We start from the raw sequence: 72,089 nt of genomic DNA, 5'->3' as shown, positions 1-72,089 counted from the left end.
TCCAGACCCAGGAGGAGCCCTGCAGAGATCAGAAAAGCCTCCCAGAATATAACACTAATTGATCGTAAAGGGATTACTGATGAGGAGAACAAAGGCAAGAGAAATGTAGCTAGAAGTCAATCTCCTTACAACCTGCAGCCTTTGCTTGATGAATCCCTGAGACACGTGGAGTGTGACACTCCTCCAGGATCTCATGGCTGCCTTAATGGTGATGCTTTATCAGAGACTAAAAGGAAGCCTATCTTGACAATAGCCAGACCTCCAAGGTCTTGTAAACCTCACGTCCAACATATACAAATTCTTTAGAAACTTCCATTATCTGCACCCCCTCCCTCCATAAACTCAAAAGTATATAACCAGTCATCCTCACAGTCCCATGCCACTCTTTTTGTCTATGCTTCCTGACCTATAATAAAAGCACAGTTTGCATCATAAAATGGTTCAAGAATTCTCTCTTAACCTTTGCACCTGACAACCACATATCAGTATGACATCCCATTTGACAAGGACAGCCTGTTACACAGCGAGAGCTGACTGACACAATCACCCAAGTGAACAGACCTGAGGCAGTTAGATCATGTGCTGCCTTTACCTGTGGCACAGGACCTGACAAATGAGGAGACCAGTCCTGGTCATTGTTACTCACGTCTATTTCTGATGGCTTTATGAACAAGTGATTATATGTGGGCTCCTTCCAGGTCACTGGGAGAGTTTGAAGGACATGCATGTTTGTGCAGAAGAACTGGTGACCCTGAACCACACGAGCAGCAGGACATCCAGCTCTCCCGTGAAGTGTCTTCTGATCACACAGGTGAAGAGATTTCTGAGCAGGAAGGAGGCAGGAAATGGATCATGCTGATATTGTTCATTCATCATCCCTTAACATTTGTGGCAAATATTAGGAAAGGGGCTTACTAGTGTGACAATAGAGAGAGTCGTATTACCAGGTAGCATTGGAACTTTCCAAGTAGAAACAGAAGATAATTCGGTGATAAATATATATGACACTAACTGACCCTTCACCTCAAGGAATAAACCCCCTCAGTTGTGGACACTGATGGTCAATATTTCCACAAATACATTCACTGCATGAATAAGAAATATTTTGCACAGTAAGAAGATGAGTGCAATGAAATTTTGCTTCCTCATATTTATAGTCGTCTCTGATGCTTAGAATGTATTAGATCGATCTATTTATTCATATTTGTCTTTCCATGCAGACTCCACTGGGAGACATACACATGCTGACAGTGTCTGCAGTGGCTACGGTGGGCTTCCTGGACACTGAGCTGAACCACAGCGTAAGACCAGGAGACCAGTTAGGAAACACAGGAGCATGTTTGTAGAGTAAGTGCCTGACATTAAGCTTTTGATTTCTGAAGCCTCCATTTCAAAGACAGACATTCAGATAAACATATTGCCAGTTGCGTGTATGACACAATTACTATATTAGCTCGCAGGCCACCCACCAAGTACCGATTTAGAAAGCCCTGGTGATCTAGATAACCACTGTGAGTGACCCTACTTTCCCCTTTCTGTGCCAAATTCTAGTAGGGTGCTCTTTGTATGGGTTTGTTGTTATTTTTAAGCACTGTAGGAAAATATATAGACACACAATATTACATCAGATTCAGACGTACAACAGAGTGATTCATTGTCTCTCTGTTTTGCTGTGTTCCCCTCAAGTGTAGCTGCCCTCTGTCCCATTACATCACTGTTACAATGTCATTGACTGTATTCCATATGCTGTGCCTTCCCATTCCCATGATTTATTCACCACATATCTCCATCTCCACTCTCCTTCACCAATTTTTCCCACCCTCCAACTCCACCCGTGTTTTAAATTCACCAGTAAAAAAATGAGCACAAGTCCCTAACCACCCACCCATGGACCCCAATGAAGACAGATCCCTCAGCAGTGCTCAATCTCTCTCCCTCTCAATGCCTCTCTCCCCCTCTGAGACCTCCCCCAATGGCCTTTGGGTCCCATGTGACCTACAGGACCTGTGAGGAATAAACCTGGTTTTGTTAGAGTCTCTGATGGGTGCTGCTGAGGCCTGTCTTGCAGTCACAGTGAGAACCCAAGGGCTGGTGCAGCCACAGCAGAGGCTCTGGTCAGGGAAGCATCTGTGGGAATGTTTGCGAGCACAGGGGTGCAGGGGGTGCCCGGGCTTTCCTAGCCTAAGCATCCCCATCAGGAGCCTGAGACTTAAGGGGACCAAGTTTAGAGTCCACATTATCAGGAAGAGGAGTGAAGGTGGTGATGTAACACCATTGACAGACTCAAGGTGAAAACTGGAGTTTTGTTTTTTCATTTACAATAAAGTTATGTGAAGGGCTTAGGACCAAGCATAGTTTCTTCCATATGAAGAATAAAACTCATGATTAGTCTTTTTGGGGAATCTAGAGAGAATTAAATGGCATGACAGAAATCATTGAAATGAAATTACATTTAAGAAATCCAAGATGTCCCATGTAAGATACAGAAATTTCCAGGCATTTGTGATCCAAGTTTGGGGAAAACATTAGGAATATATGAAATTGGACAAGGGGGAGCCTCTCCGTATATCAGAAAGAGCAGAAGTTTAATGTAATGAATTACTTAACTGTATGAAGAAGTTGAATTCAAACAAATGGAAATTCCAGGAAATATATAGAAGGAGCAGGTTGTAGTCCCACAGCCTGATCTAAGAATGGCAGCATTTGGCTCCAAGGCTGTGAGCCCGGCAATCATGGGCAATTCTTCAACCTCAGGACCATTGGCTCTTACATCATTGGAACCCCAATGATTCTTTTCAGAGCCCCTTTTATGTCTCTGTTCCTCAGGCTGTAGATGAAGGGGTTCATCATGGGGGTGGCCACCGTGTACATCACCGAGGCCACTGCACCTGCGTGGGAGCTCTGGGTAGCAGCAGAGCTAAGGTACACTCCTAGGATCGTACAATAAAATAAGGAGACGACTGAGAGGTGAGATGCACAGGTGGAAAAGGCTTTATACTTGCCCTGAGCTGATGAGATTCTAAGTATAGAGGAAACGATCTTAGAATAAGAGTAAAGGATCCCAGCAAGGGGACCACCAGCCAGCAGGACAGCTGCAAAATACATCACCATGTCATTAAGAAATGTGTCAGAACAGGCAAGTCGGACCACTTGATTAATTTCACAGAAAAAGTGGGAGATTTCCACCTCTCTACAGAAGGTCAGCTGCAACATCATTAAGCTTTCTAACAAGGAATGGAGGGCACTCATCATCCAGGACACCAGAACCAGCAGTCCACAGAGCTGGGGGTTCATGATGACCGTGTAGTGCAGGGGGTGACAGATGGCCACAAAGTGGTCATAAGCCATTCCAGTCAGGAAAAAGTCATCCAATCCAGCGAAAAGTAGGAAAAAGTATATCTGAGTGATGCAGCCACCATATGTTATGACTTGGCTCTGAGTCTGGATGTTCAGCAGCATCTTAGGGATGGTGGTGGAGGTAAGGCAGATGTCTACAAAAGACAGGTTGGCCAGGAAGAAGTACATGGGAGTGTGGAGGTGGGAGTCAGAGCTGACGGCCAGGATGATGAGTAGGTTTCCACACACAGTGATTAGGTACATGGAGAGGAAAAGCCCAAAGATGAGGGGCTGCAGTTCTGGGTCGTCTGAAAATCCCAGAAGAACAAACTCTGGAATTTGTGTGTCATTGTTTGGTTCCATGTTATGGTGGTGACTAAAAGAAGAGAAAAAAAATACCATAGTTATTTTCAAGCAAATGGGCTTCTTTCATTTATTTCTTACCCTTTTTTTCGTTTTTGAAGTTTTTATTTAAATTTCAGGTAGTTAACCAACAGAGTAATATTCATATCAAACTTTGGTACAACAGGTGGTCCTTCCCACAAGTGCCCTCCTTCATCTCCATCATCTTTCACCCATCCCTCCCACCTGGTAGCCAGCAGGGTGTTTTCTATAGTTAAGAGTCTGTTTCTTGGTTTTCTCTCTCTTTCTCTCCCTCTCCCTCTCTCTCTCTCTCTCTCTCTCTCTCTCTCTCTCACACACACACACACACACACACACACACACTTTCCCTTTGTTCATTTGTTTTATTTCTTAAATTCCACATATAAGTGAAATCATATAGTACTTGTCTTTCTCCGAATTTTTTCACTTAGCATAATACTCTAGCTCCATTCAGGTCATTTCAAATGGCAAGATTTCATTCTGTTTTATGAATGAGTAGCATTCCATTGTATATATATCACAACTTCTTCATCCATTCATCTATTGGTGGACCTTGGTTTGTTTCCATAGTTTGGCTATTGTGAACAATGCTGCTAAAACATTGGAGTACATGTATCGCTTTGAATTAGTATTATTGTATTTATTGGGTAAATACTGTAGCATTGCAATTGCTGGATCATAGGGTCATTCTATTTTTACCTTTTTTTTATGTTATGTTAGTCACCATACAATACATCATTAGTTTTTGATGTAGTGTTCCATGATTCATTATTTGCGTATCACACCCAGTGCTCATTACAACACATGCCCTCCTTATACCCATCACTGAGCTCCTCCATACTGTTTACCAGAGTGACTGCTCAAGTTTGCATTACCACCAACAGGGCAAGAGGGTTTCTCTTTCTCCACATCCACACCAATAACGATTGTTTCTTGTTTTGTTGATTTTAGCCATTCTGACAGGTTTGAAGTAATATCTTTGTAATTTTAATGTATATTTCCCTGATGATGAGTGATATTGGACACATTTTCATGTGTCTGTTATCCATCTGTATGCCTTCATTGGAAAAGTGTCTATTTAAGTCTTTTGGCCATTTCTTGACTGGATTATATGTTATTTGGGTGTTTGATAAGTTCTTTGTAGATTTTGGATATTAACCCTTTATCAGATATGTCATTTGCAAATATCTTCTCCCATTCTGTAGGTTGCACTACTCGGTATTTGCCCAAAGTGCACAAAAACACTAATTCAAAGGGGTACATGCACCCTGATCTTTATAGTAGCATTATCAACAATAGCCAAACTATTGGCATATTGTATATTCAAATGTCCATTGAATGATGAATGGATAGAGAGGATGTGGTGTACATATATGCAATAGAATATTACTCAGCCATCTAAAGGTATTGAAATCTTGCCATTTTCAATGACCGGGATGGAGGTAGGGTGTATTATGCTAAGTGAATAAGTCAGTCAGAGAAAGACAAACACCATATGATCTCACTCATGTGTGGAAATTAAGAAACAACAAACAAACAACAACAACAAAAAAAAACCCAAACATAGTGAGGGAAAGAAAAAAAGAGAGGATTATGCTAAGTGAAATAAGTCAAGCAGAGAAAGACAATTATCATATGGTTTCACTCCTAGTGGAACATAAGGAATAGCCCTGAGGACCATAGGGGAAGGGAGGGAAAAGTGAAGGGGGAGAAATCAGAGAGGGAGAAGAACCATGAGAAACTATGGACTCTGGGAAACAAACTGAGCATTTCAGAGGGGAGGAGGTGGGGAGATGGGGTAATCAGGTGGGTATTAGGAGGGCACATGTCGTGATGAGCACTGGGTGTTATATGCAACTAATGAATCATTGAACACTACATTAAAACTAATTTTGTACTATACAGTGGCTAGCCGAACATAAAAATAAATAAATAAATAAATAAATAAATAAATAAATAAATAAATAAATTACTGCATACCCAGGAAAAAAATTTGAAAAAATAAAAATAACAAGAAAGTTAAAAAAGAGAGGCAAACCAGGACGCAGACCCTTAACTATAGAGAACAAACTGAGGGTTGCTGGAGGGAGGTGTGTGGGGGGATGAGAAGAAAGGATGATGGGGATGAAGGAGGGCACTTGTGGTGATGAGCGCCAGGTATTGTATGGAAGAGTCGAATCACTTAATTCTATACATGACACTCATATTGTACATATGTTCTAACTTATTCTTTCACCAAAAACATATTTTATGATTCCATTTATATGAAATGTCCAGAAGAGGCAAATCTCTAGAAACAAAAAGTAGCTTAGTGGCTGCCTAAGGCTGAAAGTAGGAGCTTGAGGTGGAGTGACTGTTTTTGTTTGTTTGTTTTATGTTCAGTTAGCCGGCATATAGTACATCATTAGTTGTGATGTACAGTTCAAGAATTCATTAGTGCGTATAACACCCAGTGCTCATCACATCACGTGCTCTTCTTTTTTTTTTTTTTTTTTAAGATTTTATTTATGTATTCGACAGAGATAGAGACAGCCAGCGAGAGAGGGAACACAAGCAGGGGGAGTGGGAGAGGAAGAAGCAGGCTCACAGTGAAGGAGCCTGATGTGGGGCTCGATCCCATAACGCCGGGATCACGCCCTGAGCCAAAGGCAGACGCCTAACCGCTGTGCCACCCAGGCGCCCCACATCACGTGCTCTTCTTAACTAACTTAAATTTAAATAAAAACTTGGAGAAGAAAATAAGTAAATAGAAAGAAGAAAATAAGAAAATCCAAACATGGAGAAAGAATCTATATTTGGTTATACTTATTTAGTTATATATGTCTATATAACTGAAGATTATACACTGTGTCCGACGGTGACAGGTGCCATGAAGGAAAAAAATGAAAGTGCGAAAATACAATTCCAATAAAATTACTTTGAAGATGCGGTATTAAATTGTCCTTGCCACTGGAATCTGAAAAATGCAATCTCAGCCTGCAAGGTGATAAGCCAAAATATATTTACTTCAATGACTGGACCAGTGTATCTGTAATGATTCCAAGACAATTAATACTAACACTAGCCGGTATGAAAAAAGCAGAGGATGGTGAGGGTGCTAAGTTTTAATAGGAGTTCAGGAACACCTGCAAAGCAGGTGACACTTGAAAAGAAGCTTCCAGAAAGACTGAACAGGAGGCAGGAGGATATCTGGAGGAGGGGTGTGCCCTGCAGGGAAAGCAGAGCAAGGACCCTGCAGAAGGCACTTACTGCAGATCTGCAGATCTCCACATGCAGTCAGTGCGGTGAGGGAATGAGCAAGAGCAAGAGAGATGAGAGGTGGTGGCAGAGAATGTTGAGGACTGAGGGGGCTTTCCTGCCACTGATGGGACTTCAAGACCCGGGAGTCCTTCCTTCACATGGTGTTCTTTGCATCTTATTAATTGTGTTCCAAGGTGTTCTGTGAATAGAGATGGATTCCTTCCTTATTTCCAACCATTTTTTAACATTCTGGCATTGAAGGCTCCCATACTGGAGTATATGAACTCAGATACCATTGCCCTGAGGATTGCTCATGCCCCACAACACACACACACACACACACACACACACACACACACACACACACACACACGGCACTCTGGCCTCGTGACACTGCATTTCTATCATGTTTTTCTTGCCCTCAGAAATTTTGAAAGAATGATACAAGGCAAGCTGTCAACGTCAAACTCTGCAGATTATACTTAAATTCTAGTTAGTAAGCCTCCCACCATCATGGAAACAAGGTTCTATTTTAATATGATCATCATGTGTCCTGTATGTAAAGAAACATAAGAAGGCAGTTCCAAAATCACAGAGAGGAAAGAATGGACACAAGCGGTAAAGGAGATCTAATAAGCTCAGGGGGCCCCTGAGAGACTGAGGAGTAGAAATCTTCCCTGGTTCTGGCAGCATTCCAGCCCCAGTCCACATCCGCTTGCCGCCCAGAGCCCAGAATGATGAACAAAGCAGGAAAATAACAGTGTACTTAAACAAGAAAGGAGTGGGATTTTTATGATGTCAACACATTTTACTGATGGATATCCCTCTAGAAAAATGTGCAAAAGGAATAAACAGCAATTGATAATAGAAAATATACAAGGTACAATAGAAGGGGATTTTTTAATTTTTTTTATTATATTATGTTAGTCACCATACGAAGGGGATTTTTAAAGATGAAATAATAAAAGACTTTTTGAATGATTTTAAAGGCAAAACTTTTGGAATGAGACAACCAGGTTTTGAATGTCAGATCTACCACGTATATGCTGTTTGAATTTGGAGAGACATACGGTCCATCCAAATGGCAATATCTGTACTCAAATAGTGGGGATCGCATTATCCGATCTCCTAGGGTGTCAGACAGCCTTCGTCAGTGTATGTAAAAAGCTTACCATGTAGTTTCTTCCTGTAAGTAAATGAGTGATTATCACCAGTGAGGAGATTTGGCTGAGTTTTTTCTTCTACCTCACAAATGTCTTCATAGTTTCCACATACTTTGGTCATGAAGTATTACAAAGTAAATCTAGTTAGCATACTCCTTTTTGCATACGAAATACAACTTTTCATGTGAATACTCAATGTGAGAGAAAATGCTGAGGAATGAACCATGAGAGACTATGGACTCTGGGAAACAGACTGAGGGCTTCAGAGGGGAGGGGGTGGGGGAATGGGATAGGCTGGTGATGGGTAGTAAGGAGGGCATGTATTGCATGGTGCACTGGGTGTTATATGCAAGTAATGAATCATGGAACTTTACATCAAAAACTAGGGATGTACTGTATGGTGACTAACATAATATAATAAAAATATTATAAAAAAAAGAAAAGAAACGTAGGTCTCAAGGGGCTTTCTATAAATAGAGAACACGCCCAAAAACTCATCTTAAAAACTCACCACACATGCCTCCAAACTAATACTCTGTTTTCCTGCTCCCCTTAGCTGCAAACTCCTTGGATATGTTCTAATTTCACTGGAACCACTTCAGGTCCCCCAATCCTTCCTCAGTCATGTCCAACTGCACTTCCATTTCCACAACATATTGTCAACAAAGATGCCTGTGTTGCTGAGTCGAAAGGACACTTCTCTTTTGAACACATTACATAAATTAATTATAAATGAGTCTCTCTCATCTCAGGTGAGTTCAGGACATGTTCTCAGCTTCCATTCTCTCTGATCCTTTCCTGAAATACCTGCTGAGCTCTCAGACTCACCTGGTGGGGTCTATAAGATGAAAGTCTCCATGTGGAGGTGCTGATTCCTCCCTTGGTGGTTGATGATGGAGACCGAAGCTCTGTTCACAGACGGGACAGTAGGAAGCAGTGAAGCATGGGTCCCCCAGCCAGACTTCGGAACCCAAAAATAGCAACCATGTCCCGGCCAGTCCAAGGATTCACATGCGGACGTTCTGAAGCAGAGGAGATATTTACAGCTCCCTGTGTCTGCTCACTAGGCGCTGTTTCCATTGTTACTCCCACCGCAGAGCACTGCATTCCCCGTGGGCCACTGGTCTGGACAGAAAGGAATTTTTTCCTGCTGAGACTCTGTCCCTGGGAGACCAGACTAGAAGTCAGGTGAATCCACTTTTGTATTCCTCATTCTCATGAACTAGCCTGCCTTCCAGAGGTCTAACCTCCTTGCACTGCCCCTTAACCTTGAGATGATATCATATTTATTTAGTTAAGGGTTTACTTTGCCATTTATAGTTTTGGCGTAGACATAATTAATAAGCCATGAGATCTTTTTCATGTGTGGTTTTGAAAGAAAAGTCTAAGTGCCCACCTTAGAGTCGGAAATAAATTCTGTGGTTGATCCTTCAAGGGGAGGGCCTCTGAATTGACATCAAAAACACCTCTGACAAAGACTTTTAGTAGCAGAATAATGTCCCCAAAATATTTCCACATCTTAATCTACAGAATCTGTGGATATGTCTTGTATCATGACAAGGGAAAATTAAGGTTGCAAATGGTATTAACATTGCTAGTCAGCTGACACTAGGGTAAAGTTATTCTGATTATCAGGTGAGCTCAATAGATCACAAGGGTCTTCCAACTGTGGAAGAGGGAGACAGAAGACTTGGGGTCAGAGAGATTTTGAGATGCTATGTTGCTGACTTTGAAGAAAAAGGGAGGGCAAATGAGGCAGGGAGTCCAGGTGGCTCTAAAGCTGGAATAGGCAAGAAAATCTATTCTCCCCAGACCTCCAGAATGAACTCTTCTCTGCAGTCGGAGTGATTTTAGCCCAGGGAGACCTATTTCTGATACTTCTGACTTCCAGAGCTATCAAAAATAAATTGATTTGTTCTAAGCCAGCATCATGGTAATTTGTTACAACCATAGTAAAGATCTAATCCAGACATTAATCCAATAAGACTTTGTTCAAGGGAAATGAATTCAGCCTTGGATCTTATTCATTTATATTTCCTGGATAAGGATATCTGGTCTTGAAATCCCACTTTGATTAGAAAAAGAAATCTGAAGTCACTTTGTGGTTGTTCAACCCCAATTGCTGGTACAGAAAATCTCTCATGCCATGAGCCGTACTGACTTGCTGACACTAAGGTAGAAAAACTGAATCATTACGGCCACTTGTTCTATCTTAAATCTTGGTGTTCAAATTTGTACATACTTTTACTTTCCTTTTTTTTTTTTTGAAGTGGCACATGCATGGTGATCTTTTTTTTTTTTAAATAATAATTTATTATTATATTATGTTAGTCCATAGAGTACATCCCTGGTTTCTGATGTAAAGTTCCATGATTCATTACTTGCGTATAACACCCAGTGCACCATGCGGTACGTGCCCTCCTTACTACCCATCACCAGCCTATCCCATTCCACCACCCCTCTCTCCTCTCAAGCCCTCAGTTTGTTTCCCAGAGTCCATAGTCTCTCATGGTTCATTCCCCCTTCTTTTTACCCCCCCTTCCTTCTTCCCTTTCTTCTCCTACTGATCTTCCTACTCCTTATGTTCCATAAATGAGTGAAACCATATGATAATTGTCTTTCTCTGCTTGGCTTATTTCGCTTAGCATTATCTCCTCCAGTCCCGTCCATGTTGCTGCAAATGTTGTGAAATCATTCTTTTTGATGGCTGAGTAATATTCCATTGCATATATGGACCACATCTTCTTAATTCAGTCAACTGTTGAAGGGCATCTCGGCTCCTTCCACAATTTAGCTATTGTGGACAATGTTGCTATGAACATTGGGGTGCATATGGCTCTTCTCTTCACTACATCTGTATCTTTGGGGTAAATACCCAGGAGTGCAATGCCTGGCTCATAGGGTAGCTCAATTTTTAAGTTTTAATGGACCTCCACACTCTTTTCCAAAGTGGCTGTACCAACTTGCATTCCCACGAACAATGTAAGAGGGATCCCCTTTCTCCACATCCTCTCCAACATTTGTTGTTTCCTGCCTTGTCAATTTTTGCCATTCTACCTGGTGTAAGGTGGTATCTCAGTGTGGTTTTGATTTGAATTTCCCTGATGGCTAATGATGTTGAACATTTTTTCATGTGTCTGTTAGCCATTTGTATGTCTTCATTGGAAAAGTGTCTGTTCACATCTTCTGCCCATTTTTTGATTCATTTATTTGTTTCACATGTATTGAGTTTGAGAAGTTCTTTGTAGATCTTGGATACCAGTCTTTTATCTGTAGTGTCATTTGCAAATATCTTCTCCCATTCCGTGGGCTGCCTCTTAGTTTTTTTGACTGTTTCCTTGGCTGTGCAGAAGCTTTTTATCTTGATGAAGTCCCACATGTTCATTTTTTCTTTTGTTTCTCATGCTTATGGAGATGTGTCATGATAAAGGTTGCTGTGGCCGATGTCAAAGAGGTTGCTGCCTATGTTCTCCTCTAGGATTTTTATGGATTCCTGTCTCACATCGAGGTCTTTTATCCATTTGGAGTTTATCTTTGTGTATGGTGTGAGAGAGTGGTCAAGTTTCTTTCTTTTGCATGTAGCTGTCCAAAGCCATCCAAGCCTCACTCAAAGGAATAGAAAAATCTAAAATGCAGTTTTTATATTCTCACCTCAATAAGGTAGAGCTGGAACAGAAGAACAGGCCTAACCCACACACCAGAAAGCAGTTTATCAAGATTAGAGCAGAGATCAATGAATTAGAAACCAGAAGCACAGTAGAGCAGATCAACAGAACTAGAAGCTGGTTCTTTGAAAGAATAAATAAGATCGATAAGCCACTGGCCAGACTTATTCAAAAGAATAGAGAAATAGAGAAAGGACCCAAATTAATAAAATTATGAATGAAAGGGGAGAGGTCTCAACCTCTCCCAACGTCTACCAACACCAATGAAATAGGAAGGATCATTAGAAACTTTTATCAACAGCTTTATGCCAATAAATTAAACAACCTGGAAGAGATGGATGCCTTCCTGGAAACCTATAAACTACCAAGACTGAAACAGGAAGAAATTGATTATCTGAACAGACTGATTAATTATGAAGAGATTGAAGCAGTGATCGAAAACCTCCCCAAAAACAAGAGTCCAGGGCCTGACGGATTCCCCAGGGAATTCTACCAAACATTCAAAGAAGAAATAATACCTATTCTCCTGAAGCTGTTTCAAAAAATAGAAACAGAAGGACAACTACCAAATTCATTCTGTGAGGCCAGTATCACCTTGATCTCCAAAGCAGGCAAAGACCCCATCAAAAAGGAGAATTACAGACAAATTTTCCCGATGAATAAAATTTTGATATTTTACCCCTCATTTATTTTTTTGGATTGAATTATTTTTATTTATTATTTTTTCTTTTTATATTTATTTATTTATTTATTTATTTATTTATTTATTTATTTATTTTAGTTTCAGATGTGGAGTTCAGATTTCATCCATTGCATATAACACCCATTGTTCATTACATCAGGTATCCTCTTTAATGGCCTCACCTAGTAACCACATCCCCCCACCTACCTCCCCTCCAACAACCCTCGGTTTGTTTCCTATAGTTAAGAGTCTGTTATGCTTTGTCTCCCTCTCTGATTTTGTGTTATTTTATTTTTCCTCCCTTCCCCTATCATCCTCTGTTCTGTTTCTTTTTTGTTCGTTTTGCTTTTATTTTTGTTTTTTTTTTTTTTTTGTTTTGTTTTGTTTTGTTTTGTTTTCTTTTGTTTTTGTAATGTGGGATTCTGAACATAAATTTATATGGACATGTTGGGAATGAATAAAAAGTGTGGACATTCTTTTTTAACTCAAAGAAAACATTTAAGGGTAATAGTTGTTTCTTGTATATGTGTGTGTTTACATACATTTACTTTCTTTATTTTTTATTTAAATTCAGAGAGGGAGATAAACCATGAGAGACTCTTAACTATAGGAAACAAATGAGGGCTGTCAGAAGGGAGGTGGATCAGGGGGATGGGATAATTGGGTGATGTGATGAGTATGTTTACTTTCAAATAACTCACTCCTGTATGTACATGCACAGACACATTTATGATTTCATTTTTATGTTGATGGGGATGTTGAGAGAGCTGGAGAGGATAGCACTAAAAGAAGAATGAAGCTTTGAATTTATGTGAAATAAAAGGATGCAGAAATACAAACATAGATTTAAACTACAGTGGGTGATCTTGTACTGATCATGAGTTCCCTTCCTATGTCACTGCCTAAAACACCTCAGAGTCAGACCACACTCATATTATTGCCACGAATAATTCACTACACCAGCTGATGGGGAAAAATATAACCACATCGATTTAAAATTTCCTTTCTTGTGGGCTAGTTGAATTTAAATTTTAAAAAATTCATTTCTACCTACTGTGGGTTTTTAATATAAATTGCCTTATCCAAGGGAAGCTGATAGGTGAATTGAGAGGCTTAAACTCAGTTTCCTCATACAATTTCATTGACTATGTCCATGTGAGATTTCTCCTGCTGCTGTTAAATATCCTCCCACTAGTTGTTTAAAACAAACACTTACGTGCTCTTATAGTTCTGGAGTCAGAGCCTTGAAAGGAGTCTCATCGGGCTAATAGCAAGATGTCTGCAGGGTTGAGCTCTTTCTGGAGGCTCAACGGAGGCTCTGTGCCCTTTCCAATTCCAGTTGATTGCTGGTCACCTGCATTCCTGGGTTCACAGCCCTTTCTCCACCTTCAGAACCAGCAGAGCAGCATTTTCAAAGTCTCTCCAAAACTAACTCTTTTGTCTCCCTTGTCAACATTTGACTGTTGTGATTACCTTAGTCTCACCTGGACAATTAGAGGTAATCTTTTATCCTTTTCTCTTTTTAAATTTATTATTTATTTTTTTTCTTTAAAGATTTTTCAATTAAAGTAAAATTAGCATACAGTGCTTTACTAGTTTGGGGGGTACAATACAACGGTTCCACGATTCATACATTTCCTAGTACTTATTATGTATATATTTTTAAAGCTTTTATTTAAATTCCATTTAGTTAACATACAGCATAATAGTAGTTTCAGGTGTACAATTTAGTGATTCAACACTTCCATACATTACCCTGTGCTCATCAGGGCAAGTGCACTCCTCAATTTCAATGACCTCTTTCACCACTGCTTAACGATTTTTATTTTTATCATTTTATTAAGTAGGCTCGATGCCCAGCAGGGAGTCCAACATCGGTCTTGAACTCAAGACACTGAAATCAAGACCTGAGCTGAGATTTCGAGTCAGAGGTTGGATTGACTGAGCCACCCAGATGTCCCTTAACCATTTTTAGATGCACAGCTCAGCGGGATGAAAGACATTCCCATTGCTGTGCGGTTGGCATCACCATCCATCTCCAGAACTCTTTTCATCTTGTGAACCTGAAGCTCCATACCTAAGTAGCTTTTAATTACCAAAATATTTTATAAATTTGGAAGAAACGACAGCTCTTAATTTATCATAAAGAGTTGAACTCTTAACTGATTTGGCAAAAGTGTCATGGAAGCCAAGCACTGTAGTACCCATGGTTTTATGTCAAAGGAATACAGTCCTTCACCTTGTTGAAGGGGAAATAGCAATCTTCTGGGGATATCAGTGCTGTATCCCACCATGAGTCAATATATGGGAGACCCAAGGAGCCTAGTAAAGAAAAACTCTTCACTCTTAGATTTGGAGGAATCTCTAACTCAGGGTTGGGATAAGGTGCTAGGAGGTTAGCTCTGTGGGAAGCAGGTGAGTTCAGCGAAGAATAATAACTGGATTCACCTGACTCATAAGCTGGTCTCTTGGAAACAGGAAATTACAGGAAAAAAAATAGTCCATCTGTCCAGAGCAATGTCCCATGGGGGATAATGTGCCCACGGGTTGGAGGGCCAGGAGGGAAATATGCTTAAGGAGCAAAGGGACATGTAAATATCTCTTCTGCTGTTGTCCCTCAGCAGGTGCAACCTTGGGCTGAGTGAGACACGGTTATTTCTTTTTGAAGTCCTAAGTCTGGCTAGGAGATTCCTGCTGTGTTGTTTGAGAACAGAGCTTCAGTGTCCATCATCAACCATAGAGGGAGGAATTCGGACTTCCGTACAGAGACCCCTATACAGGTGAGTCTGAATATCCAGCAGGTGTTGCAGGAAAGGGCCAGCAAGAATAGAAGTGTGGGAATATTTATCTGAAGCCACCTGAGAGCCAACACAGCCCTGCCCAGCACCAGGCATCACTGCGGTTTTTGGCTTGCTTGAATAACTGGTGAATATATTTATTTATGATTCTAAAAAGAAAACATTGAAATCAGCATGCAGAGGAGATCGTTGAAGATTAACTAGTGATGATGGTTGTGTGATGATGGGTGGCGAAAACTGGTCCCAATAAGACTGGAACACAAGTCCAAGAGTCTTTGCAATCAAGAGGAATAGAGATATAAGGTATTAGCTATGAGGGATACCAGTCAAATGAGGGCATTCCTTTTATTCTCTTAAGCCAGGGGAAATTTGAGTGTGTTCCCATATTGATGAGAAAGCTCCAGACCAATGGATCATGAGACATACATTTCACAGTGTCCTTTTTCAGGCTGGGTATTCCAAGTAATTTTTTTTTAATGTAACAGGTGAAAAGAGGTATACTAAAAAAAGGTTTACATTGCCATTATTTCCTTACTGGTGAGGATGAGAATATTTGTGGGTTTCATAGACGTTTGCCTTCTCTATTGCAAATTGTCTGTGCCAGTTCTGTGTTTTGTTGGGTGGGTTTGGGGTGTTTATATTCCTGTTTTTTATTCCATTTTTCCAAACATAAGAATTGGAATTTTTGCCATCAACTTTGCTGTTTGACCTTCAGTTCCTTTATGTGCGTGTAGAAGTATCCGAGGGTAGAAGTAAAGTTCATACATTTTGTGCTCAAACCTATCATTTGGTCGTATTTTCCTCCCCTCTCTTGCATGTTTAAGTGTAGAAGGTTCTTCTGCATCATCTGAATTAATAAATCACCATTTTTACATATTTGCAACAACATACTTCACGTTTCTGTTATTCCCTATTCTACCTTTTGGTCTTTTGTGATTAGGTCTCTTTCTCAACGTCACGTCACCTGCAGCCATCATTTGAAAAGCAGTCTTTATCGTTTAACTAACATTCACCTTTTCTTCCTCAACAAATATGAATTAATATATCTCTGTAGGAGATGAATGCATCAGTGTAGATAATGCTTTGGTTATATTATTTTATTATTTAGTTTATTTCTAAGTGTTTTATGTTTTTTAAAACTGATCTGTACGCCCAATGTGGGGCTCAAACTCTCAAGCCCAAGAACAGGAGCTGTACTCTCTACTGACTGAGTCAGGCAGGCTCCGCTGCTTCCAAGTCTTTAGCACTTCAATCTTGAATTAGTGACCCATGTTGATGTCATTACATTAACACTATTTTATGCTTGTCTAGAAAGTTAGTTTTAAATTGTCATTGTGTTTCAGACTGTTGTTTGAGATAGCTCCTTGCCTAACCTAGTCTCATTCCTACTGCTATCCTTTGTTCCATAAGCTCTTAGTTTCTTTTAAAACTTACATTCCTAGGGGTGCCTGGGTGGCCCAGTCAGCTGAGTGTCTGACTCTAGATTTCAGCTCAGGTCATGATGTCAGGGTCATGAGATGGAGCCCTGGGTCAGGCTCTGGGCTGACTGTGGAGCCTGCTTGAGTTTGTCTCTCTGCCTCTTCCTCTGTCCCTCACCCACCTAGCTTCTGTGTTCTCTCTTTCTCTCAACAAAATTGTATGTTTCTATATTATGCACATACAAATATTCATACACTTTTTTTCTTAAATATTTTCTTTATGTATTTGATAGAGACAGAGAGTGCACAAGAGAGCATAGCAGAGTGGAGGGCAGAGGGAGAGGGAGAAGCAGGCTCCCTGCTCAGGAGCCTGATGCTGGGCTGGATCCCAGGACCCCGAGCCCAGGACCTGAGCCAGAGGCAGACGTTTAACCGATTAACCATCCCAGGTGCCCTGATTCATACGCTTCTATACAAATTCATGAATGCAATCTTATGCACATTGTAAATGGCCTTTAACTATGGTTCAGTATATATATATATATATATATATATATATATATATATATATATATATATATATATATATATATATATCTTATCTCCCCAATAGTACTTTACAGACTTGCCCCCATCAACCAGTATAACGCTAATTCTTTATTTCAGTAATTGCATAATATTTCAGGGTGTGGCTGGGTCATTGACACTTTTGAGCATTTTTCATATTCTTTCTCATTAAATTGCTATTACATCAATTATACAAAGATATTTTGAGATTGTGTTAGAATGCTGGTTCTCCACCAGGGGCAATTTTGTCCTCCATGGGACACCAGGGGATGTTCAGAGGCATTTTAGGCTGTCAGATAGGGGAGGTGTCGCTAGAGACCAGAGATGCTCTAAACATCCGACGATGCCCAGGACAAACCCCAGCACAGAGAATGACCTGGGGCTGAATGGCAATAGTGCTGAGATGAGAAACCTTGAGGAAATAATGCATACCTATATTTTGGTATGGTCTTCAGACCATTTCCCCCAAATGTTATAACACTTCACATTTCTTCTACAAAAATTAAAGAATACCACTTTGCTACCTGTTTATAAGTTCCAATCCCAATCAATGTGACAGCTCTTTAAGTTTTTTGACAGGCTGATGGGTATGGAAGGGATTTCTTACTATTTTCATGAACAGTGAGTTTGAGCAAATTCATACATTTGGTCACCAATTGATTTGCCCATGATTATTATATGCCCATATATTATATGCCCATTTTCTACAGTTGTCAGCATTTCAAATAATTTTACAGATTACTGTTTCTCTATTGAATTCTATGGAGATATTTTGGCCATAAAAATGTTTTAAATTCTATTAGTTAATATATAAATTCTTCCTTCTGTTTCTTGCCGTCAGTAAGATGGTTTTCCCTATAGATTTTGTTCTATGTATTTTTTTTTATTTTGGAGATTTTTGGGGTCATTTTAAGGACTTTTTGTATTTTTTTAAATCTCTTTTCAATTTCTGTATAATTGACATGCAGTGCTATATTAGTTTTAGGTGTACAATATAGTGACTCAACAAACCATATACACTGCCAGTGCTCATCATGATAAGCATACTTTTAATCCCCTTCATCTATTTCACCCATCCCCCCGTCTACCTCCTCTCTGGCAACCACCAGTGTGTTCTCCATATTGAAGAGTCTGCTGTCTTGTCTCTTTGTTTTCTTTGCTCATTTGTTTTGTTTCTTAAATTACATATACAAGTAAAACCATATGGTATTTGTCTTTCTCTGACTGACTTCTTTTACTTAGCATTATACCCTCCAGATTCATCCATGATTTTGCAAAAGGCAAGATCTCATTTGAGGTCATTGATACCCTTTATCTACCTCCCAAACTCCCCCCTGGCAAACCAGTTTGTTCTCTGTATTTAAGCGTCTGTCTGTCTGTTTGTTCATTTGTTCCATATTTAGGCTACATAAATAAGTGAGGTCATATGATATTTTCTTTACCTGACTTATTTTGCTTAGTATAGCACCCCCTAGATCCACACATGTTGTTGCAAATGGCTAGACCTCCTTTTTTATTATGGCTGAGTAATATTCCATTGTGTATATCTATATCTATCTATATCTATATCATTCTATCTACTATCTATCTACTATCTATCTACTATCTATCTATCTTCTATCTATCTTTATCTATCTATCTATCTATCTATCTATCTATCTACTATCTATCTACTATCTATCTATCTATCTATCTATCTATCTATCTATCTATCTATCTATCTATCTACTATCTATCTATATCTCTCTATCTCTATATACCGCATCTTCTTTTCCATTCATCTATCAGTGGACACCTGGGCTGCGTCCATATCTTGGCTATTGTAAACAATGCTGCAAAAAAAACATAAGGTGCATATTTAATTTCAAATTAGTGTTTTTGTCTTCGTTGGCTAAATACCCAGTAGCGGAATTACTTGATCATGTGGTATTTCTCTTTTTAATTTTTTGAGGAACCTCCATACTGTTTTCACAGTAGCTGAACCAGTTTGCGTTCCTACCAACAGGGCATGCGGGTTCCCTTTTCTCCACATCCTCACCAATACTTGTTATTTCCTGTCCTTTTTATGCTAGCCATTCTGACAGGTGTGAGGTGACAGTCTTATTCATTTAGATGTCACATAAATGGAATTATTTTATTTCTTTCTCAGATTGTTCACTGTTGGTATGTAGAAACGCACCTGATTTTTTGAGGTTTGCCATTGTTCCAGTTACTTGGCTGAATTAATTTACTATTTCTACTAGTGTTCTTGTGGCATCTTTAGGATTTTCCACATATAAGATACCATCATTTGCATACATACATTTATTTCTTCCTTTCCAGTTTGGAAGCCATTTACTTCTTTTTTTTAATTTTTTTTTATGTTATGTTAGTCACCATACAGTAGTTCATTAGTTTTTCGCATAGTGTTCCATGATTCATTGTTTGCGTATAACACCCAGTGCTCATTGCAATACATGCCCTCCTTAATACCCATCATCCAGGCTAACCCATCCAATTGCTCTGGCTAGAACTTCCAGTGTTCTGTTGAGAAGAAGTTCTGAAATCAGGCTTCCATGCCTTGTTCCTGATCAAAGAGGAAAAATGTTCACTGAATCCCCATGGAGTATCATGCTTGCTGTGGGTTTTTCATAAATGGTTTTATGTGGAGATAGTTTCCTTTTATTCTTAGTTTTTAGTATTTTTATCATGTTCCATACACAAATGTAAACATTAAATTTCTTGATGCAGAATACAAACAACAATTTTTCTGCCACGTTAGTAAAGCATGATTATGTCATGTTATTTTCTCTTATTTTGCTAGTCATCTTGACTACGTGGAATGAGAGAATGATACACAAATTTCTAGAGAATGATACACGAATTTCAGAATTTGCTCTTCTGGGATTTTCGGAAGAACCGGAATTGCAACCCTTCCTGTTTGGGCTCTTCCTGTCCATGTACCTGATCACTGTGTGTGGAAACCTGCTCATCATCCTGGCCGTCAGCTCTGACTCCCACCTCCACACCCCCATGTACTTCTTCCTGGCCAACCTGTCCTTTGTAGACATCTGTTTCACCTCCACCACCGTCCCCAAGATGCTGGTAAATATACAAACACAGAAAAAAACCATAACTTATGAAAGCTGCATCACGCAGATGTACTTTTTCATACTTCTTGCAGGTTTGGACAACTTCCTCCTGACTGTGATGGCTTATGACCGCTTTGTGGCCATCTGTCACCCCCTGCACTACACTGTCACCATGAACCCCCAGCTCTGTTCACTATTGCTTCTCGTATCCTGGATCATGAGTGCCCTGCATTCTTTGTTACAAACCCTAATGGTGTTGCGGCTGTCCTTCTGTAGAGAGATGGAAATCCCCCACTTCTTCTGCGAACTTCGTCAGATGATCCAACTTGCATGTTCCGATACCTTTCTTAATAACATGGTGCTGTATTTTGCAGCACTGCTGCTGGCTGGTGCGCCCCTGGCTGGGATCCTTTACTCTTACTCTAAGATCGTTTCCTCCATACTTGGGATCTCATCAGCTCAGGGCAAGTATAAAGCATTTTCCACCTGTGCATCTCACCTCTCCGTTGTCTCCTTATTTTATTGTACAAGCCTAGGTGTGTACCTGAGCTCTGCTGCTCCCCAGAGCTCCCACGCAAGTGCAGTGGCCTCGGTGATGTACACGGTGGTCACCCCCATGCTGAACCCCTTCATCTACAGCCTGAGGAACGCAGACATAAAGGGGGCTCTAAGTGTATTTTTCAGAGGGAAGCCATAAAAGGGCCATTTTTCAACTACTACCTGTGATTGCAGGCTTAATGCCTAACAGCCAGACATTGTGATTCTTTAACCAGATCGTGAAAGAACTTCATCCCTCTATGTATATCCTGGAGATTCAATTTTCCTAAAGTTCATCTGCTCTATAGAATTTAAATAAGTCCCTTTGTTAAACTTTCTGCTCCTTCTGATAGCCAACAATCTTCCTTTTGTCTTCTTAACTTCCGAAGTTAATCCCAACCTTGAATCAGAAACATTTCAGAGATTCCCATTTGCCTCATATAGTGATGACCTGTATTAGTTTTTGAAATAAACTACATTGGCAACTGAGGCCACTTTTAATAATTTTGTTGTAGAGGAAATTCTGAGATCACACTTTTTCACTCTATGTCTACCATTTCTTTCTATGTTAATAGAATGCTCTTCTTGATAATAGAGACTTTAAGCTATGAGTTTGTTTTGTAGCTAGTCATGGGGTTTCATGATCCTCATTAGGATTCTGTTCCCTTATCAGCTCAGCAGCCACAGTATCCCTGGCACAGAATCGCGAGGCAGAAATAGCTTATGCATTAGTTACGCAACTAATGAATCATCAAACTTTACAACAGAAACCAGGGATGTACTGTATGGTGACTAACATAATATAAAAAAAAACATTAAAAATATAGCTTATGCAAAAACACCCTCCCAGTGTTATCTATAGAAAGACAAATTTGCATAAACCAATTGACTTAACATGGGCTCAGGATCAGAGAAAATCTGAAATATGATGAAGTAAAATTTTCTATCACACCATATTTTATTGTGGAAAATATGTTTTTCACATGACGATGTGAATATGATGATGAATATCAACGCACTGAGCTGTAGGATATATGGTGTCCCTGTTTAAATGGTTCTCTTAGCTGGAGTGAAGAATTTAGTGCAGATTTTGTATTATTTAATTGGATGATTTTGCTGTTTCTAATTGAAAATTTCAAACCCTGCCTACAAATATTACTCCTTTCATTGCCCTAAACTTAAATTCCCCCCTTTAAAAGGTTGTCATAAAACTTACAGTGTGAATAAGTGAACAATTGGTCATTAATTTCTTTTTTTAATAATAATTTTTATTATGTTATGTTAGTCACCATACAGGATATCCTTAGTTTTTGTTGATGTCATTAATTTCTTACCTTTTTTATGCTCTAAACTCTCTTCAATCCTATGATCAAAGGATGACTCAGACAAGAGCTGGAATTCCTGCCCAGTGAAGCTCTGGGAATGGAAACTTGTGACTGAGGGTCCCACAAGTTTCCTGCAAAAACATGCAGGTCGTTCCAACCTCTACCAGTTACCTGGAAGGGAATCTCAATGACAGTCACTTTTTAGTACAGTTATTTGGAATAAATGTGAATAACCAGGTCATTATGAATAGTCCTTTCAAATATCGGAACAAGTGTCAAAAATAAGAAGGAGTAGATTATTGTTAATATCCTCAGATCTGTTACATTGATTATTGTATCAGTCAGCTATTGCTGCATGACAACCCATGCCAAATGTAAAAGATATAAGATAATGCTTCTTTTAAAATCACATGGGGGACTACGCTGGGGAAGTCTTCTGGTCTCTGCTGCTCTCCTCATGAGGCTTCTGTCAGCTGTGGGTCAGCTGGAGGTGCTCTGCTAATCCTGGCTGTGTTCTCACATTTGGAACTTGCTAATGGTAGGCTGGTCTGGGTTGGCCATTGTTAGTGCACCTGGGCTCTGCTCCACATGTTTGCTCCTCCTACAGCAGGCTACCCTGGACTTGTATACAGGAGTTACAGGACAGGAGCAGAAACGCAGCAAGGCCCCTTTAGGCACACTGTCATTCTCAGCATACACTATTAGTCAAGGCAAATGAAACACGAATTTCAGCCCAGATTCAGAGATGAGAGGCTCCACCTCTCAATGGGAGGAGCTTCACAGTCACATTGCGGAACACCTGGATACAGAGATAAGTGGTGAAATGGGACCATCCTTGAAAAAGGTCTACCACAAGTGTCATTTTCAATTCACTACAGTTGTATTGGTGTAGGGCATGAAATCGACATACAGAACACTATAGTACAGTACAATGTAGTGATTTCAACAATTCTACACATGACTCAGTACTCATGATGGTCAGTGTGTTCCTAAGGGTTGAGTTTGCAGGATTTTCAATATTTAGTTCATATCATCTGTAAATAAATAAATAATTTTACTTCTTTCTGATGTGGATGTCTTTTATTTCTTTATCTTGCTTGATTGGTCTAGCTAGGACCTGCAGTATTATGTTGGATAAGAAGGGTGAGAGTGGACACCCCTGTCTTGCTCCTGATCACAAAGGAAAGTTTTCTAACCTTTCAACATTGAGTGTGATGTTATTGTGAGTTTGTCATACATGGTCTTATTTTATGTTGAGGTATATTCCTCCTACACCCAGTTTGTTGAAGTTTTTTATTCTTTTAATCATGAAAGTATGTTGCATTTTGTCTAAAACTTTTTCTGCATGTTTTGAGACGAGCATATGGTTGTTATATTTCATTCTATTAATGTGATGTATCACTTTTATGGATTTGCTCGTGCTGAACAATCCTTGTATCCTGGGGATAAATTTCACTTGATGATGGAATATAGACCTTCAATGTGCTGTTTAATCCAGTTTGCTAATATTTTTTGAAAAAAAAATTGTGTCTATGTTCATCAAATATATTGGTCTATAGTTTTCTTTTCTTGTACTGACCGTTTCTGGCTTTGGTATCAGGGTAATGCTGGCCTTGTAAAATGAAGTTGAGAATGTGTCCTCCTCTTTAGGTTTCTGGAAAGGTTTGAAAAGGATTGTCACTCATTCTTCTTTAAGTGATTAGTAGAAGTCACCTGTGAAGCTCTCTCCTCCTGGGCTTTTTTTGCTGGGAGATATTTGATTACTGATTTAATAAGCTTACTCATTATTGGTCTGTTCCTATTTCCTATTTCTTCCTGATTATTCATGGTAGTTTGTATGTTTCTAGGATTTATCCATTTCTTCTAGGTTGTCCAATAGGTTGGAGTGAAATTGTTCGTAGAGGTCTCCTATGAGTCTCTGTATTTCTACAGTATTCCTTGTATCTTTTGCTGCTGATTTTATTTATTTACATCTTCATTTCCCCCTTTTTTTTTGGTCTAACTAAAGCTTTGTCAATTTTGCTTAGCTTTTCAAATTATTGACTCTTTCTTAATCTTTCTATTGGTTTTCTTGTCTATATATTCTTCTTAATTCAATTTTATGGTTTATATATGCTTAAGTGATTAATGGAATTCACCTCTGAAGCTCTCTGGTCCTGGGCTTTTCTTTCCTGGGAGACTTTTGATTACTCATTATTGATTTGTTCATATTTCCTATTTCTTTCTAATTTAGTCCTGGTGGCTTATACCTTTCTAGGGATATATCCATGTCTTCTAGGTTGCCCAATTTGTGGGAAGGAAATTGTTCATAGCATTCTCCTATGATTCTTTGCATTTCTATGAAATTGGTTGTAAGGTAACAAAGTTCCTGATGATTTTATATTTTTATTTTAAAAAGTTTTAAAACGATTATTTACTTATTTATTTATTTGAGAAAGAGAGAGTGAGAGAGAGGCATCTAAAGAGGGAGTGGTGAGAAGTAGAGGGAGAGAGACAAACTGACTCCTTGCTGAGCATGGACCCTGAGGTGGGGTCCTGAGATCATGACCTGAGCTAAAACTAAGGGTCAGATACTTAACTGACAGAGCCACCCAGGTGTCCTGTTACTGATTCTTTTTTTTTTTCCCCTAACATCTTCTTTCATGATGATAGAAGCATTTCCTTTTTTATTATTATTTAAATTCAATTGGCCAACATATAGCACATCATTAGTTTCTGATGTAGAGTTCAATAATTCATCAGTTTCCTATAACACCCAGTGCTCATCCCATCATGTGCCCTCCTGCTACTGATTTCTAAATCTTTGCATTTCTCCCCTACCATTTCCTTTGGTATAACTAAAGGTTTGTCAGTTTTTAGCTTTTCAAGAAGCTAGCATTGTTAATCTTTCCTACTCATTTTCTGGTCTATATTTCATTTATGTATGCTCTGATATTTGTTATTTCTTTTCCTCTGCTGCTTGGGACTTAGTTTGTTCTTTTTCTAGGTCTTTGAATCATAAACTGAGGTTATTTACTTAAGGTTTTTAATTTTTCTTAATGTAGGCATTTACTGCTATAAACTTCCCTCTTAGAGCTGCTTTTGCAACATCCCATAAGTGTTGGTAGGCGGTGTTTTCACTGTCATTTGATTCAAGATTTGTTAATTTCTTTTTTGTTTTTTTCTTTCACCCATACATGAGTGCATGGTTTAATTCCTGCATATTTGTAAATATCTCAGATAACTGTACCCTTACATTCATGCAGCATTATTTACAATAGCCACGACACGGAAACAGCCCAGGATCCATTGTAAGGTGAATTAATAATATTGGCATATTCATACAATAGAATTCAACAAATAAAAAAAGGAAGACATCCTTTCATTTGCTAAAACATGGATCAGGGGTGCCTGGGTGGCACAGTCATTAAGCGTCTGCCTTCAGCTCAGGGTGTGATCCCAGCATTCTTGGATCGAGCCCCACATCAGGTTTCTCCACCAGGAGCCTGCTTCTTCCTCTCCCACTCCCCCTGCTTGTGTTCCCTCTCTCGCTGGCTGTCTCTCTGTCAAATAAATAAATAAAATCTTTTAAATAAATAAATAAATAAATAAATAAATAAATGCCCATGGATCAATCCCAAGGGCATTACACTAAATGAAATAATCAGACAGAGAAAGACAACTAGTGTATGATATCACTTATATGTGAAATACAAAAATCTGAAATCATAGAAAGAGAGAGTAGTTTGCTGTTTGTGTGTGGCTGGGGTTTGGGGAAATGAGCAGATGCTGATATCAGCCCACAAACATTCAGTTATAAGACGAATGTGTCCTGAACATAATGTACAACATTTTCATGATGGTTAACTATATTGTGTTGTAGACTTGCATGCTGCCAACAGAGTACATAGTAAATGTTCTTACAACAAAAAGAAATGTTCTTACAACAAAAAGAAATGGATGTATTCACTAACCTATTGTGGTGATCATTTCACAATGTATATGTAAATGAAATCGCCAATCGCAATTTTATATGTCAATTATATCTCAATAAAACCGCATAAATGGGGGCGCCTGGGTGGCACAGCAGTTGAGCGTCTGCCTTCGGCTCAGGGCGTGATTCCGGCGTTGTGGGATCGAGCCCCACATCAGGCTCCTCAGCTATGAGCCTGCTTCTTCCTCTCCCACTCCCCCGGCTTGTGTTCCCTCTCTCGCTGGCTGTCTCTATCTCTGTCAAATAAATAAAAATAAAATCTTTTAAAAAAGTACTGCATAAATGAAGAAAAATATTCCTATGTCTCTGTATTCTATTTGATTTTCAAATGTCACCTCATTCCAGTGGAACTCTCCCCATAAAACATAAATAAAACACAGTACCAGGATGAAAACCATCAGGAATATGTCACTGGGAAGGTCAATCAATAGGAAAACAGTATCTACATAAGGATGCCATGAAGATAGCATCAGTGATACAACAGTTCTTAGTTCCATCAATCAGTGAGTTAGATACAAGTGTCCTGGTCTCTCTGAGTCATCTGGGAAGAATATTGTTTCTTTCTTTATTCTTTAATTCTTAGACTAGGATGGTGATCTACAGGCAAGTGGTGGAGAGAATATATTTCCATTGGGAGGAAAGCCTGACACTGTGGAGTAGAATTTCCATAGCTGCCCCAGAGACACATAACTCAATCTCTCTGTTAGTTCTGAGATCATTCCACCTTTGAAGGTGGAAATGGAAAGGAATCTTTCCAAGTTGAAATTTGTACTAGTGTAGACTGTTTGCAGAGATCGTCCCACATCCCCATCTTTCTCTGTAGTCGTGTCTTTGAAAATGTGTGCAGTACCTTCTGGGCTGGATTAGGATATTTTATGTGCTGTGGCCAGCAGGATATGATGGGAGCGGCAGTGGACTTGAGAGCCTTGGTACATTTCTGCTGCTCTGTCTTTGAACTCTGCCTCCAAAAAATGAATTCAACCAGGGGGGCTGCCAGAGGAAGCAAGGACATGTGGAGCAGAGCCCAGTTGTCCAAGCCAAAAGTTGTCCACCCTGGATCAGCCACAGGTAGCTAGCCAGCCCCCAATTATATTAGAATACCCTGGCAAGATCATCAGAGCTCCCAGCTGACACACAACTGACTCAAGACTCTTGAGGAGATCAACAGAGATTAGAACAACTCATCACCATAGAAGTCCACCCGATACTGAAGACATTATAGCAGGCCATTTGCTTTTAAGATGGCCTGTTATGCAGCAACATTCTTGATCATTCTGTTCTTAAAGTTTATTTTGGATACCTGCTAAAAAGAGATTCTAGGGGAGCCAGGGTGCCTCAGTTGGTTGAGTGTCCAACTCTTGGTTTCAACTCAGGTCATGATCTCAGGGTCATGGGATGAAGCTCTGCTTAAGGCTCCATGCTCTGCTGGAAGTCTGTTCAAGATTCACTCCTGCTCTCTCCACCCCTCTCCCCCCACTCATCTCCCTCTCTTAAATAAATAAATAAATCTTAAACCAAAAAAGTGACTCTAATGAGGATCCTGTTCAGGTATTAAGTAGAGTTTGGAAGGACATGCATTGTTGTGGAGAAAAATGGTGACCCCCAAATCACAGAACTAGGCAGGAATTCAGGGTCTCACTGTCCTGAAGAGACATCTTGATTTTAGCCCAATGAGACTCGTTTTTGGCTTTGACCTCCAGGACTGGAAGAGTGTAAATTAGTTTCTCTTAAACCCTCCGTGTGGTAACTGATGAAAGCAGCAATAGAAAAGTGACAAAGACATTTCTCCAATAAAATTTTCTTTGACGTAACTGAATTTAAGCTTCTCAATTCAGTCACTTAGCTTCCTTGGTTAAGGGCATTCTGGGTTGAAATCCTACCTTAAGAAGAAGGAAGATCTAAAGTCAGTTTGGAGATATTTGTCTCTTTAGCTGGTGCAGAGAATTTCTCCTTGCATAGATGTCAATGTGGTTCTGTCCTTGAGGCCTCTGGGTATTAAGATAGGAAAGGTGATGTGTTGTGAACATTAAGGCCACCTGTTCTACTCTAAATTTGTCTAAATTTCTAAATTCTTAGAATTTCATGTGACTGCAAATGTTCATTCTTTTCATTTCCTAACCCTCCAAGTTTCTCTCAAGCTTGCTTTCAAACAATAGATAGGTTACAATGAGTTATAATGATGGTTTGAGCCTTGCGCATGTACATAGATGCATGTGAGTGTGTTTTCTTGAAATAAATGAGCACATGAATACACATACATTTACATACACACAACCCTTAGTCTTGAACATTCTTTGGACCCAACAAATTATTTCCACACATTTCATCTTTCTCACAACATCCCTTGAAGTTATCTTTATGATTCTGACATTGTGTTCAGAAAGAAATGAAGGCTGGAGAGATTACACCGTAACAATTGAATAATGAAGTACTTAGGACTTACTGTGGGCCTTCTGGAGTTCTTTGGAAAGGAACCATGTAGTGTGTTCCCATGAGTTTTCAATGACTCTTTCAATGCCTGAAGTTGTATGCTCTAAGTATGTACAGTAAGTATATCACATGTAACAGTGCTCCAATAAAATACATAGAATTAAGTGTGTTTTATTTACCTTATTTACTTTAAATATGTTTAGTATATTGTATGTCATTGTATTTCAAGAAAGTGTTTAAGAGAAGAAATTCTGTTAAAACTACCGAAGGAATTCAGTAGGATATAAAGTCAATATACAAAACAATTGGTTGCATTTATATACTCAAATCACAAGCTCTCAGAAAGAGAAATTAAGAAAACAATCCCATTTACAACTGCATCAACAAGAATAAAATATCTATGATTAAATTCAAACAAGAAGGCCCTCCTACAACCCAGCAATTGCACTACTGAGTATTTACCCCAAAGATACAGGTGTAGTGAAAAGAAGGGTCATACGCACCCCAATGTTCATAGCAGCATTGTCCACAATAGCCAAACTGTGGAAGGAGACATTTAAGGTATTTCAACAAATGAGTGGATAAAGAAGATGTGATCCATTGATACAGTGGAATATTACTCACCCATCAGAAAGGATGATTACCCAACATTTGCAGCAACATGGATGGGACTGGAGGAGATTATGCTAAGTGAAATAAGTCAAGCAGAGAAAGACAATTATCATATGGTTTCACTCATTTATGGAACATAAGAAATAGGAAGATCAGTAGGAGAAGAAAGGGAAGAGTGAAGGGGGGATAAACAGAAGGGGGAATGAACCATGAGACACTATGGACTCTGGGAAACAAACTGAGGGCTTCAGAGGGGAAGGGGGTGGGGGATTGGGATAGGCCGGTGATGGGTATTAAGGAGGGCACATTTTGCATGGTGCACTGGGTGTTATACGCAAATAATGAATCATGGAACATTGCATCAAAAACTGGGGATGTACTGTATGGTGACAAATATAACAAAATAAAAATTATAAAAAATTTTAAAAAATAAAAAGATCCCAGAACATGAAAGCAAGGTGCTTGCAAATACAATTTGCATATTGGAAGTAAATGGCTAACAAGTCAAAAATCTATTCAGCCTCTGGTAATAAAATCGTTGCAAAGTGATGTTCCTTGCATATATTTCATTTTTTTGTTTTGTCATTTCGTTTCCTTGCATATCCTTGCCTTTTTTCCCCCAGTGAATAGCAATGGGAGAGCAGATACTGTGAAATGTATGCCTCAGAAACTGCTGTCATGGGGTAGTATTTACCTCCACAGACCAGGATCCTTCTAATAAATACAGGACAAGCTAAATGCACCCCTTTCGGAAAATTTTGAAAACGCTCTCGCTCCACTGCTCACATCTCTAATTCTAGTACTCTGTTTTCCTTCTCCCTTAGCTGCAAACTCCTTGAATATGTTCTGATTTCACAGGAAACACTTTATGCTCCCCATTCCTACCTCTGTCTCATCCAACTGTACTTCCTTTTCGACCACATATTGTCGGCAATGATCACTGTATTGCTGGGTCCAACAAACACTTGTTTTTAAAATATATTAAATACATTATTTTTAACCTTAGTAGACAACCCAGCAAACAAACATGCAAACTCTTGGCTCTGTATTAGGCTGGTTAGGTTCTTAGGTGACCTCAGGCAAAGGTTCTCGGGTTCCTTCTCCCTGATCCTTTCCTGAAATACCAGCTGAGCTCTTAGACAACACTGGGTGGGGTCTATAAGATGAAAGCCTCCAGGTGGAGGTCCCAATTCCTCCCTGGGGGGGTGATGATGGAGATTGGAGTTCGAATCCCAGACAGGACTGCAGGAAACAGTGGAGCATGGGTCCCCCAACCAGACTTAGGAACCCAAGTGCAACAACCATGTCCTGCCTCCACAAGGATGCACCATGATAAGGGACTACAGTGTAGGATATATTTACAACTCCCTGAGTCTGGTCACTAGGCACTGTTTCCATTGTTACTGTCACCTCTGAGCATATTATTTCCCCATGGGCCATTGGTCTGGACAGAAAGGAAGTTTTTTCCTGCTAATTCTCTGTCCCCAGGAGACCAGATTAGAAGTCAGTTGAATCCAGTTTTTCATACTTCATCTCCGGCCTTCCAGAGTATTTTTCTTTTTTAAAATTAAGTTCAATTAGCCAACATATAGTACACCATTAGTTTTTCATGTAGTGATCAAGAATTCATTAGTTGTGTATAACACCCAGTGCACATCACATATGTGCCCTCTTTAATGCCCATCACCCAATTATCCCATCTCCCACCCCTCTCCCTTCTACAACCCTCAATTTGTTTCCTGGAGTCCAGAGTCTCTCATGGTTTCTCTCCCTCTCTGATATCTTTCCATTCCATTTTCCCTCCCTTCCCCTATGGTCCTCACCCTATTCCTTATATTCCACATATGAGTGAAATCATTTGATAATTGTCTTTCTCCGATTGACTTATTTCACTTAGCATAATCCCCTCCAGTTCCACCCAGTTAGATGCAAATGGTAGGTATTCATCCTTGTTGATGGCTCGGTAATATTCCATTATATATATGAACCACATCTTCTTTATATGTTCATCTATTGAAGGACATTTAAGGTACTTCCACAGTTTGACTATTGAGTACATTGCTGCTATGAACATCGGGGTGCATGTGCTCCTTTTTTTCCCTACATCTGTATCTTTGGGTAAATATCCAGCAGTGCAATTATTGGGTCAGAGGGGAGCTCTATTTTTAACATTTTGAGGAAACTCCGTACTGTTTTCCAGAGTGGCTGCACCAGCTTGCATTCCCAACAACAGTGTAAAACGGTTCCCCTTTCTCCACATCCGCACCAACATTTGTCATTTCCTGTCTTGTTGATTTGGGCCATTTAAACTGGTGTGAGGTGGTATCTCATCATGGTAATGATTTGCACTTCCCTGATGGCAAGTGATGTGCAGCATTTTTTCATGGGTCTGTTAACCACTTGTATCTCTTCTTTGGAGAAGTATCTGTTCATGTCTTCTGCTCATTTCTTGACTGGATTACTTATTTTTTGAGTGTTGAGTTTGAGAAGTTCTTTATAGGTCTTGGATATCAGCCCCTTATCTGTTATGTCGTTTACAAATATCTTCTCCCATTCCTTGGGTTGCCTTTTAGTTTTGTTGACTGTTTCCTTTGCTGTGAAGAAGTGTTCAATCTTGAAGTCCCAACAGTTCACTTTTGCTTTTGTTTCCCTGGCCTTTAGAGATGTGTCTTGCAAGTTGCTGTGGCCTAGGTTGAAGAGGTTAATGCCTGTTTTCTCCTCTAGGATTTTTATGGATTTGTGCCTCACATTGAGGTCTTTCATCCATTTTGAGTTTATCTTTGTGGATGGTGTAAAAGAATGGTCCGGGTTCATTCTTCTGCATGTGACTGTCCAATTTTCCCAGCACGATTTATTGAAGGACTGTCTTTTTTTCATTGGATACTCTTTCCTGATTTGTAGAAGATTAGTTGACCATAGAGTTGAGGGTCCATTTCTGGGGTCTCTCTTCTGTTCCATTGATCTATGTTTCTGTTTTTGTGCCAGTACCATGCTTTCTTGATGATCAGGGCTTTGTAATGCAGCTTGAAGTCAGGTATTGTGATGCCCCCAGCTTTAGTTTTCTTTTTCAATATTCCCCTGGCAATTAGGGGTCTTCCAGACCTTTAATGTCATTGCATCTTATCCCCATTTGAGTTCATGTTTTCTCCAAATTTAAGACTGAGGAACCTGCTTCACCAGGTCTCCTGGACTTCCAAAGTATGGTCTTTGGCAGAGAAGATCTCCTGATATAAATAGAAAATGGCTATTCCCCATTTTAACAAGAAAGAGTGGTACCTTAATTTGCTATAAATATATAGGAACTATGTCCTTGTCTTCCTTTTTTTAATTATTATTATTATTATTTTTTTTAAAGATTTTATTTATTTATTCGACAGGGATAGAGACAGCCAGCGAGAGAGGGAACACAAGCAGGGGGAGTGGGAGAGGAAGAAGCAGGCTCATAGCAGAAGAGCCTGATGTGGGGCTCGATCCCATATCGCCGGGATCACGCCCTGAGCCGAAGGCAGACGCTTAACCGCTGTGCCACCCAGGCGCCCCTAATTATTATTTTTTATTTTTACTTTTTTATTATATTATGTTAGTCACCATACAGTACATCTCTAGTTTTTGATGTAAAGTTCCATGATTCATTACTTGCGTATAATACCCAGTGCACCATGCAATATGTGCCCTCCTTAATACCATCACCAGCCTATCCCATTCCTCCACCCCCTTCCCCTCTGAAGCCCTCAGTTTGTTTCCCAGAGTCCATAATCTCTCATGGTTCATTCCCCCTTCTGTTTACCCCCCCTTTCTTCTTCCCTTTCTTCTCCTACCGATCTTCCTACTTCTTATGAGGAACTATGTCCTTGTCTTCCTGATGGTTTTGACTAATCAATCAGGTGATTCATGCTGATAACAAAAATTCAGAGCTGCCATTTACTGCTCCGTTTTTAAAAGTTTGTTAATTATGAGAATTTAGTTCATTTTATGCACCATACAATGAGTGAGAATCCTATATGGATAATTTTATTTCATTTTTCCAGACATCCACTCTGTCATATTTGTACTACAATGAACCTTATGTGACACTTGTAAAAGTGGGGCTCAGAGGTGTGAAATGAGCTATCCCGAGTTCTGAGCTGAGGGAGGGATGATGTTTGACTTGCTCTCCACCAGATGTTTTCAGTTTTCATGCTCTAGGTCATGGTTCTCAACAGGGGCTTTTTTGCCTCCAGACAGCACTTGACAAGATATGGAGAAACCTCTGGTTGTCATAACTAGGGATCTGCTACTGGCACCTCCCTAGTGAGCTGAGCTCAGGGATGTTGCCCCATATTCCACAATGCACAGGATGGCCCCCACCACAAAGAATTATCTAGCACAGATGTCAACAGTGGAGAGGTTGAGAACACTAATCTAGACCCAGAACTTCTCCAACATTACTGTGCATAGGAATCGCTTGAGGATCCTGTTCAATATCAGATTCTGATTTGAAGATCTGAGATCCTATAATTGTAACTATTTCCCAGATGCTACTGATGCCATCAGTCCTGGTCTGTGGAACAGTCTTTGAGTACTAAGGCTGTGGTTCAGTGTTTAAGTCAGGGATAGTTGTTTCTACACCTTCTCAACCAAGAATCCTTGTGCTCACCTCAGGTCTGACCTTAGGTGGTCACATGATGGACTCAGTAGGTAAGCTTGCACATGTTCAAGTTTATGTGTGCTTCTTGAGGATTTCCCTCTTGAGCTGTGCTGCCTTAGGGGCAGGAAGATGCCAGATGGAAGACATGCATAGGACAAGGTATGGGGAAAGGGCGTGGAGCTTCCATGTCTTCTCCAGGTATGCCACCAACCTGGGAGCATTCTGAACCATCCTTATGGGTTTCATGGAAGCTTCATAAAAGACATGAAGGATTAAATCATTGGTCACTGGTGATTAGACTCCATCTCCAGCCCCTCTCCCATCCCACAAAGTCAGGGGGTGGGACCTAAAGTTCCTGTCCTTTAACCATATGGTTGGTCCTCCTGGCAAGCAGCCCCACTCCTTAGGTGCTTCCCAAAGTCACTTCATTAAGTTGATGAAAGACAACTAACTTTACAGCTCTTATCACTTAGGAAATTCTAACTTGAGAAGCTCTGTGCCAGAAATGGAGATGAAGACCAAATGGATGTTTTTTGTTATAACTCATATTATCATTGTTATAAATGTAGTACTGGATGAAGCCTTGATTGTAATTTTGTCACGATGCTACCAGTTCTCAAACTCTGGCACAGTGATTTTCAACCAGACATGGTTTTGCCCATGGGGATACTTGGGCCATGTCTAAAGGGATGCTGCCCAATGTTTAATCCATGAGATAGCAGCCAACACAAATTGCTATCCAGCCCCAAATATCAACAGTGAGAAGGTGAGAAATACGACTCTAGGCCATAATTTCTCTACCTTCATTGTGCATACAAATCACTAAAGTGATAGGGAACTAATGAATCATTGAACACTACATTGGAAACTAAGTTAATTGAATTTAAATTAAAGAAATTTTTCAAATTCTAATTCATTAGGTGTCCAGTGCTCCCAGTGACTCTGTATTTCTAATAAGCTCCCAGGTAGTGTGGATGCTGCAGGTCCTGGTCTGTGGGGGCACAGTTTCAGAGCAAAGCTGAGGTCTTGTGTTAGAGTCACGTGTAGGTAGTAGTTAGGTCTTCTCCACCAGGAATCTTCTTGAACATGTTTTTGAAAGAATAGTTTTTCACTCACTCTTTTGGTGGTGACAAATTATGTGCTCAATTTTTTATATTGAAAAGCTCTTGAGTGATATAAAAAATATCTATAAAAAAAGATTTTGTAGCAGGCCCGGGAGGGCCTCCAAAAGACGTTATCCTGAATAACATCTGAAAATATTCGCTTACTTAGTAGGGTAATTAAGACAGCAGAAGGAATAAAACTACTAGTCATTATCTTACAATAAGAAGATAAGCCTGACTGACTCATTTCACTTAGCATAATAGCCTCCAGTTCCATCCATGTCAATGTAAATGGTAGGTATTTATCCTTTCTGATGGCTGAGTAATATTCCATTGTATATATGAACCACATCTTCTTTATCCATTCATCAGTTGAAGAACATCTCGGCTTCTTCCACTATTTCACTCATATGTGGAATATAAGGAATAGTGCAGAGGACCATAGGGACAGGGACATAAACTGAATGGGAAGAAATCAGAGAGGGAGACAAACCGTGAGAGACTTCTGACTCTGAAAACAAACTGAGGGTTACAGAGGAGAGGGGTGTGAGGGGATGGGGTAACTGGGTGATGGGCATTAAGAAGCTCACATGATGTGATGAGTACTGGGTGTTATATGCAACTAATGAATCATTGAACGTTACATCAAAAACTGGTGATGTATTATATGTTGGTTAATTGAATTTAAATTTAAAAAGAAGATAAGCCTGGATTAACCACATTGCACCAGTGCAATAACAATGGTCCTCTAAATGTGGAAGAGGGAGGAAGAAGAGTGCAGTCAGAGAGACACTCGAAACTACTGTTATGCTGGTTTTGCAGGTGGAGGAAAGGCCATGAGCCAAGGAATGTGGGGGCCACTGGACACTGGAGCAGGAAAGGGGACGTTCTCCCCTGGAGCATCCAGAAGGGTCACAACCCACATAATTATTTTAGCCCAGTGAGACCCCTTTCATGCTACTGATTTCTAAACCCATCAGAGAATCATTTGTTTTGAGACACGAGTGTGGATATTTGTGACAACAGTGAAAGGAATCTAATACAGATATTTATCCAATAAGATAGCGTTTGCAGGAACTGAGTTTGAGCCTCTCAAATCATTCAGTTAGCTTCCCTTGGGCCAAGGCATTTTGTGCTGAAATCCCACATTAAGTAGAGAAATTGGAGTCAATTTGGAGAGATTTGTCCCCATTAGATGGTACAGAGAAATTCCCCACTGCATAAATGTAAACCTGGTTCTGATTTAGGGCCTTTGAGGCATTAAGATAGGAAAAGTAATTCATTATTAAAATTAAGTCACCCTAATTTTTTAAAGATTTATTTATTTATTTGAGGGGGAGGGGAGGGGCAGAGACAGGGAGAGAGAAACTCAAGCAGACTCCACACTGAGCACAGAGCTTGACAGAAGGTTGGATCCCATGACCCTGAGATCATGACCTGAGCCAAAACATAGAGTCTGGCACTCAACGGACAGTGCCACCCAGGCACCCCACCCTAAATTACTCATTCTACTTTAAATCTTTTTTTTTAATTATGTTCAATTAACTTGTGTCAAAATTTCTAGATTCTTCTTATTTCACATTCATGAAACATTCTTTTTCATTTCAATATTCTGAAAATTTCTCTCAAGTTTTCTTTCAGCACAATAGATGGGATTATAAACCAGTGTGTGTGTGTTTGCACACATTTGTGTGAGCATGTTTATTTAAAAGATGTGCACGAGTGCACACACTTACGTCCATACACACACTCCTCACTCTCAAATGTTTTCTTTGCACATGACAAAGTGTATTCAACACTTTATTTATTCCTCACAACATGCATTTCAAGTTCCACATTACCTTCAGAAATAAGGAAACAGATGTCCAGGTGAATTACATTTTTAACAATAACATAAAAATGCAGATTAAACTTCCAGTGCATCTTCTTGAGTTCTTACAAATGAACCCATACAGTATATATGCTTAATTCAAGTATGGTGCCCTTTATTCAGAAATCTGTGCGTTTAATATATGTGTAGCTTATTGTATGTAAACTGCAATAGGTGTATGACTTACATCGGATCAAAAGCACCTGTGGCTGTCACACCTGACAGGGGTGGGAGAAATGTATTATAACCATAAAGAAGGCAAAGTGGCACATAAGGATATAGAAATAGCAAAATTCAATAAGGCAATTTACATTTAGTAAATTAATTTTTGCATAAACTGTAAGATTAACCTACATTTTGAAATGGGGTAAATACCATGTACTAGTTGAAGAAAGAAACAAACTACAGCTCCGCACAACATAGCAGATGAGCTTTAGAAATACAATGTAGAGACGGTTAATTAGAGCACAATACATCAGAACAACTCCCAGACGATCTCATCCAATTATAAGTCATCATATGAAGACATGTGTTTTCAGAATAGCTGTTTATGCAGTTTTAGCGAACAGATACACTTATAAAAGCAACCAGGACTGAGAGATTATAAAAACCTGCTTCTTCCCGTTCTGGGCATTTGCACTGATATTTGGGGACAGAATTCATGATTACGCTGCTATTGAAGTTTCTCAGAGCAGAAGATAAATAAAGTGAGTTACTTAAATGCATGCAGAATTTGGATTCAAACAAGTGGAAATTCTAGGGAATAAATAGAAGGAGCCAATTCTACTTCCATAACCTGATCAACGAATAGCAGTTCCTGACTCTAAGGCTGTGAGTCCTGTAATCATGGGCACTTCTTCTACCCCAGGAACATAGGCCCTTACATCACTGGAAGCCAAATGATTCCCTTCAGAGCCCTCTTTATGTCTCTGTTCCTCAGGCTGTAGACGAAGGGGTTCAGCATGGGGGTGACCACCGTGTACATCACTGAGGCCACTGCACTTGCGTGGGAGCTCTGGGTAGCAGCAGAGCTAAGGTACACTCCTAGGATTGTAGAATAAAATAAGGAGACAACAGAAAGGTGAGACGCACAGGTGGAAAATGCTTTATACTTGCCCTGAGCTGAGGAGATCCCAAGTATGGAGGAAACTATCTTAGAATAAGAGTAAAGGATCCCAGCAAAAGGCCCACCACCCAGCTGGACAGCTGCAAAATACATCACCACGTTATTAAGAAAGGTGTCAGAACAGGCAAGTTGGATCATCTGATGGAGTTCACAAAAAAAGTGGGGGATTTGGAAGTGGGTACAGAACGAAAACCGCAACATCATTAAACTTTGTAACAAGGAATTCAGGACACACATGATCCAGGACACCAGAACCAGCACTCCACACAGCCGTGGGTTCATGATGACCGTGTAGTGCAGGGGGTGACAGATGGCCACAAAGCGATCATAGGCCATCACACTCAGGAGAAAGACATCCAACCCGGCAAAGAGTATGAGGAAATAAATCTGAGTAATGCAGCCTGCATAGGTTATGACTTTGCTCTGAGTCTGAATGTTCCACAGCATCTTGGGGACAGTGGTGGAGGTGAAGCAGATGTCTACAAAGGACAGGTTGGCCAGGAAGAAGTACATGGGGGTGTGGAGGTGGGAGTCTGAGCTGACGGCCAGGATGAGGAGCAGGTTTCCAAACACAGTGATCAGGTACATAGAGAGGAAAAACCCGAATATGAGGGGCTGCAGTTCTGGTCCCTCTGAAAATCCCAGAAGAAGAAAGTTTGAAATTTGTGTCTCATTGCTCGGTCCCATGTGGTGGAGGTGACTTCTGGGAAGAGGGAAATAACATGACTGATTTTCACACAAACTTGCATTACTCACAGATTTGAAATGTTACTCGTTCTTCTTTCTAATCTAGAAATTCATTTTAATACATTGTGCATGCCTCTGGTCCCCTTCAGGGAATCCCATGTGCCACCATAGTGATGGCATTTTTGTTCCAATCATTTTTTCCCAAAAGGCCATGTGTTCTATAATTTTAATTAAAAAATGCTTCCAAATTTCAGAAATATAAAGTGAGTATTGGCCATGATTTAGGCATTGTCTAGGCAAGGAGTATAGGGTGCTAAAGAACTAAAGTCCCTAACATTCAATGATGGAGAAAGAATACATTCATAAATAAGGTAATTAAATAACATTTCAAATGGGGGCAGGTGGTATGAAGAAAAGGGGTCATCACAAATATGAAGTTTGCTAAAACTGAGATATCAAAAACTAATGATGGAACACCACATTAAAATCTAATGAGGTACTGTAGGGTGACTAACATAACATAATAATAAAAAAAACTGAGGTACTATATAATAGTACATCATAACATAATAAAAAAATGTTTTTAAAAAACTTAGATACAGTTTAAGAAAACAAAAAGAAATGCCTGTTTCACCCAGCAGCCTCGAGTACAGACTTACAGTGCTGTTGGATAAGGGACAGGTGGGGTTAGACAAGGGACACAAGACTAGGGTCACCCAGGGGGCTGCATAACCAGTCTCACAAAAATCTCAGATGTGGAAAAAGAGACATGATATTTACAAGAAAACCTGAGTTGTTCCCATGATAGTTACAAGTCCACCCTGTTTGTTCTCAATAGAGACATGATATTCTCAAATCCACCATGATATTGACAAGAAATGTACCAAGTTCCCTGGTCAGTTTCCATACATCAGAGAGGGAGGCCAACAGTGAGCAACTCTTAACTATAGGAAACAAACTGAAGGTTGCTGGAGGGGAGATGGGTGGGGGGATGGAGTAACTGGGTGATGGGCATTAAGGAGGGCATGTGATGTGATGAGCACTGGGTGTTATATGCAACTGATGAACCGTTAAACTCTAGGTCTGAAAGGAATGATGTACTATATGTTGGCTAATGGAATCTAAATTTAAAAAATAAACTAAAAATAAAATCTTTATCAATTTAATAGGCCCCAAACAGATATTGTATTGCTATTCTAATTTTCAATTCTTTGTTTACTAATGAGGTTAAACATTTTTATTAAATGTTAGTGGCCATATAGACAACATATAAAATACTTTAAACTGGAGATCGTTAGGAAGAAGTGACCTAAAAAAAATGCATCAGATTCGTTTTCATTTTGCTTTCTGAAATGAGATTGTAACTACATTGCCAGGGAAAATGAGGGAGAGTGTCCTGATTTTCCCACTCATGGCATGGACCCTCAGCTTCTGTCTTCCTTTGACTGGGTAACAGCTGGCCTTTGAAAATTGGCCACAAGGTGATGCTCTCTGCACAGCCCCTTCAAGCCTTATCTTAGGCTCCTTGAACCTTGACCTCCTCTCCTTCCAGCTCTTTGAAGCCTCATTAAAATTTATTCTTCCCTGGAGACATGTTTCCTATTTTGCTTCAAATAGATACTTATCTTTCCCTTCAACCAGGTTGTAAGTTTCATTGAAAGCCACTTATTTTGTCACACTCCTGTTAGCAACCACAAGGCCAGCTGCCTCCAATGTTTTTCAATGGAAATAAATGTAAAGGTTTATTTATTTATTTTTTTAAAGATTTTATTTATTTATTCGACAGAGATAGAGACAGCCAGCGAGAGAGGGAACACAAGCAGGGGGAGTGGGAGAGGAAGAAGCAGGCTCATAGCGGAAGAGCCTGATGTGGGGCTCGATCCCAGAACGCCGGGATCACGCCCTGAGCCGAAGGCAGATGCCCAACCGCTGAGCCACCCAGGCGCCCCTAAATGTAAAGGTTTAAAAGGTAAAAAGAAAAAAAGAAAGAAAGAAAAAAAAAAAGAACAACCATAAAAGCCCTCAGTGGCAACCCATTCAGAACCCTTTCATTCCTTGGGCACCTGGGTGGCTCAGTCCTTAAGCAACTGCCTTCAGCTGAGGGCCTGATCCCAGGGTCCTGGGATTAAGCCCCACATCAGGCTCCCTGCTCCACTGGGAGCCTGCTTCTTCCTCTCCCACTCTCCCTGCTTGTGTTCCCCCTCTCGCTGGCTGTCTCTCCTGTCAAATAAATAAAATCTTAAAAAAAAAAACCCTTTCCATTCCTGATAGCTCTTTCCTTTCCCTTCTTAGACTCCATGAGACAAGAGCCCTGCAACAATGTTACATTCTTTGTGGATGGAACTTGTAAACTGATAGCCAAGGGGTTACTGTGAATTTGCTGCAGGAAGTAAGTGTTACAAGGGTGAAGGCAGAAGCTGAAGGCAGCTGTGTTCCAAATACTGATGTTCTTCACCCCAGGACTTCTCTGTCTCTGCTCCATGGACATTCTGGCCAGAGCCTGCCCTGGGGTCGGGGGTGTCCCATGCATTCTGGGGTGTTTAGACATTCCTGTCCCCCACATACCCCTCTCAGTGTGACAAGCAAAGCTGGTTCCAGACAGTGATCAGTGATCCCCCGGGGGACAACCTCACACCCGATTAGAACCACACATTCAGTGTAACAATCTCAACATACTTTTTCTAGCATTGCTATAATAGCAGTTTAATAATAAAGAATATGAAAGACCTTCAAAAGTGTGAGTAGCAGTCACTCTGTGAAATTGGTATTAGCACTGAATAAATACATTAATTATTTAATCAAGCAAAGAAAACAGTGATCACTCACTCTGAGCTAGGTGGAATTGTGCCTCAGGTGGTGATGGGTCAATGTTCTTGGCTTCCATTCTCTCTGACCCTGTCATCCATGCTCCACTGGGGTGTGGGACTCACCTGGCTGTGTGTGTGACAGGAAGGTGTCCTTGTGGGAGTCTGAATTCCTCCCTGGACAGCAGATGACAGAGACTAAAGCTCTGACTTCAACCGAGACAGTAGGAAGGAGTGAAGCATCGGCCCCCAGCCAGAATTAGGACTCGGAACAAACAGACAAGGAGCATAGCCCTTCCCGTCCAAGGTTGCACAGGCTGATGGACTGGGGTCCAGGACGTGTTTAGAGCTCCTCTGTCTGCTCATGAGCACATTTCCCTCTTGTGACTCCAGATTCTATGCACATGATTCCCAAGTGGAAAAGTCCTCTGGGCAAAAAGGATGTTTTGCGTAATCAATCTCGGTCCCCAGAAGACAGGGTTAGAGGTCAAGTGAATCCAGTTCTTTTGTTTCTTTTACTCCCTTTCCCTGAACCTGACCCCTTCCTGATGTGTGAATTCTCTAGCACCTTATTTCAGCTGCGAGTTATAATTTTCTCCAAGGCTAAGACTAAGGGCCACAGCTGGGTTAGGGCTTTTATCTTCAAAGCGTTGACATGTGGTGGGGCCCAGCCCTGCTGTCACCAGACAGGGTCTACTTTTCTTTTCAATAAGGCAGAGAAGGAGGTTCTTCTGATAATAAACCTTGGCCACTACACACACTGGCTTCAAGACACGTTGGTCATTACAATTAGGAATTTCTTACTTTATACAGGTTAAGAGCTGTCATTTACTCCCTTATTATAAAATGGTTAGTAATTATAACAGACATGTTGAGACCTTTTTATGTACTATACAGCGTGAGATTCACGTGTCATATGGATTGTTTGATTTAATGTTCTAAGCATCTTATCCCTGAGGACGTACATTTATGAACTCCATTCTACATTGTAGGGACCGTGCTTGGCGCTGCCTAGGGGTCTGTTCATATTAAATATCCAGTATTTGGTGGCCTTGGCTGTCATTCTGTCAGGAGCTTCTAGTTCTCAAGCTCTGAGTCAGTGGTTCTCAACCAGAAATGACTTTTCCTCCTGGGATGTCTGGTGTCTGATGGGATGCTGCTGAACACCTACCATCCAAAGGAAAGCACCCCCACCACATTATCATCCTGCCACACATGCCAACCGTAAACGCTGAGAGATCCATCTAAACCAGCATCTCTCCAACGTCGGCGTGCCTGTGCATGCACACGGATCCCACTGCAAATGCAGGATCTGATCACAGGTCCTGGGCGGCCCAGAGAGTCCGCACTTCTGGCAAGCTCCCGGGGGATGTTGATGTGCGGGTCCTGGTCTGTGGACGATTCCTCAGTGAGCAAGGCTGTGTTCCTGTGGAAGAGATAGCTGTAGGCAGTTTCACGTGTTCTGCACCAAATGCTGTCTTTGTGTGGAATTTTGAAGGAAGAGTGTCTGACGAGGGATCATCAAGCCCAAAGGTCAAGAGAGAATTCTTGCAAGTTTGACAGTGCACAAAAGGAGATTTTATTACGGCATGGGGACAGGGCCGGTGGGCAGAAAGAGATGCACTGGGATTGTGAGGAGTGACTGGTGACATACTTTGAAGTTAGTGAATGTTAGCGATTGAGTAAGTCACTCAGGAATTTGCAAGCAAGGCTTTCAGCACCTTGAGGGGCTTGCTGCTGTTAGATAAGTTGACATTGGTCTTTAATAAAACAAAACATTAGGCATTGAGGCAGCCACGAGTTCCTTGAGGAATGTCATGCTCTGCATGTTTTGGGTATCCATCTGTCGGCTGCAAGCTGTAAGAAGATTTCATTTAAGCTACATTTCTCTTGTCTTTGTTTCCCTCACCAGTGTATTCATTCCTTCCTGAGGCTGTGTAAATTCCATGTGTATTGCTTTTATGAGCGACACAAAATAATACATTTCTGAAAAAGTCATTGAAGAAGGCAGAAGAAGGCCCTCCCAGATATGCCCACATCTTAATCCTCAGGACCTTCAATGTGTTACTTCTTATAGCAAAGAAGGAATAAGACGGCAGATTGAACAGGGATGCTATCGGCTAACATTAGAGACGTTCATACCAAATCTCTAACCGAGATTAGCCATGAATGTCCAGGTGGGACTAAGGTAGTCACAACGGTCCTCCAAATGTTGACGAGGGAGGCAAAGGAGTTGGTGTTCGAGAGACCTTCAAAATGGTACCCTGTTGGCTCTGAAGGTGGAGGAAGAGCAAGGAGCCCAGGAATCAGGGGATCAGCCAGGGGGACTAGAGTTGGAAAGAATACAGCTTCTCTCCTGAGCCTCTAGAAGGAGATCAACCCCACATGGGACTCCTTCCGAGCTTCTGACTCCAGAACTGTAAGAGCACATGTGTGTTTTTTTTAAGCAAGTAGTGTGGGGATATTTTACAGCAGCCAGAGGCATCTCATGTGGACATCGTCAATAACATTATTTGAAGGATCTGAATATACTCTTCTCAATTCATTCATCAGCTCCCATGGGGAATGGGGATTTTAAGTTGAAACCCACAGTAGGTAGAAAAGAAATTTTAATTTGATTTGGAGATATTCTGCCCCATCAGCTGGTAAAATGAGTCCATCATTCCATAAATGTGAATGTGGCCTGACTCTGAGACCTCTGAGGCAGTGACATAGGAAAAGAACTCATGATCAAGTTAAAGTCACACATTGTAATTTGCAATTCTGTGCCCATATTTTGCATCCTTTTATTTCATGTTGATCAACCATTCATCCTTTTCAGTGCTATCCTCTCCACTGTCTCTCAGGATTCCTTTCAACACAAGAGACAAAATAATAGATTGACTGTGTGTTTACAGAAGTTGGGACTGTGCTTATTTGAAACAAAAATGTGTAACATGCACACACACATAGAGAAGACACAACCACGTTGGAATGTTTTCTTTGAAACAAAAAATTAATGTCCATCAATTTCATTCTTTTCTAACAAGATTCATATATGGAAACATGCACTGTGTACTCTTCACTTTTGTGATGCTTCCTTAATTCATCAAATGGAGCACTCTGAATATGCAGCTATTGTGTGTCATTATTCTCCAATGATGTAATTATGTGGGAAAATACATTTGGTACAACGCAAAGAGTAGGATTAGAGCACAATGACTCTCCATTGGAGGTTTGGGAGAGAACTCTTCTATCAGGGAAGGAAAGCGTTATATGGATGTGGGAACAGTGGGATGAAATTCAAATAATTCACATAAGTTAATTGAATTCACAAATAGAAGAATAACTTACATATGGAAATGTAGTAATAAGACCATAAGTTGACTGGTACAGAGAAGCACTACAACCAGGTACAACACCGTGAATGAGCCTTAGAAATACAGGCAGATTCACTCCTGACACCAGACCCAGGAGGAGCCCTGCAGAGATCAGAAAAGCCTCCCAGAAATAATGCTAATTGATCATAAAGGGATTACTGATGAGGAGAACAAAGGCAAGAGAAATGTAGCTAGAAGTCAATCTCCTTACAACCTACAGCCCCTGATGAATCCCTGAGACACTCAGAGTGTGACACTCCTCCAGGAGCTCATGGCTGCCTCAATGTTGATGCTTTATAAGAGACTAAAAGGAAGCCTATCTTGACAATAGCCAGACCTCCAAGGTCTTGTAAACCTCACGTCCAACATATACAAATTCTTTAGAAACTTCCATTATCTGCACCTCCTCCTCCATAAACTCAAAAGTACATAACCAGTCATCCTCACAGTCCCATGCCACTCTTTTTGTCTATGCTTCCTGACCTATAATAAAAGCACAGTTTACATCATAAAATGGTTCAAGAATTCTCTCTTAACCTTTGCACCTGACAACCACACATCAGTATGACATCCCATTTGACAAGGACAGCCTGTTACACAGTGAGAGCTGACTGACACAATCACCCAAGTGAGCAGACCTGAGGCAGTTAGATCATGTGCTGCCTTTACCTGTGGCACAGGACCTGACAAATGAGGAGACCAGTCCTGGTCATTGTTACTCACGTCTATTTCTGATGGCTTTATGAACAAGTGACTACATGTGGGCTCCTTCCGGGTCACTGGGAGAGTTTGAAGGACATGCATGTTTGTGCAGAAGAACTGGTGACCCTGAACCACAGGAGCAGGAGGACAGCCAGCTCTCCCGTGAAGTGTCTTCTGATCACACAGGTGGAAGAGACTTCTGAGCAGGAAGGGGGTAAAAATGAGTGATGCTGATACTGTTCATTAACCATCCCTTAGCATCTGTGGCAACCCTCATAAATAGAGAGTCATTTCCTGTGCCAATAGAAGAGTCCTATTAGCAGGTAGCAGTGGAAGTTTCAAAGTAGAAACAAGAAGATAATTCAGTGATGGAACATACAAGGCACGAACCAATGCTTCACCTCAATGAATAAATAAACCTACTCAGTTGTGGACACACATCTTCCATGCTTCAAAAAATAGATGCACAGCATGAACTGTGATGGAAAAAAGAAGAAGAAGGAAGAAAGAAAGAAAAAGGAAGGAAAGAAGGAAGGAAGGAAGGAAGGAAGGAAGGAAGGAAGGAAGGAAGGAAGGAAGGAAGGAAGGAAGGAAGGAACACAATTTGTGTAGTAACAAAACGAGTGTTTTGAAATGTTGCTTCATCATATTTACAGTCACCCTGACACAAGGAACACACCAGGTTCATCTATTTATTCAAATTTGCCTTTCCATGTAGACGCCACTGGGAGAGAGATGTTTGCTAATCAGTGCTTCCCAGAGACTCTGGTAGGCTTTCTGGACACTGACCGAATCACAGAATAAAGCAGGGGACTGGTTCATAAACACAGCAGCATGTTTGTAGAGAAAGTGCCCGACAGTAAGCTTTTGATTTCTGAGGCATCCATTTCAAAGACAGCCATGCTGAGTAAGCACACTGACAGGTGTGGGACACTATTACCAGATAAGCCCTCAGGTGGTCCCAGCCATGAAGTACCTCTTCAGAAAGCCCTGGGTCACCTCCATACGGACACCATAGTGACCCCCCTTTGCCCTTCAGCACCCAATTTCTACTCAAAAATTCTACAAAGGGATAAACCCACAAACACTTCACCACTCTGGCCATGGACCCTAATAAAGGCAAATCCCTCAGGGGAGCTCACTCTCTCCCTCCCTCTCACTGTGTCTCTCCCCTCTGAAACCTCTGGAAAAGCCTTTGGGATCCCCTATGCCCTCCAGGACCTGTGAGGAGTAGACCTGGTTTTGTTAGAGTCTCTGATGGGTGATGCTGAGGCCTGTCTTGCAGTCATAGTGAGAATCCAAGGGCTGGTGCAGCCACAGCAGAGGCTCTGGTCAGGGAAGCATCTGTGGGAATGTCCACAAGCACAGGGTGCAGGGGGTGCCCGGGCTTTCCTAATGCGAGCATCCCTGTCAGGAGCCTGAGACTTAAGGGAAGAGTAATGAGGAAGATGATTGCAGGTAGCGATGTAAGAAAATTGACAGACTCAAGGTCAAAATTGGGTTTTGTATTTTCCTCTACAATAAAGTTATGTGAGGGGCTTAGAGGCCAAGTGTACTTTCTTCTATATGAAGCATACAAATCATGATTATTGTTTTAGGAAAGCTAGGGAAAATTTACTTGACATGGTATAAGTCACATGAAATGAAATTATTTTAAGAAATCCAACATGTCCTATGTAAGATACAGAAATTTCCAGGCTTTTGTGCTTGATGGTTGGGCGAAACACTGGGATCCTTTGAAAATGGAGGAAAAGGATTCTGTCTGCATATCAGAAAGATCAGAGGCTTAAAAAGTGAGTACTTCAATATATGAAGACCGTTGAATTCAAACAAATGGAAAATCCAGGAAATAAATAGAAGGGACACATTCTATGTCCAGAGTCTGATCAAAGAATAGCAGTTCCTGGCTCTGAGGCTGTGGGCTCTGCAATCATGAGCACTCCTTCAGTCCCAGGACGATGGTCCCTCACATCACTGGAACCCCAATGATTCTTTTCAAACCCCTCTTTATGTCTCTGTTCCTCAGGCTGTAGATGAAGGGGTTCAGCATGGGGGTGACCACCGTGTACATCACCGAGGCCACGGCACTTGCGTGGGAGCTCTGGGTGGCAGCAGAGCTCAGGTACACACCGAGCATCGTGCAATAAAATAAACAGACAACGGAGAGGTGAGATGCACAGGTGGAAAATGCTTTATACTTGCCCTGAGCTGATGAGATTCTACGTATGGAAGAAACTATCTTAGAATAAGAGTAAAGGATCCCAGCAAAAGGACCCCCACCCAGCAGGACAGCTGCAAAATACATCACCAAGTTATTAAGAAAGGTGTCAGAACAGGCGAGTTGGACCATCTCATTGAGTTCACAAAAAAAGTGGGGGATGTGCAAGTGTGAACAGAAGGAAAGTCTCAACATCATTAAACTTTGTAACAAGGAATTCAGGACACACATGATCCAGGACACCAGAACCAGCAGTCCACAGAGCCGTGGGTTCATGATGACTGTGTAGTGCAGGGGGTGACAGATGGCCACAAACCGGTCATAGGCCATCACACTCAGGAGAAAGACGTCCAACACAGCAAAGAGTATGAGGAAATAAATCTGTGTGACACAGCCTGCATAGGTTATGACTTTGCTCTGAGTCTGGATGTTCCACAGCATCTTGGGGATGGTGTTGGAGGTGAAGCAGATGTCTACAAAGGACAGGTTGGCCAGAAAGAAGTACATGGGGGTGTGGAGGTTGGGGTCTGTGCTAATGGCCAAGATAATGAGCAGATTTCCAAACACAGTTATCAGGTACATGGAGAGGAAAAGCCCAAATATGAGGGGCTGCAGTTCTGGTTTCTCTGAAAATCCCAGAAGAAAAAATTCAGAAATTTGTGTATCATTTTCTGGTTCCATAAGGTAGATGTGACTTCTGGAAAAGAGGGAAATAACATGACTGATATTCAGACAAACTTGCATTACTCACAGATTTGAAATGTTACATTTTATATTTTGCAGGCCAGACATTCTTTTTATTTTGTTAATAGTTTTTGTTTTTAAGTGGGCTCCATGCCCAGCGTGGAACGTGGGGCTTGTACTGAGGACCTTAGATGAGATTTGAGCTGGGGGCACCTGGGAGGATCAGCCAAGCATTTGCCTTCACCTCTGGTCATTATCCCAGAGATCTGGGATTGAGCCCTACTTCTGGCTCCCACTAAGTGGGGAGTCTGCTTCTTCCTCCCCAACGCCTGACTTAAGATCTCTCTCTTGCTCTCTCTCTCTCTCTCTCTCTCTCAAATAAATAAATACAATCTTAAAAAAAAACCTAGCTGAGATCAAGAGTCAGATGCTCATGGGATGTAGCCAACCACGTCCTCCGAAATAATTTTTAATAAGTTGTATATGGATATGGTCCCCTTTAGAGGATCTCCTCTGCCACATCTTGTTTGTTTGTTTGTTTGTTTAATTAGCTTCTTCCCTAAGAAATCATGTATTTTGTAGTTTTACTAAGAAATTCTTCAAAAATTTCAGGAATATAAATTGACTGCTGATGGTGTTTCGGGCACTACATAAGCAATGAGCATAGGCTACGTGAGAACAAAAGTCCCTACAGTGATAGAAAAAAAAATGTATAAGCAGATAAGAGAATTACATCTTTGTAGATGGTGAGGGGGTGCTAGGAAGAAAAGGAAAACAAGGGTAAAGCAGAGATGGAATAGAACATTCTTATTTTCATTGTTGTGTGGAAGTGTGTGCCTCGCAGAGGGAATGGCCATTGCAAAGGCCCTGAGGAAGAAGGTACTTGTTTCCAATGTTCAACTCAAAGAAGCAAAGCCACTGCTGCAAGGGGAATGAGCAGGAGGGAGACTGAGGAGAGACGCTGTCAGACATGTTGAGGAGGGAAGTGGCCTCTCTGTTACCTCTGAACCCTCAAGGCACCAGGACTTCCTTGTCCACACTTCCTCTCCCACTGCATTCATCGTGTTGCAAAGACATCCCAGGAATTGAACAAGATGCCCTTCTTGTGGCCTCTCTTGGTTGAGTGCTGGCCCCTGTGTTGTGTCACCTTGGGACTTATGAGTCCTGGCACCTTGTTGTGGGGACAGCTCACACTCTACAGTCACACACACACAGGACACCATGGCCTCCTGGGTTGTGTTATTCCCTGTCTTTCTCAGCCCCGCCATCCTGGTGACGCCAGGAATGGATTCAACCCAAGAAGGCCAGGTCAGTGGTCCTTCCTCTACAAAATGCAGAAATGGTTCACAGAAGCGCCAATTCTTACTCTGCCCATGGACAAATAGATTTGGAACTCCATGTTGGGATGGGAATTTTCTGCTGTGTATTTCACGAACATTAAAAAAAAAAGAATCTGTTTAAGAAGTGGAAAGACAAAGAGTGAGGGAGAAGGGGGAACAATATGAATGAGGGAGAGGAATAAGCCAGGTATCCCTGAGAGACTGAGAAAGACTCATCTCCCTTGTTTCGGGAAGCATTGCACCCCTGCTTACATGCCCTGACGCCCAGCAAAACTAACGTGAGAACACATTAAACTCACCCAAAAGACAAAAGGAGTGATATATTTATAAAATCAAAGTCTTACATATGAGAGACCCAAGGGGGGAAAAATGAGCAAAGAGAAAACCAACACTTCACAAAGGAAGTATACACAATACGACAAAAGGTGGGCAAACACAAACAGAAGGATATCATATATAATGTTCCTAGATGCTCACTTTTTATTTGTTAAATGAGTCAGGAACTGGGTCTCAGCCTTACCACATGGCAAGGTTGTATTTCAATTTGGTGGGAAAGTTTGAATTGCTAAATAAATGCAGGCATAAAGGGATATCTGTCTGGAAGAATATGGAATCAATCCCCTCCCTCACATCCTACCAAAAACCAAAGGGATTATGACCTCAGTGTCGGTGTAACTACACAATGTATTAGGACAGCGAGAAAACTGCATATAGGGCGTCTGGGGGGCGCAGTCAGTTAAGGGTCTGCCTTCAGCTCAGGTCATGATCTCAGGGTCCTGGGATCCAGCCCAGCATCTGGCTCCCTGCTCATGGGGGAGTCTGCTTCTCCCTCTCCCTCTGCCTGCCCCTCCCCCTGCTCATGCTTTCTCTCTCTCTCTCTCTCTCTCTCTCTCTCTCTCTCTCTCTCTAATAAATACTTAAAATCTAAAAAACAAAACAAACAAACAAACAAACCACAAAACTACATATAAAATTTAGAGGTGGGCCGCACCACTTAAATAAGCCAAGAAACTCCGAAGAAAGACAGTAGATATATTTAAATCAAACTTACAACTTTTATGGTCAAAATATGTTCCAAACATCATTTGAGAAACAATGATCAGAGGACATCATTCGAAATGCTGATCATGTTTTAAAAATAAGAAGAGAATAACCTGTGTGTATAGAATAGAAAAGGCCGATCAGAATGGTCATCGAGTAGCTGAAGTTTACTGAAACTGGAGGAGATGATGCTAAGCGACGTAAGTCAAGCAGAGAAAGACAACTATCATATGGTTTCTCTCATCTATGGAACATAAGAACTAGAATGATCAGTAGGGGAAGAAAGGGAAGAAGAAAGGGGGGGTAATCAGAAGGGGGAATGAAGCATGAGAGACTATGGACTCTGAGAAACAAACTGAGGGCTTCAGAGGGGAGGGGGTGGGGGAATGGGATAGACTGGTGATGGGTAGTAAGGAGGGCACGTATTGCATGGAGCACTGGGTGTTATACGCAATGATGAATCATCGAACTTTACATCAAAAACCAGGGATGTACTGTATAATGACTAACATAATATAATAAAAAATTATTATTAAAAAAACTGTATTATCTGAAAAAATACAGTTAATTTAGAAATAAATATCAAAAGGTAGAGCATAATATTTCCCTGCTTTATTTTCATTGATCACATATGGAAACATTCCCAAACAATATACACTTATATTTGCTTGTTTGAAACTCTATTAAAACTGTACCTTGCAATTGAAAAAAAAGAAGAAAGAAGAAAGAAAGAAAGAAAGAAAGAAAGAAAGAAAGAAAGAAAGAAAGAAAGAAAGAAAGAAAGAAAAGAAAACAACAAACATTCTATCACCCAGCAGCTTTCGGGAGCAAACTGACAGAGCTGTTACACTGTGGCTAGAACTTTTAAACTAGCACCCAAAGGGTGCCTCTGAATCTGCTGCAGGAAGTAGGTGTTAGAAGGGAGAAGGCAGAACCCAAGGCAGCTGTGTTCCAAGTACTGATGCTCTTTACCCCAGGGGCTCTCCAGGCACCCCTCTCAGTGTGACAGGCGAAGCTGGTTCCAGTGATCACTGACCCCCCCGGGGGACGACCTCACACCCGATTAGAACCACACATTCAGTGTAAGAATCTCAACATACATTTTCTAGCATCGCTATAATAGCAGTTTAATCATAAAGATTATGAAAGACCTTCAAAAGTGTGAGTAGCAGTTCACTCTGTGAAATTGGTATTAGCCCTGAATAATTACATTAATTACTTCATCAAGCAAACAGACACAGTGATCCCTCACTCTGAGCTAGGCGGAACTGTGCCTCAGGTGGTGATGGGTCAATGTTCTTGGCTTCCATTCTCTCTGACCCTGTCATCCATGGTCCACTGGGGTGTTGGACTCACCTGGCTGGGTGTGTGACAGGAAGGTGTCCTTGTGGGAGTCTGAATTCCTCTCTGGATAGCAGATGACAGAGACTAATGCTCTGACCTCAGCCGAGACAGCAGGATGGAGTGAAGCATTGGACTCCAGCCAGAATTAGGACTCGGGACAAACAGACAAGAAGCATGGCCCTTCCCATTCAAGGTTGCACAGGCTGATGGACTCAGGACGAGGAGGTATTTACATCGCCCTGTGTCTGGTCATTAGACCAATTTCCCTCTCGTGATTCCAGCCTGGTTCCCAAGTGGAAACCTGTTTTGCACACAAAGAAATTTCTCTAATGAATCTTTGTTCCCAAGGGACCCGTTTGGAGTAGTGAATCGATGGGGCCCCTGGGTGGTTCAGTCTATTGAGTGTCTGCCTTTGGCTTGGGTCGTGGTCCTGGTCCTGGGGTCCAGCCCCATGTCAGGCTCCTTGCTCCATGGGGAGCCTGCTTCTCCCGCTCCCTCTTCTGCACCCCCTGTTTGTGTGCTCCCACTCTTTCTCTCAAATAAATAAATAAAAATCTAAAAAAAGAGAAGTAGTGAATCTAGGGTTTTTTTTCTACGGTTTTATTTAAATTCTGGTTGTTTTATTTACTCCCTTTCTCTGAACTTGTCGCCTTCCTGCTATGTAACTCTCCTAGCATCTTATCTCTGCTCCAGGTTATAATTTTCTCCAAGTCTAAGCCAGAGTAACCTGCCGGGGTTAGGTCTCTTTATCTTCAAAGCATTGACATGTGGTGGGGACCCAGCCCTGCTGTCTCTGACAGGTATTATTATTGTTATTATTATTATTATTATTATTATTATTATTATTATTTTAATGAGGCGGAGAAGCTGGTTTGTTATTGAATACTGACCCCCGAGTGTCAGAGTCAAAGTGTAATGGGAAAGCAGACTTTGGGATAAAGAACACTAGCTTTACTGCTTTGCCAGGCAAAGGGGGCTGCCCCAGGCTAGACCCTTCAAAACCTGCAAGCCCAGTGAGGAGGAAGGGGCTGGGGTTTGACAGGGAAATACAGGATCTAGCTGGTTTTGACAGGAATTGGGTACTTGCTACCAGCCTCCTTTGTCCTGTCTTTGGGGTAGTCCCGGTTCTTAGAACAAAAGGCTGAGAAGGAAGTGGAGAAAGGGCTACTTTAAAAGTGAGCTTTGCTGAAGCATTGGTGCAGCCATTTGGACTTTTGTTCATCTTTTTGCTGGCAATTGGTTTCAGATTCTTGATAATAAATGTTGGGCACGACACACATCGACATCAAGGCAGTTTTGCCCTTACAAGTGGCAAGTGGGTGGCTCAGTGTGTTAAACATCCAACCCTTAATCTCAGAGTCGTGAGTTCAAGCCTGTGATGGGCTCTGAGCTGGGAGTGAAGCCTACTTAAGAAATAAAAAAAAAAGAGGGTTCTTTTGCCATTACAATTAGAATTTCTTACCTTATCGCAAGTATAGAGCTGTCATTTAGTCCTTCATTATAAAACGTTTGTTGGCTATAAATGAAATAACTAGGTCTTTGTGCGAGCATCACCTGTACTGAACACCTTTTGCAGATTGGTTATATTTTTGCAAATGTGTTATCCCTGTGGAAGTACATTTCCCAGCTCCATTCTCTGCGTGGGAATGGCGCTTGGTGGCATCTAGTGATCTGCCCCAAGTTCATGTTCAAGTACGTGGTGGGTCTTGAGTGTGATTCTCTCAGGATGCTTCTAGTTCTCAAGCTCCAGGACAGTGGTTCAACCAGAAATGAATTTTCCCCTGAGGATGTCTGGTAACGTCTGATGCTCTGAACACCTACATCCACAAGAAAGGAGCCTCCAAAAATAGAATTACACTCTCCCAAGTGTCAAAGGGAAGAAGTGAGAAAACCTTTTCTAGAACAGCTTTTCTCCAACTTCAAATTGTCTACAAGGTGTCCATGAATCCACACGGATCCCGCTACAAATGCAGAATCTGATTGCAGGTCTGAGTGGCCCAGAGATTCTGCCTTTATGGCAAGCTCGCAGTTGCTGTTAATGTTCGGGTCCTGGTCTGTGGACCACTCTTTGCTTAGCAAGGCTGTGATCCTGCGTTAGAGTTAGCGTAGGTAGTTTTAGGTCTTCTGCACCAAAAATTGCCATTGCATGTAATTTTGAAGGAAAAGGGTATTCACTCATTCTAGAAGCTGTGCAAATTCTATGTTTCTTTTATATACAGGCCCTTGAGTGACATAAAATAATACACTTTTTTTTGTTATATATATTTTTATATATATATATTTTATATATTTATATTTTTTGTTATATATATATATTTTATAGTAGTTTCTAGTAGAGTTGACACACAGGTTACATTAATTTCTGGAGTACAGCAATGGGAGACAGAGGCTTTCAGTTATGGAATGAATAGGTCACAGGAATAAAAGTCACAGCATAAGGACTACAGTCCATACATTGTAATAGTGTTTTATGGGGACAGATGGTAGCTACACTTAGGGTGAGCAGAGCATAATGTATAAACTTGTCAAATCATGATGTGTACACCTGAAAGCAATATACTTCTGAAAAAGACTTTTGAAAAAGAACTTCTCAAACTCAACACCCAAAAAACAAATAATCCAATCAAGAACTGGGCAGAAGACATGAACAGACATTTCTCCGAAGAAGACATACAAATGGCCACCAGACACATGAAAACATACTCCACATCAGGGAAATACAAATCAAAACCATCTCACACAGGTCACAATGACTAAAGTTAACAAGTCAGGAAGCAACAGATGTTGGCAAGGTTGTGGAGAAGGGGAACCCTCTTCCACTGTTGGTGAGAATGCAGGCTGGTCCAGCCACTCCGGAAAACAATACAGAGGTTCCTCAAAGAGTTAAAAATAGAGCTACCCTATGACCCAGCAATTGCACTACAGGGTATTTACCCCAAAGGATACAAACATAGTGATCCAAAGGGCACCTGCACCCCAATGTTTATAGCAGCAGCGTCCACATAGCCAAACTATGCAAAGGGCCCAGATGTCCGTCGACAGATAAATGGATAAAGAAGACGTGTTATGCTAAACAAAATAAGTTAATCAGAGAAAGACAACTATCATATGAACTCACTCATATGTGGAATTTAAGAAACAAAAGAGAGGATCATAGGGGAAGAGAGGAGAAAATAAAAGAAGATGAAATCAGAGAGGGAGACAAACCATAAGAGATTCTTAATCATAGGAAACAAACTGAGGGTTGCTAGAGGGGAGAGGGGTGAGGAGAATGGGGTAACTGCGTGATGGGCATTAAGGAGGGCACTTGATGTAATGAGCACTGGGTGTTATTATAAGACTGATGAAACACTGACCTCTACCGCTGAAACTAATAATACATGATATGTTAATTGAATTTAAATAAAATTTTTTTAAAAAAGATTTTTAGAAGAGAGAAGAAGGGTCTCCCAAATATGTGCACATCCTAATGAGTACTTATGAAATGTTATTTTGTAGAGCACAAGGAAATTAAGGCAGCAGATTGAACAGGGCTGCTAATTAGCTGCCATCAAGATAAAAAGATAAGCTTTGATTGTCTGGGTGGGAGGAAGGTAATCACGACGGTTCTCCAAATGTTGATGAGGGAGACAAAGGAGTTGGTGTTGGAGAGACATTCAAAATGCTGCCTTGTAGGCTCTGAAGGTGGAGGAAGAGCCAGGAGCCCAGGAATCAGGGGCCAGCAATAAAGACTGGAATTGGAAAGCAAACAGATTCTCTCCCGAGCCTCTAGAAGGAACTCAGCCCTGCAGACATGTTGCTATTAGCCCGATGGGACTCCTTCCGAGCTTCTGACTCCGGAACTGTAAGAGCACATGTGTGTTTGTTTTAGGAAACCAGTGTGGGGATACTTTACAGCAGCCGGAGGAATCTCATATGGACAAAGTCAATAACATTACTTGAGAAAACTGAGTGTAATCTTCTCAGTTCATTCATCAGCTTCCCTGGGGAATGGGCATTTTAAGTTGAAACTCACAGTAGGTAGAAAGGAAATTTTAATTTGATTTGGAGATATTCTGTCCCATCAGCTGGTGCAGTGAGTTCCTCGTGGCATCTGACTATGGGACCTTTGAGGCAGTGACATAGGAAAGGAGCTCGTGATCAAAATTAAGGTCACTCATTGAAACTTACATCTCTGTGTCTATATTTCTGCATCCTTTTACGTCATGTTGATTCAAATGTCCATTCTCTTCATGGTACCCTTTCCAAGTTCCTGTAGTTTCCTTTCAATGTAAGTGATGAAATCATAAATGTGTGTGTACCTGTGTGAGTGAGCTTATGGGAAAGAAAATGTATACAAACACACACATACACATTTCACCCTGAAATGTTTCTTTGAGACAAAAAGGAAATTCCACACATGTCATTCATCCTCACGATATCCACATGGAGTAATGTTCAATATACAACAGTGACTTGAGAAATCGGGAGACCAAGGCTCAGGGTGCTTGAAGTTTTAGAAATTACCTAATAAAGTAGCAGGGCACCTGGATGGCTCAGTCAGTTAAGTGTCCAATTCTTGATCTCAGCTCAGACAGTGATGTCAGCATTGTGAGTTCAAGCCCCACATTGGGCTCTATGGTGGGTATGGAGCCTACTTAAAAAAATTACCTAACAAAGCAGTTAAAACTTATGTGGCATTCTTCAATTATACACAAATAGAAACTTGCACTACATGCTCTTCATTTTTGTGGAGCTCCTTTAGTTCACTAAAGTGTACGCTTTACATATGCAGGTTATTGTGGGTAATTTTACTCTGATGATTGATTCAGTGGAACAGATCTAATGGTGCATGGCTACGGGTAGGATCTAGAACACAGGCAGCTGACTCTCACTTAAGAGGGGTGGGAGACAGCACTTCTAATGGGGAAGAAGGCAGGTGTTAATATGGATGTTGAACAACAAATTAAATTTAAGTAATTCATGTGATAAACTAATTTTTATCTATAAATAGAAGATTAACTTACAAACGGAAATGTAATAATAAGATCCCATAAAGTGGCTGGGACAGGAGAGCATTACAGCCACACACACCATGGTTCAGCCTTAGAAAAAATATGTAGAGATTCACACCTGACTCCAGACCCATGAGGACCCAGCAGAGATCAGAAATGCTCCCCAGCATATAATTCCAGTTGATTGTAAAGGTGTCATGATATCCCATTTCACAAGGACAGCCTGTTACACAGCGAGAGCTGACTGACACAACAATCCAAGTGAACAGACACGAAGCGATCAGAACAGGCTCCTTCCGGGTCAATGGGATGATTTGAAGGACCTGCACATCTGTGCACAAGAACTGGTGACCCTGAACCCCATGACCAGCAGGACATCCAGCTCTCCTGTGAAGCACCCTCTGATCACGCAGGTGGAAGAGATTTCTGAGCAGGAAGGAGGCAGGAAATGGATGATGCTGATACTGTTCATTCATCATCCCTTAGCATTTGTGGCAAATATTAGGAAAGGGGCTTACTAGTGTGACAATAGAGAGAGTCGTATTATCAGGTAGCATTGGAACTTTTCAAGTAGAAACAGAAGATAATTCGGTGATAAAAATATATGACACTAACTGACCCTTCACCTCAAGGAATAAACCCCCTCAGTTGTGGACACCAATGGTCAATATTTCCACAAATACATTCACTGCACGAATAAGAAATATTTTGCACAGTAAGAAGATGAGTGCAATGAAATTTTGCTTCCTCATATTTATGGTCGTCTCTGATGCTAAGAATGTATTAGATCGATCTATTTATTCATATTTGTCTTTCCATGCAGACTCCACTGGGAGACATACACATGCTGACAGTGTCTTCAGTGGCTACGGTGGGCTTCCTGGACACTGAGCTGAACCACAGTGTAAGACCAGGAGACCAGTTAGGAAACACAGGAGCATGTTTGTAGAGTAAGTGCCTGACATTAAGCTATTGATTTCTGAAGCCTCCATTTCAAAGACAGACATTCAGATAAACATATTGCCAGTTGTGTGTATGACACAATTACTATATTAGCACGCAGGCCACCCACCATGTACCAATTTAGAAAGCCCTGGTGACCTAGATAACCACCATGAGTGACCCTACTTTCCCCTTTCTGTGCTAAATTCTAGTAGGGTGCTCTTTGTATAGTTTTGTTGTTATTTTTAAGCACTGTAGGAAAACATTTTATTATATTCTCTTTAATTTTTTATTTGAGTATATAGACACACAACGTTACATCAGATTCAGACGTACAACAGAGTGATTCATTGTCTCTCTGTTTTGCTGTGTTCCCCTCAAGTGTAGCTGCCCTCTGTCCCGTTACATCACTGTTACAATGTCATTGACTGTATTCCATATGCTGTGCCTTCCCATTCCCATGATTTATTCATCGCATATCTCCATTTCCACTCTCCTTCACCAATTTTTCCCACCCTCCAACTCCACCCGTGTTTTAAATTCACCAGTAAAAAAAATGAGCACAAGTCCCTAACCACCCACCCATGGACCCCAATGAAGACAGATCCCTCAGCGGTGCTCAATCTCTCTCCCTCTCAATGCCTCTCTCCCCCTCTGAGACCTTCCCGAATGGTGTTTGGGATCCCCTGTGCCCTCCAGAACCTGTGAGGAATAAACCTGGTTTTGTTAGAGTCTCTGATGGGTGCTGCTGAAGCCTGTCTTGCAGTCACAGTAAGAACCCAAGGGCTGGTGCAACCACAGCAGAGGCTCTGGTTGGGGAACCATCTGTGGGAATGTCCACAAGCACAGGGGTACAGGGGGTGCCCGGGCTTTCCTAGCCTAAGCATCCCCATCAGGAGCCTGAGATGTAAAGAGAACAAGGTAAGAATCCACATTATCAGGAAGAGGAGTGAAGGTGGTGATGTAACAAGACTGACAGACTCAAGGTGAAAACTGGAGTTTTATATTTTCACCTACAATAAAATTATATAAAGGGCTTAGTGACCAAGTATAGTTCTCTTTCCACAAGAATATACAACCCATGATTATTATATTAGGAAAGCTGGGGAAAATTTACTTGGCATGATTTAAGTTCTTTGAAATGAGATTATTTTTAAGGAATCTAACCTGCCCCATGTAAGATACAGAAATTTCTAGGCATTTGTGATTCAAGCTTGGGGAAACATTGAGGACATATGAAAATGGAGAAAGGGGAAAACTATGTATCAGACAAGGCAGAAGCTTAATAAAGTAAATACTTAAATGCATGGAGAAGTTGAATTCAAATAAATGGAAATTCTAGGAAATAAATAGAAGGAGCAGATTCTACTTCCACAATCTGATCAACAAATAGCAGTTGCTGGCTCTGAGGCTGGGAGCCCTGCACTTCTTCAGCCCCAAGATGATGGGCCCTCACATCACTGGAACCCAAATGATTCTTTTTAGAGCCCTCTTTATGTCTCTGTTCCTCAGGCTGTAGATGAAGGGGTTCAGCATGGGGGTAACCACCGTGTACATCACCGAAGCCACTGCACTTGCGTGAAAGCTATGGGGAGAAGCAGAGCTCAGGTACACACTGAGCATCGTACAATAAAATAAACAGACAACGGAGAGGTGAGATGCACAGGTGGAAAATGCTTTATACTTGCCCTGAGCTGATGATATTCTAAGTATGGAGGAAACTATCTTAGAGTAAGAGTAAAGGATCCCAACAAAAGCACCACCACCCAGCAGGACAGCTGCAAAATACATCACCACGTTATTAAGAAAGGTGTCAGAACAGGCGAGTTGGACCATCTCATTGAGTTCACAAAAAAAGTGGAAGATTTGGACATGTGAACAGAAGGACAGCCGCAACATCATTAAACTTTGTAACAAGGAATTCAGGATACACATGATCCAGGACACCAGAACCAGCAGTGAACAGAGCTGGGGGTTCATGATGACCGTGTAGTTCAGGGGGTGACAGATGGCCACAAACCGGTCATAAGCCATCACACTCAAGAGAAAGACATCCAACACAGCAAAAAGTGTGAAAAAGTACATCTGGGTGATGCAGCCTGCATAGGTTATGACTTTGCTCTGAGTCTGGATGTTCACCAGCATCTTGGGGACGGTGGTAGAGGTGAAACAGATGTCTACAAAGGACAGGTTGGCCAGGAAGAAGTACATGGGCGTGTGGAGGTGGGAGTCAGAGCTGACGGCCAGGATGATGAGCAGGTTTCCACACACAGTGATCAGGTACATGGAGAGGAAAAGCCCGAATATGAGGGGCTGCAGTTCTGGTTCCTCTGAAAGTCCCAGAAGAAGAAATTCTGAAATTTGTGTATCATTTTCTGGTTCCATGTAGTGGAGGTGACTTCCAGGAAAGAAGGAAATAGCATGACCGATTTTTATACAATTGTGCATTACTTACATATTTGAAATGGTACATTTTATATTTTGCAATCCAGAAATTTATTTTAATATTTTGTTTATGGATTGGTATCCTGTAAGAGATTCCCCAATGTCATCTTAGTTATTCTATTTTCCTCCAACAGTTTTTTTTCCCCTAATGGGTCTTGTATTCCACAGTTTCAATTAGATAGCTCTCCAATTTTAAGGGATATATATTGAGTGCTCACCAGGTTTTAGTCAGAGAGAGAGACAGAGAGAGAGAGAAAGAAATAAATAACATCTTCAAAATATAGATCATTTCAGATGGTGACAGGGAGTTAGAGGATAGAGTGAAGAGGTCATTCTATTTTCATGGGTATTTAGGCCAATTCTGCAAAGAATGTGACATTGGAACACAGAACTCAAGTAAGAGAGGGAGATAGATCAAGGATTATGGGGGAAGTGTGTGCCCAGCAGAGGGAATGGCCAGTGCAAAGGCCCTGAGGAAGGTACTTGTTTCCAAGGTTCAAGCCAAAGAAGCAAAGCCAGTGGTGCAAGGGGAATGAGCAGGAGGGAGACTGAGGAGAGACACTGTCAGACATGCTGAGGAGGGAAGTGGCCTCTCTGCTACCACTGAGCCCTCAAGGCACAGGGACTTCCTTGTCCACACTGCCTCTCCCACTGCATTCATAGTGTTGCAAAGACATCCCATGAATTGAACAAGATCCCCTTCTTAGTGGTCTCTCTTGATCTAGTTCTGGCCACTATGTTGTGTCACCTTGGGATTTATGAGTCCTGGCTCCCTGTTGTGGGGACAGCTCACACTCTACAGTCACACACACAGGACACCGTGGCTTCCTGGGTTGTGTTATTCCCCTGTCTTTCTTAGCCCCACCATTCTGGTTATGCTTGGGAATGAATCCAACCCAAGTAGCCAGATCAGTGATCCTTCCCCTGCAAAATGCAGAAATGGCTCAGAGAAATGCCAATTCTTACATTTCCCGTGGAGAATTAAATCTGGGGCTCCATATTGGGGTGGGCATTTTCTGCTGTGTAAGCTCAGGAGGTCCCTGGGAGCCTGTGAGGAACAATAACTTTCTTTGGTTTTGGCAATGTTCCACCCTTGAATCTAACCCCAGTGCCCAGCTACAATACTAAGAGGAGAAAAAAACAAAATAAAACAGACAAAAAACCACACATACACACACACAAAAACCCACCAAAAAAAAAAAAAAAAAAAACCTCTTCCAAAAGCCAAAGCAGTGGTATATTTCTGTTGTCAAATATAGTATATATGATAGACCCATGAGAAAATAAGCAAAGCGATCAACCAATACTTCACGAAAGGAACCCACTCAAAATAGCAAAAGCGGGCATTTGCAAACCCAAGCATAGAAAACTTGTTTTTCCTATACCTCCTCCATCATTATCTGACCAATTCATTTTCATGAATTCTGAGAGGGGATGAGATTAGCTCCTTTATCCCCTTCGTTTTCTTTTTTCCCCCTCTTAAATTTATTTCCCTACCTCTCCACTCAATGTGGGGCTTGAACCCATCACCCTAAGGTGAAGAGTCACCTGTGCCTCTGACTGAGCCAGCCAGGTGCCCCTCCTTTATCCCTTTTCGTCTGTGGCATCTTTCACTGATATTCTTGGGCTCTGGGTGTGGATCTCTTCTGACAAACCCAAAGAGCACCTCTAATCCTCATTCTGGATTTCATTCCATGTGCAAAGCCCTCCCCAGACCGTGCTTTATAAACGCTGCCAATATCATGACAGTCTATCTTTTATACCAAATAACTTGCTTCATATGATCATGCCTGAGGACATTACATCATCCACTCGTTCATACCACTGTACTCTATCCTCACCGTTAGGATGCGGGATTCAAAGGTGCAGGGAACTCACCTCCTTTGTTCACTTTTGTTTTTTTCCACAAAGATATGTGAATATATGTACTGAATATACAAACAAATCTAAGAATATAAAAAGTTACAGAATGAAAGTAATGAATCATGGAACTTTACATCAAAAACTAGGGATGTACTGTATGGTGACTAACATAATATAATAAAAATATTATTAAAAAAAAGAATGAAGGGATAATGAAACCAGGTTAAAATGAGTAGTTTCAAGAACATATTTTCCCAGATTTGGGGTAAGAGTGTGTCCCTAGTATCCTGCAGTTCAGAGACCTCTCCAGAGAATAAACCCTTGACTGTGGCTGGGGTGAGAATGAACTCTGCAGATATCCACCGAGCTCAGGCAAGGAGGGGATTTGGGACTCTAAATACCTTGTATTTATTTCTTAAAATACTTTTTAAATAGATATTCAGTTGTTATTCTGTTTAATCTCTATCTCCACACCTGTTTCAGAAATACTACTGTTACTTAAATGTTTGGGGTGTTCTTCAAAATAACTAGGCTGCTTCTCAGCTTTTCTTACCATGTGTTCAAGAACCCATATTCTCAGGTTTGGCGCTGGGTTAGGGCTAGATTTAGGGGTAGGGCTAGGGTTAGGATTAGGATATGTGGCCGGGTGACAGAAGACAGGGTACACTGAGCTGCGGCAAGTGTAGGATTTGGGGGCCTTAATACTCAAAATTTATATTCAGTTGCTTTTGGTTTTATCTCTATCTTCACACCTATTTTAAGAAATGATACCAATTCATTTTTTTAAGTTTTTAATTAAAGTACAGTTAGTTAACACACAGTGTAATATTAGTTTCAGGAATTGAAATATTAGTTTTTATAGTTGAAATATCAGTTTTTTAGTTGAAATATTAACATACAGTGTAATATTAGGTTCAGGAGTTGAATTTAGTGATTCAACACCTCCATACAACACTGGTGCTCATCACAGGTGTCCTCCTGAATCCCCATCATCTACTTCATCCATCCCCCCAACCCCGTCCCCCCTGGTAACCAGCAGTGAGTTCTCCAGAGTTAAAAGTCTGTGTCCTAGTTTGCTCTGTCTCTCTTGTTTTTCTGTATATTTGATCGTTTTGTCTCTTAAATTCCACACAATAAGAAAACCTGGATGGCAACCTAGTTATTCCATAGAAGAACCCAAACATTAAACAACTGGCAATATTTCTGAAATTGCTGAGAAGGTAGAGATAAAAACAGAAGGAACAATTGTTATCTATTTAAAGAGAATTTAGAAGTTGCGGTCCATATATACAATGGAGTACTATTCAGCTATCAAAAAGAACGATTTCTCAACATTTGCAGCAACGTGGACGGGACTGGAGGAGATTATGCTAATGAAATAAGTCAAGCAGAGAAAGACAATTATCATATGGTTTCACTCATCTATGGAACATAAGAACTAGGAAGATCGGTAGGAGAAGAAAAGGATAAAGAAAGGGGGGGTAATCAGAGGGGGGAGTGAAGCATGAGAGACTATGGAATCTGAGAAACAAACTGAGGGCTTTGGAGGGGAGGGGGGCGGGTAATGGGGTAGGCTGGTGATGGGTAGTAAGGAGGGCACGTATTGCATGGTGCACTGGGTGTTATATGCAACTAATGAATCATCAAACTTTACATCAAAAACTAGGGATGTACTGTATGGTGACTAACATAATATAATAAAAAATATTTAAAAAAAATAAAGAGAATTTAGAGCTTCAAATCCCAACCTGGCCTCTACTCCATAGATGGCTGCAATGTTTTTTCTCACCCCAGCGGAAATCTGGGGTATTACTCTCTGGAGATGTCTCTGAACTGCAGGATGCTAGGCACATACCCTAAGCCAAACCCTAACCCTAGCCCCTAACCATAGTGCCTAACCCTAACCTAATCCTAACCGTCTGGAGGAGTCCCTGAAATGCCAGTTACCAGGCACATACCCACACTCTGGCCCTAAACCTAACTGTAACCCCAACCCTGGCCCTAACCCTAACACTAACCCTGGGCCTGAGGGGGGAAAAAAAGTAGATGTGATATGCAATGGAATATCACTCAGCCATCAAAGAAGAATGAAGTCTTGCCATTTGCAGCAACATGGATGGAGATAGAGAGTATTATGTGAAGTAAGTCGGTCATAGAAAGACAAATACCATATGGTTTCACTCAGGCATGGAGTTTAAAGGAAAAAAAATGATCAAATGAAAAACACAACAACAATGGGTTAAGGAAATTGTTTGAAAGGCTGAAAACGGAAACAAAATGAAAACAAACAAACAAAAAAACCTGGGAGGTGGATAACATGGTCATAGAATAATAAAAGCCGATCAGAATGGCCATCAGATATACAGTTTGCTAAAACTGAAGGATAGTTCAAGAAAACAACAAAAAATGTCTCTTTCACCCAGCAGCCCGGGCAACAAACTAACAGAGCTGTTACATTGCTCGTGGTTGGGACTTGTAAACTGGTGGCCAAGGGGTTACTGTGAATTTGCTGCAGGAGGAAAGTGTTACAAGGGTGAAGGCAGAAGCTGAAGGCAGCTGTGTTCCAAATACTGATGATCTTCACCCCAGGGCTTCTCTGTCTCTGCGCCATGGACTTTCTGGCCAGAGCCTGCCCTGGGGTGGGGGGTGTGCTGTGCATTGTGGGGTGTTTAGTGTTTAGACATTCCTGTCCCCCACAAACCCCTCTCAGTGTGACAGGCAAAGCTGGCTCCAGACAGTGATCAGTGACCCCCCCAGGGGACAAAAATCACACCCGATTAGAACCACACATTGAGTGTAACAATCTCAACATAGTTTTTCTAGCATCACTATAATAGCAGTTTAATAATAAAGATTATGAAAGACCACCAAAAGTGTGAGTAGCAGTCGCTCTGTGAAATTAGTATTAGCCCTGAATAAATACATTAATTATTTAATCAAGCAAACAAAGAAACACAGTGATCGCTTGCCCTGGACTAAGTTGAATTGGCTCTCACATGGTGATGGGTCAATGTTCTTGGCTTCCATTCTCTCTGACCCTGTCATCCCCTGCAGTGTTGGACTCACCTGGCTGGGTGTGTGACAGGAAGGTGTCCTTGTGGAAGTCTGAATTCCTCCCTGGATGGCAGATGATACAGACTAAAGCTCTGTCTTCAGCCGAGAGAGCAGGAGGGAGTGAAGCATCGGCCCCCAGCCAGCCAGAATATGGACTTAGCACAAGCACATAAAAAGCATGGTCCTTCTCATCCAAGGTTGCACAGGCTGACAGACCGGGGACGAGGAGGTATTTACAGCTCCCTGTATCTGCTCATTAGGCACATTTCCCTCTTATGACTCCAGCATGGTTCCCAAGTGGAAAATTATTTTTTACACAAAGGAAATTTTTCTAATGAACCTCTGCTCCCAAGAGACCCGTTTAGAAGTAGTGAATCCAGTTGTTTTTATTTGGGGGGAGGGGTTGGGGTTTTTTTCACTCCCTTTCCTTGACCTTGCCCCCTTCCTGATGTGTGAGTCTCCTCGCATCTTATTTCAGCTCCGAGTTATATTTTTCTCCATGTCTACTGCCCAGGAACCCGCTTGCTTTACATCTCTTTTATCTTCAAAGCATTGACATGTGGTGGAGACTCACCCTGCTGTCTCCAGACAGGGTCTGTTCTTTTCAATAAGGCAGAGAAGTGGGTCCCTCTGATAATAAATCTTGGCCACTACACATATTGGCTTCAAGACACATTTGCCATTACACTTGGGAATTTCTTACTTCATCTCAAGTTAAAAGCTGTCACTTGACCCTTGTTATAAAATGTTTGTTAATTCCAAGTGACATATCTAGGTCTTTGTGTGAGCTATCACCTGTACTGAGCACCTTACAGGGATTGTCTGATTTTATTTTGGCAAACATGTTATCCCTGAAGAAGGGTATTTCTCAGCTCCATTCTTCATGCAGGAATGGTGCTTGGTGAAGTCTAGTGATCTACCCCGAGTTAATGTTTGACTATTTGGTGGGTCTTGAGTGTGATTCTTTCAGGATGCTTCTAGTTCTCAGGCTCCGGGACCGTGGTTCAACCAGAAATGAATTTTCCCCTGAGGATGTCTGGTAACGTCTGATGCTCTGAACACCTACATCCACAAGAAAGGAGCCTCCAAAAATAGAGTTAACACTCCCACAAGTGTCAAAGGGAAGAAGTGAGAAAGCCTTTTCTAGACCAGCACTTCAACTTCAAATTTTCTACAAGGTGTCCATGAATCCACATGGATTCCACTACAAGTGCAGAATCTGGCCATGGTCCTATGCAGCCCAGACTCTGCATTGCTAGCAAGCCCCCAGGTGTTGATGCTAGGGTCCTGGTCTGTGGACCACTGTTTGACTAGCAAGGCTCTGATCATGTGTCAGGGATGGTGTAGGGAGTTTTAGGTCTTCTGCACCAAAAATCATTGTTGCATGTAATTTTGAAGGAATAGGGTATTCACTCATTCTAGACTGTGTAAATTCTGTGTTTCTTTCATATGTTGTTCCTCGAGTGACACATATTAAAACACTTCCGAAAACACTTTTTGAAAAGTAAAGTAAGGTCCTCCCAAATATGTGGACATCTTACTCCCCAGGACCTATACACAGGTAATTGTTTGGAACAAGGGAGAATGAAGGCGTCAGATTGAACAGGGTTGCTAATCAACTTACATTCAGATAAAATACCAGCTGTGGCTGGAGAAATTGGAAACATTGTGTACTGTGGGTGAACATGCATGTTGGTGAAGCCACTGTGGAATACAGTATTAATTAAAAATTGAATTAACATGCGATCCTGTATTTGCACTTCTGGATGTTTACTCAAGGAAAACAAAAACATTAATTGGAAAAGACGCATCATGCACCCATATGTTTATTTTCAGCATTATTTATAATATTGTACACATGGAAACAACAATGGATATATATGTATACGCATATACATACGTGTATATGTATTTATATACTACATCTTCATATCCACTTATCCATATATAAAATCCATATTTTATATATTATATATGTATATATATATATATAATGGCAAATACCATATATAGAACAAGATTTCCTTCTTTGTTATGCCTTAGTCATATTCCATTTTATTTATATGTATTATAAATACACACATATTTATTTATATATAAATATAATTTTATAATCTATAATATTAATATGATACTAACATATAAATCATAAATTTATAATATATTATATATATCAAATATATATTGATTTAATATATATAAATATAAAGGAATATTTCTCAGGCACGACAAAGAATGAAATCTTACCATTAGCAATGAGGTGGATGGAGTAGAGTGTATTATGCTCAGGAAAATAAGTCCGTCAGAGAGAGACAAATACCAGATGATTTCACTTGGGTGTGTAATTTAAGACATAAAACAAATGGGCAAAGGGAAAAAAGAGAGAGAGGCAAACCAGGAAATAGTCTTTTTTTAAAGATTTTATTTATTGATTTGAGAGACAGTGATAGAGAGTGCATAGGAGGGAGAGGGTCAGAGGGAGAAACAGGCTCCCGCTGAGCAAGGAGCCCAATGTGGGACTCAATCCCAGGACCCTGGGATCATGCCCTGAGCAGAAGGCAAATGCTTAATGGACTGAGCCACCCAGGTGCCCCCGAGAACAAACCGATGATTACTAGAGGAGGGGGGGCTGGGGGGTGGACAAAACGGGGAAGGAGGGCGGTTGTGATGGGCATTGGGTGATGTATGGAAGTATTGAATCATTGTACTGCACCCCTGAAACTAATAAAACAGTGTATGTTAATTATACCTCAATTAAAATTTTTTTAAAAGAAGAAATAAAAAATGAATTAAAAAAAAGACAAAAAGATGAAAAGATCAGCTATGATTGTCCAGGTGGGACGAAGGTAATCACAGTGGTCCTCCAACGTTGAGGGAGACACAAGAGTTGGTGTCAGAGAGACTTTGAAAATGCTGCCCTGTTGGCTCTGAAGGTGGAGGAAGAGCCAGGAGCCCAGGAATGCAGGTGTCCAGCAAGAGAGACTGGAATTGGAAAGGAAACAACAGATCCTCCCTTGAGCCTGTAGAAGGAGCTCAGCCTGCAGACATCTTGCTATTAGCCCCATGAGACTCCTTTCAAACTTGTGAGTCCAGAACTGTTAAGAGCTCGTACATGTTTGTTTTAAGCAACTAGTGTGGGGGTATTTTACGGCAGCCGGAGGATTCTCATATGGAAATAGTCAACAAAACTATTTGGGAAAAATGAATTTAGGCCTCTCAATTCCTCCATCAGTTTCCCTCGTATAACGGCAATTTATATTAAAAATCCACAGTAGATAGACAGGAAATTTTAATTTGATTTGGAAATATTTTGCCCCATCAGCTGGTACAGTGAGTTCCTTGTGGCATAAATGTGTCTGTGGTCTGAGTCTGAAGCCTTTGAAGCCGTGACATAGGAAAAGGAGCTCATGATCAAAAATAAGGTCATTCCTTGTAATTTACATCTTTGTCTGTATTTCTGCATCCTTTTATTTCATGTACATTCAAAAGTTCATTCTTCTCAGTGCTATCCTCTCCAGCTTTCTCAAGATCCCTATCAACATGAAAAATGAGATCATAAATGCATCTGTGTGTGTACACATGTGATGAGCTTATTTGAAAGAAAATGCATGGAAACACACACATACACAAGACACAACCATTACCCTCAAATGTTTTCTTTGAGGTAAAATAGGAAGTTCCACACATTTTATTCATTCCCCACAATGTCCATATGAAGTCATGTTTAGAATCCCACGTTACCTTCAGAAATAGGGAATATGATGCTCGGGATGCTTAAATTTTTAGCAATTACCTCCCAAAGCAGTTAAAACTTATGTAGAGCCTTAACTCATATACAAATAGAAACTTGCAACATGTACTCATTATTTCCGTGTAGCTCCTTGAATTTGCCAATGTGTACATTTCACATATGCAGGTTATTGTGTATAATTTTAATCCAATGATTAATTCGGTGGAACAGATCTAATGGTGCATGGCTACTAGCAGGATCTAGAGCACAGGCAGCTGACTCTCATGTAAGAGGGGTGGGAGATAGCACTTCTGATGGGGAAGAAAGCCAAGTGTTAATTATGGATATATGAACAATAGAATTAAATTTAAGTAATTCACACGATAAACCAAACTTTTTCTATGAGTAGAAGATTAACCTACATATGGAAGTGTAGTAATAAGAGCCCATAAATGGACTGAGCTAGAAGGACTACAGCCACAGACAGCATTACGGATGAGTTTAGAAGAAGAATCTGGACATTCACACCTGACTCCAGATCCATGAGGACCCAGCAGAGATCAGAAATGCTCCCAACATATAATTCCGTTTGACTGTAAAGGTGTTATGATATCCCATTTGACAAGGACAGTCTGTTACACAGCGAGAGCTGAGTGACACGATCAACTGAGTGAACAGATCCGAGGCGGTTAGAACTTGTGCTGCTTTTTATTTGTGGCACAGGATCTGACATTAAGGAGAACAGTCAGGATCATTCTGTGATTCAAGTTTATTCTTATGATGCTATGAACAAGTGACTATATGTGGGCTCCTTTCTGGGTTTCTGGGAGAGTTTAAGGACTGACAGGGCATCCAGCTGTCCTACAAAGTGTCCTCTGATGGTTCAGGTGGAGGAGATTTCTGAGCAGGAAGGGGGCACAGAATGGATGATGCTGATACTGTTCATTTACCATCATTTGTTTTTTTAAAGATTTAATTTATTTATTTGACAGAGATAGAGATAGCCAGCGAGAGAGGGAACACAAGCAGGGGGAGTGGGAGAGGAAGGAGCAGGCTCATAGCAGAGGAGCCTGATGTGGGGCTCGATCCCATAACGCCGGGATCACGCCCTGAGCTGAAGGCAGACGCTTAACCGCTGTGCCACCCAGGCGCCCCATCACTTGGTATTTTTGACAAAGATTAGGAAAAGGGGTTTATTTCCTGTTGCAATAAAAGCGACATATTACCAGGTAGCATTGGAAGTTTTCAAGTAGATACAGGAAAATAACACGCCAATAAACATAGAACACACAAAGCAAGACTTCACCTTGAGGAAAAAAACCCCTCAGTTGTGGACACCAGTCTCCTATGCTTCAATATATCAATGCACAGGAAAAAGAATGATTTTGGAAAGTAAGGAAATGAGGAGTTTGAAATGCTGCATCTCCCTATTTCTTAAATATTTTATTTTTTTTAATTCCAGTATAATTACCATACAGTGTAATGTTAGCTTCAGGTATATAATATAGTGACTCAACAATTCTCTTTACTATAGTGCTCATAATGATAAATGTGCTCTTAACCCCGTCACCTATTTCACCCATTCCCCCACTCACCTCCCCTCTGGCAACAACCACTTTGTTCTCCATCTCTCATTGTTTGTTTTGTTTCTTAAATCCCCCATATAAGGGATGCCCATGTGGCTCAGTTGGTTAATCATCTGCCTTCAGCTCAGGTCATGATCCCAGGGTCCTGGGATCGAGCCCCACATTGGGCTCCTTGCTCAGGGGGCGGTCTGCTGTCTCTTCTGCCTCTGTTCTTCCCACTGGTGTTATCTCTCTCCCTCCCTCTCTCCCTCCCTCAAATATATGGGTAAAATCATTAAAAAATTTCCACATATGAGTGAAATCATATGGTATTTGTCTTTTTCTGACTGACTGATTTCATTTAGCATTATACCCTCTAGTTCCATCCATGTTCTAAATGCTTACATAAGAACTAGGAAGATCCGTAGGAGAAGAAAGAGATAAAGAAAGGGAAGGTAATCAGAAGGGGGGGTGAAGCATGAGAGACTATGGACTCTGAGAAACAAACTGAGGGCTTCAGAGGGCTTCAGAGGGAATGGGAAAGGCTGGTGATGGGTAGTAAGGAGGGCACGTATTGCATGGTGCACTGGGTGTTATACGCAAGTAATGAATCATCGAACCTTACATCAAAAACCAGGGATGTACTGTATGGTGACTAACATAATATAATAAAAAATATTATTATAAAAAATGCTTACATCAAAACAAAAAGCTTCTACACAGCAAATGAAACAGTCAACTGTCGGGTTTGGCCAGCAAACCCTGAGACGGCGAGTGAAAAAATTACTCCAGACATGTTAGTAGGAGAAAGGAGAGGGCCTGGGGACCAGACGCTCTCATGGCAAAAGGTCTTGAGCCAGACTCTGTCTCCACCTTTATTGTGAATGTGATGAATATATTGCAAGGGAATAAGAAAAAAACAAAAAGGAATGTGAAGCTGTAATAACCAATACAGTGGCATAGGGAGAGTCGTGGGAATGCGCTTGTGAGAGGCGTGCAGACAGGGAGTGTGTGGAGGGCGTGGCCTCCAAAGATAAGTGTTTCTCCCAAGTCAAGCATTTACTCCCTGGATGAGTGCATTAAGCCACAAGGAGAATCTGGCTGTTTTCAGCACAGAAACCTTAAAGGGGCCCAGTTTTCCAGACACTCATTCTTTGCTTTTCAACCAGTCTCATGCAGGGAGTCATGCATTTATTAAATCTCTATCCAGGCACTGTGAATTCCCACAGTCCACAAGGCAAAAAGACCACCTACTGAACAGGAGAAGGTATTTGCAAATTATATATCCAATAAGGGACTAATATCCAAAATATATAAAAAACTTATATAAGTCAACACCAAAAAATTAATAATGATTCAATTAAAAATTGCCAGAAGACAGGAACACACA

The 72,089-nt window shown here is 41.0% G+C and overlaps 5 protein-coding genes across 5 annotated transcripts; 1 reads left to right on the top strand and 4 right to left on the bottom strand.

Annotated features, from left to right (window-relative positions):
* Positions 1-2,766: 2,766 nt before the first annotated feature.
* On the bottom strand, positions 2,767-3,699 carry LOC123796646 (olfactory receptor 7A17-like). Its single transcript, XM_045804170.2, has one exon. It carries the CDS (start codon positions 3,697-3,699, stop codon positions 2,767-2,769), a length of 933 nt encoding a protein of 310 aa, XP_045660126.2.
* A 7,238-nt stretch (positions 3,700-10,937) lies between these two features.
* Positions 10,938-21,021, top strand: LOC123796651 (olfactory receptor-like protein OLF4). Its single transcript, XM_045804175.2, has 2 exons — positions 10,938-10,949; positions 20,104-21,021. Exons 1-2 carry the CDS (start codon positions 10,938-10,940, stop codon positions 21,019-21,021), a joined length of 930 nt encoding a protein of 309 aa, XP_045660131.2.
* A 16,660-nt stretch (positions 21,022-37,681) lies between these two features.
* LOC123796645 (olfactory receptor-like protein OLF4) lies at positions 37,682-38,614 on the bottom strand. The gene has a single exon (XM_045804169.2). The coding sequence runs from the start codon at positions 38,612-38,614 to the stop codon at positions 37,682-37,684; it is 933 nt and encodes a 310-aa protein (XP_045660125.2).
* Positions 38,615-47,445: 8,831 nt separating this feature from the next.
* Positions 47,446-48,408, bottom strand: LOC148108971 (olfactory receptor 7A17-like). Its single transcript, XM_087866663.1, has one exon. The coding sequence runs from the start codon at positions 48,376-48,378 to the stop codon at positions 47,446-47,448; it is 933 nt and encodes a 310-aa protein (XP_087722789.1). The 5' UTR covers positions 48,379-48,408.
* Positions 48,409-59,494: 11,086 nt separating this feature from the next.
* Positions 59,495-60,427, bottom strand: LOC123796640 (olfactory receptor-like protein OLF4). Its single transcript, XM_045804164.2, has one exon. The coding sequence runs from the start codon at positions 60,425-60,427 to the stop codon at positions 59,495-59,497; it is 933 nt and encodes a 310-aa protein (XP_045660120.2).
* Positions 60,428-72,089: the final 11,662 nt, after the last annotated feature.

This window comes from Ursus americanus, chromosome 14, assembly GCF_024610735.1.
Source record: "Ursus americanus isolate L20-20 chromosome 14, mUrsAme1.1.p, whole genome shotgun sequence".
Lineage (NCBI taxonomy): Eukaryota > Metazoa > Chordata > Mammalia > Carnivora > Ursidae > Ursus > Ursus americanus.
This window is presented reverse-complemented; position numbering and strand designations above follow the sequence as displayed.

Coding starts and splice junctions, on each gene's coding strand:
- LOC123796646 (XM_045804170.2), bottom strand. CDS start 3,699: ATGGAACCAAACAATGACACACAAATTCCAGAGTTTGTTCTTCTGGGA.
- LOC123796645 (XM_045804169.2), bottom strand. CDS start 38,614: ATGGGACCGAGCAATGAGACACAAATTTCAAACTTTCTTCTTCTGGGA.
- LOC148108971 (XM_087866663.1), bottom strand. CDS start 48,378: ATGGAACCAGAAAATGATACACAAATTTCTGAATTTTTTCTTCTGGGA.
- LOC123796640 (XM_045804164.2), bottom strand. CDS start 60,427: ATGGAACCAGAAAATGATACACAAATTTCAGAATTTCTTCTTCTGGGA.